The sequence below is a fragment of the Pempheris klunzingeri genome, chromosome 8 (genome assembly GCF_042242105.1).
Source record: "Pempheris klunzingeri isolate RE-2024b chromosome 8, fPemKlu1.hap1, whole genome shotgun sequence".
NCBI classification, from domain to species: domain Eukaryota; kingdom Metazoa; phylum Chordata; class Actinopteri; order Acropomatiformes; family Pempheridae; genus Pempheris; species Pempheris klunzingeri.
The window spans coordinates 25,705,570-25,768,869 of NC_092019.1; the positions used below are offsets into that span (position 1 = coordinate 25,705,570).

General features: G+C 41.2%; 2 protein-coding genes across 2 annotated transcripts; both read left to right on the plus strand.

Annotated features, from left to right (window-relative positions):
• The first annotated feature begins 15,949 nt into the window (after positions 1–15,949).
• Positions 15,950–17,764, plus strand: lingo4b (leucine rich repeat and Ig domain containing 4b). Its single transcript, XM_070834963.1, has one exon. The coding sequence runs from the start codon at positions 15,950–15,952 to the stop codon at positions 17,762–17,764; it is 1,815 nt and encodes a 604-aa protein (XP_070691064.1).
• A 6,585-nt stretch (positions 17,765–24,349) lies between these two features.
• Positions 24,350–56,670, plus strand: LOC139204931 (semaphorin-7A). The gene is made up of 14 exons (XM_070834964.1): positions 24,350–24,428; positions 30,894–31,033; positions 34,229–34,291; positions 37,708–37,803; positions 38,163–38,268; positions 41,354–41,461; positions 41,847–41,986; positions 42,848–43,026; positions 45,128–45,236; positions 45,456–45,663; positions 52,712–52,827; positions 53,593–53,765; positions 54,279–54,334; positions 56,324–56,670. Exons 1-14 carry the CDS (start codon positions 24,350–24,352, stop codon positions 56,668–56,670), a joined length of 1,920 nt encoding a protein of 639 aa, XP_070691065.1.
• The last annotated feature ends 6,630 nt before the right edge of the window (positions 56,671–63,300 follow it).

Genomic DNA, 63,300 nt, shown 5'->3' on the forward strand with positions numbered 1-63,300 from the left:
ACTCAGAAATCTACCCAACAGTTGACTAGACAGTTGACTGTGAACCACAATGTCAGCATGCAGGTGGTGCTAGAGGAAAAGTCAGAGGATCGTCATCTACGGATCAGGAATGTCTGTGCAAAGCTGCTTGGCGACCCCTCAAAGATTTATGGACATACTGAAGTCTGGAGAGGTGGTAGACTGACAGAGAGACCAGTGCTGCCATCCCTTGAGCTAGCCCGGCTAACGCTAACCACACAGAAAACTTTAGTGTTCTTTCATTTTTCAGGATAAAGATTTTTTTTGGCTACAGATGCTATACAATCTTGGAACTAAACTAAACTGTAACATTTTCAATCTGTTCTTTGAAAGTTACCAGAAATGGGAAAAAAAATGGATAGATTACAGCAACACATCTTTCTGGGTTGTCTCATTAACATTCAAAAGGTTCTGTAAAAGCTGTCAAGTTTCCAGGCTTCTGGTCAAACTGCTGCCACTTCTGTCAGCGTGGGGACTTTGATTCTGCATTAAATTTCATGATCCAATCATATTTTATGCAAACCCTTCTGCTTTGCAACTTCAGTTATCAGAGAAGTGCAGTCATAGTCAAAAAAGAGCAGTTTCCCCATTTGGAATGTTGCGCAGTTAAAAAAAAATAACGCAAAGTGCAAAGCTGCAATATTTAAAGTTTGTGAGTGTGTCTGTGACTTCTGGAGTCGTTTTTGTGAGAGAATTTTGCTTCTGCATCTGAAGAAGCACAACACACACTAACAATGAATGGGTCTGAGGAGTTTGGAGATATTTATTCATACACCTATGATGGACCACAGCCATATAATTCTGGCAGGGTTGGAAGGAATAACTGTCAGAGAAAATAAACTGATTTGTGCTGTGAGTGAGTGTGTGAACTAGTGAGTGATCAGCATTAACTCATAGTTGGGGCTTGTAGTTAGTATAGTCTGTAGCTTGTGCTGTGCTCACATCACTACATTGTAAAGTTTCCTATCATGTGCCAGACTATAATAAAATTAGCATTGGTTGTCTAATACCAGCCAGGAGTATTGGCACTTACCCAAAACAGAACCTAAGGTGCTTCTATCAGCTTGTACCTCGTCTGGCAAAGCGTGATATAACTCCACAGGAACGTTACGTTTAATGGTGCTCTACCTTTACAGCAGGGGGGGTGGAGGCCGCTGCCAATTACTTCCTGTCCCACGTTGCTTCTCATCCCTGAAATCATTGTGCTGACAAATTTGGAAGTTATCAAAAGTTAGGAAACCAGACTTATGGTGACTCACGGCTCACAGAGCACATTTTCATTGAATTGGCTAACTGGGCCCGTGACCACCGCAGCTCCCGGCGAATCCACTGTGTGCACCGAAGGAAGGGCAGCATTCAGTCTCACCTGGTTTTAGCTTCGAGATTCCATCCTAAACTCCTTCATATTGCCAGGAAGATAATCCTCTGGTCTAAAATGAGCACCACAAATGACTGCGTTTTTCTTACGGGGTTGAAGCAGTGAAGTCCACAAAACGCCTGCACAAAACGCACCCAGGCACGACCCAGCAGCTTTCCTTCTCCTGCTGGGAAAACTGTGGAATCCATGTCCTGGTGAAATGCAATTAAAACCTGCGGAGAAAGACCACTCAGATTCACCACCGAGGCGGACAGCGACTCCCTTATGTTACATCACATGACACATTGTTGGGAAATAGAGTGTTTTTAGGTGCTTTTCTGAAAACTGAAGACTTTCTCCTCTGTATTTCTGCCCCTAAGTCTTGTCAAACATATTAAATCCTGCATTACCCTTTAAAATTGTCATTTTCAGACAAGGTTAAGTGTAAAATGTCCCAAAAAATGAACCTGATAATTGCTCTTTAATTCAAATAAACCTTCAGATGATCACTGCTAATGATGAAGTTATGAATCAGTGAAGGCCTGAATACTATCTATACTATCAGCCTAAATACTACTATCTGTCCTACTTCCTTCATGCTTCACAAAAGTGGTGGAAACTTGTTGATGGTTTAAAAAGAAAAGAAAAAACACGGACATAATGGTGGATCCGAAATGTTCCTAAATACCTGAAGCACATGAGCACATGCTCGGTTATCTCGTGTTAAATGAAACAGAACCTATTCCTCGTTACACTACTCGTTACACTGGGATTTAAGGCATTACGGCCCGACACATGGCGCGGATCCAGCCTCCAATCTGTGGGACTTTAGTTCCAGCTGAGCGGATGGAGGGATGGAGGGATGGAGGGATGGAGATGCGGAGGGCGCAGCATCAGCCGAGCCGCGGTCAGAGCGCGTGCGGCAGCTTCTCCGCAGCATCACCGCGCACAACAAGGCTGACACAGACACGGCCGACCTAAATTATATTAGTAACGCAATTATCCTAAAACTCCCCGAGGTGCTCCGCAGTCGGAGAGGGAAATTAATGAAGGAGGAGGGCGCAGTGCGTTGCGCGATTCTTACGTGACAGATGTTCGGAAAAGTGTGGTTGAGTGTAGACAGAAGAGGACGAGGATGAAGAGGGAAGCTGGTCCTGAGCGGAGATGAGCAAGTTTGTCAGTGGGAGGAGGACGATGAGCGTTAAACAGGTGGAGGCTTTACTCTGATGTTTCTTCTGCTCAAAGCTTCAGCTGGTGAGTTTACTCTGGAATTGTATTTTTTCTAGATAAGAAAAAGAAAAAAAAAAAAAACTCCAACTACTATTCAAGTTTCACATTTTTTAAAATCAATTGTACCTGTTGTCAGCCATTTTTTTCCTTCATTATTTCCAGAACAGCAAGTAGTTATTTATAGCAGGTCTTAATCTGACGTTTATCTCTGCTATAGGTGCCACTCTGATTTCACTTATATTCATACAGATGCTTTGGAGTGTGTCTACGGCACCTACTAATCACTCAGTGTTGACTTTATGCCATCCGTTATACCTCATTTATCATTATGGAATTACTATAACAATCCTCAAACCTTCCCATAAAGTGTGCCAGTGTGTTCTGTGGCGTTTGTTTGTGAGTTTGTACAGTTCATGCTTTAAATGTTTCTATGCCGTCATCCTAAATGGAACACAGGGTTGTTCGAGAATTATAAATTTCTTCGTGCTGAAAATATTCCCCACAGCCAGACGTGATGTGGCTCTGGCTAAGGTGAAGTTGAAAATGAGCTCTGAGGAAGTCGCTGATAGCAGTGATTTGTTTTCAGTGTGTCGTTTGAAGCAAAGTTTTCTTTTTGTTGTTGTGTTTAAGACCATTGACTTTTAGGGACGTGTTTGTATTTTTGAGTGTCGTCATAGTCGAAGCCAAAGTCTCTGCAAAATCACAATGAGAGATCTCATTAGAAAAAGCCTCTGACGCTGCTACAGCAGTAGTAACTTGTAGTGTGTCTGGTGCAATGGTGAGTTTCAATACTGACCTATATAGATATTTTTATTCCCTGTGCTTTAATAAATCTCGTCTAGAACCCTAGACGTACCATTACCACTTTACTGTTGAGCCTTGTCGCTTTGTTGTCCGTGTAAATCTGTCTATTTGTTGTTGTTGCTTTTTTGTGGAGTTACTCTCTATCCTCATCCACATAATCCTCAGGATAGTTTGTTCCATAAACCTAAAAAGGGCCACAGCAGACTGTGTTTTAACTGCGTTTCAGCAGGATTATAGACATCAGTATCTGCAGCCTCATTTTCCTCTGGGACAGTGAGGCTGAGTGTGTGTGTGTGTGTGTGTGTGTGTGTGTGTTATTTTTTTCTAAATCAAGATGCTTCACTCTTATCGAACCTCCGTTTGTCAAAACCGCTCATCTTTTCCAAGCTTGGCTCCCCACGTTACACTTTTATGATCATCTCACCTGCAGTCTGATATGAGCCAGGATCAGCGTTTTCAGTGAGGGCGCCGAGGTGAACTCAGACCAGCAGCTAACTCTCTGTCCTCTCCTCCTGTCATAATGAGGACACACATCACATCGGTTGCAATGTGGCTCAGGAGGAGCAGATCACCATCAAGGGAGAACCAAGGATTTGACGCTTGGGAATCTGCCAAATGGGCAATTTAATCAGAGGGCATTTTATGCACAGGAAGTATGTCAGTCTCCTTGTTGGGGAATGATTTATCTGGACTGTTATATTGGGCAGCTGCTCCAGACCTCAATTGATTGCTTCAGGCAAAGAAGTATATGACAAGCCTTTAACTAGTTTCTTTGCTTTGCCTTCATGGCCTCTGTAGTACAAATACAGCAGCGAGGCATTGAAGTTCTTTGTGGGCACTGTAGCTTACACTAATGGAGGAGTATGTCAGTTCTATGATTTGCATCCTTCTGGCTGTGTGACTCGTATGATATCCTACAAAAAACATGAAACAGTTACAGCATCCCCATGACACCTGGATTTTGAACATTCTCAGAGTTTGTTTTGCATGATCCAATAGTGCTCCCATGGCTCAACATTTCCTTCCAGCCTGGATGTTACTGAACATTAAAAGTGAGCTCAGAAGAAATGTGAGGATTTAAAGGTGCTTTTAAAGGTGGAAACTGACTCAAGATGCATAACTTTTGTTATGCTCAGGTTTGTGGGTTTGTGGTTTAACGTCGGTAAAATGGTTTGGGGTATGATGCAGGAAGCTTTCGTCATGGTTTCCCTTTGTTTGATTTACTGAAATCCTCCCTGGTTGAGTCCAAAAGATCCAAAAGTTAAAAAAGCTGAGAGTTATTTTGTTGACAAAAAAATTCATTACAAGGTCGTCTTACAGTGCTTGCTGTTTCCAAAGCTTTTAGTCACACCACATAGCCTTCCTCAGAGGGTGGCTTAGTTGTCAGGAATGATGTGAGGATGAAAGTTTCAAAAATACAAAGTGAGTCTTACTACGACTCCCAGCTACTTCCTCACCACCTGTGCACAGCGGTCTTGTCTATTGTGCTGAATGTCGTCCTCAAGTTGCAGAAAACAGAGCGAGTGCGACCCTTAAAAGAAATAAGGACATAAAGCAGGCTTCTTGAAACACAAACAGCCTCAGCAATAAGTAACAAACTGCCTCTGCTCAAAGTCCCAGAGTGTCTCCACCATGTTATAGGTGTGATGGGTGAGCCTGCTTTGGGTGGGGGGGCTACGAACACTCTTCATACTTTTTGAGTAATTCTTTGTGTGTAAATGCATTTCAGATTATCTTAACCCTTTCATGCATAGAGGTCACTACAGTGCGCAGCTATTCAGAAGCTGTTTTCTTGTATATGCATGATCACATCAGCCACTACAGTGGATGCTACTGCATCATCTCATACACTGCTACCCAGTGGGAAGCCATGGCAAGTGAAAAAAAAAAGAGTGAAACCAAGATGGCCGACAGACAGCCAGAAACACCAAGTTGCTCATTTTTTTCTGTTCAAACCTTCTATAAAAAGGGTAAGAAAAATATGGGGACAAATAACATCTAAGGAGTCATACAATTGCAAAATTTTCCAAGTATTGATTTTGTATTGGGAGGAAATTATGATTACTCACATGTCCACTGAAGTGTACATCATGCATCAGCAGCTATATTTCAACTACTGGACATGTAAATATATCTTTATAAAATATGGGTTGAAAAAAAAAAAAGTTCAAACCTTGTTTTTTATGCCTGAAGATGAATAAAAACACTTGACTGACTGAGGTTATCATAATTCATGCATGAAAGGGTTAAGATTTGGACACTTGTGATTGTACCTTGAAAATGATTGAATAAATATATTTTAAAAATGTCCGTCTTCAAAAAGCCATATGGAGCTTTGCACGCCGCTATTTCACTGCAGGTTTGATTTCTCTCCAACTGCAGCGCCTTAATACCAGGCTTAGCCAAAGATGTTGGCGAGCTCACTGGGAGAAGATGTATCTGAGCCTGGAACAATGCATCCGTTCATCTTCCCACCATGTATCCAGTCCCCAACAGCCACAGTTGTATTCAGTACTTGCCTTGTTTTCACAAAGGCTAAATGTCTCAGTTGTCATATCAAGTCTTTTCTGCGGCGGGTGTGTGTTGTCTTCTTATCTGTACATGAAAACATCTATCCAGGGCACATCAGAAAACATCTATCTGTGGTGCACAGCACTTATAAACCCACCATACACACAAGCACTATTCAGGTCACACTGCCATTTGAAGTCTTGATGAATGGAAAGATCAGATGTTTACAGCCACTGGAGAACTGTAGTCGGGGCATGAATGAGGAGTTGAATGCCACTGGCCTGAGGCTTGTGGCAGCAGAAGCCTTGTGTTGTTTGGCCTTGAAAAAACATTTTTATTCAAGTTGCATGTTTGCTTTCATGCCATGTTTCCTTTTCCAGGACACGTGTGTCCTTTCCAGTTTGATCACATTCATCTGTCATTGTATGGTCTAATGTAGCACTAAACCACATTCCAGTCTGTGTCATAGCTTATAATTATGGATAGTATTTGTATCTGCTGAACTCTCCTCCTTCATTGTGTTAGATATATTTATGCTAAGAATAAGCCAAGGCAGGAAACATATCACAGTCAAAATCACAGAGCAGGTAACAGGCCATTTACAGGAGGAAGCAACAGAGATATCTGGCAAATTAAAGGTTCAAGTGGCTAGTAAATACACTGGCACTAAATGAAGGAACAAGGTGCAGGTGTGGCAGGGAGGAAGCGGCGGGGGGGGGGGTAATTGGCGAGGAGCAGGAAACTCATGGTGGACCGGTTGTTGATGAAGATGTAGTATGTTAAGGGTTAGTAGCCACATTTGGGGCAGTCCTTGTTTTTTTGCTTACCTCACCGTCACGTAGTGTGTGTGTGATGTATTTTTCCTTTATTCTTGGTTTTAATGCTGAGTGGGATGGATTTCCTTTAGGTAGCCCTCATTTTGGTGCCCATCTGTCAGGCTGTTGAGTATGGGGCCTCCATCCGACAATACTTATGAAACAGTTTATCTAAATTACGCCCGCTTACAGCAGCGATCGGCCAGGAAAGTGGTGGACTGTGAGAGGGAGACATGGTTTGAATGTTCTCCAGCTCTCTTTTGTCATTCTTCACACACTGTTCTTGTGTACAACCAAGTGCAACCACCGATGCCTTCGGGGTCAGACAACGTCCTTATTATTTTTTGTACAAAGTACGAAGCCATCCAACACACACAGCACTGTTGAGGAAGCAGAGATCAGGCAGATAGTCTGATGCATCCAGCAGAACGCTATGGCAACACTTTTTTGCCCCAATAGTGTTGCAGTTCGGGACAAGTACAAGTATTTTAGCCTTTAGATGTGGTTGGATGCACACAAAGTGTGAACTTGTTCTTCTCAAGCACACTGAACTCCTTCACAACCTATTCATTCGAGATGAATGGCTTTTGCTGGTATTCGAAACATCACCTCCCTTCGAGCAGAAGAGAAAATCAAAGGTAAAAGCCACCATTAAACTAGCTGTATGTTCAATAGCTTCATGTATCCGTTCCATTCCATAACCATTAGTCCAGGCCGGGGGAGCTGGAGCCTATTTAGCATGCAGTTGGCAAGTCTCAGGGTCCCTGGAGAGGTGGTCAGTCCTTCACACTGCTCTATTGGTGGTTTATCAAAAGAATGACTGAACGTAATTGATGTGATGATGTCACAGTTATGTAATCAGGTGTCATATGGAGAATAAAGAGACGCAGTCCAATGATCAGGTCAAAGAATTTTTCTGCCTCCACATGCATGATACCCCTTCCTGTCCATATCCAGGTTTCATATGCTGTAGACATCACTTAATGTCAGAATTGCAATGGACGGTACAAAAAGGAAGAAAATCAATGCAGCAGCAGCCCAGGTTTCTTCTCTTTGAATCCACACATCTGTCTCTTTGTCCAAACCAGGCACCCACATTACCCACTGTGCAACTCAGCTGCTGACAATTTGCTCTGATATTTGGGTGGTATGGTCGACAGAGCACTCGACCCAGAGGAGGTCTGGGTGGATAGTCCACAACTTGGGTTCTCTCTTCAACAGTCAATGCTCCTACCTTTTAACCATGACGGTGATTGTCTCCCAACATCATAGAATGTAAGAGCAGGATTCAGATTAAAATCTTTATTTATATAGTGTCCTTGTTTCTAGCGAGAAGTACTCGTGTGTAGCATGTGTAGTTTACACGGAGACAGACATACACAGGTAATGGAAACAGCGAAGCAAAGAAACAGCAATAAACACAGCAGCGGCTGTGGAACAGAGTCTGTGACCTGCCGGTTACAGGAAGCCTCCAATCCCCTCCCACACATGTACAGCACTGGCATCCTTTTCTGCCTTTGCGCCGCTCTGGCTGAGGCTCAGTTGGAAACCAGGTGGGATTGTGGATCTACCCCATCAGATTAGCATACAGACCGGCAAGTGTGCCAAAGAGGGAAGGCTCCACCTGCACACTAGTGAGGGGAGATTATGGACCTGATCGCTTTTCCATGAAACCTAAAAAAAACAAAAAACACTAGTGATTTTTTTCCTCCTCTGTCGTCATGCTTACCTCATTTTACCTCAGGTTTAGCTTTCTTTGACACAACCTTTAGCTTTTGGTTGAGTAGGTAAAAGTCCTTACTTACTGTACTTATCTCCTTCGTCCATGAAACAACTCAACTACTTTACCTTTGGGTGTCCTTTTGCTATATGACATCTCCTTAATGCTCTAGTTTTCTCTCCATGTTCCTTTTGTTCCCCCTTTTCTCCTTCTTGTATTGTCCCTCCCTTTTCCTTCTATTGTTTACCACATCTCTTTCTCATTATTAGTCTTTTCCCCTGTTTTCTCTGTTTTGATTAATTTCCATACTTTTCCCACCTTATTTTCAACCCTTTTTCTCCATGTTGCTCTCATTATCTATTTCTCCATCCTGCTTTTCCCCCTTTTTCTCCTCCCTTTCATTGTTGCCCCCCATTTCTCATCAGCCATTTCCCTCCTCGTTCCATTCCTTTTCCACCCCTTTGCTTTTGTCTGTTTCCTCCAGCTTCCCTCAGCTTCATGTATCTCTACATTTGATACTTTTACTTTTAATAATCATTTACTGTTGCTCAAGTGAAAATTTGCCATTTTCTTCCAGAGTAGACTCACCACTTTTACTTTATGATCTGAATTCTATATTACAAACATAAGGCTACATTTTTGATATCTCTCAACAGCCAGTGAAACAGCAGGTCTGCTGCCCCACATTTTATGATTGCAATTGATGTCAACAGTCATCTGTATGTTGCCTGTTGCTGTAGTTTCATCAGTGGTGACCCGTTCCAGGTTAAGAGGCCTTTGCCTCTGATCAGCCAGCTCGTCTTTAATGCGTGACCTCCCCTTATCCCTCTGATGTACGTCGATGGGTCCGACGCATCATTGCTGTTAGCTGAGACGACCTAATTTGTCACATCACATAGGCACTGCGCTGAGACTAATTCCCTTCCCTCATTTATTTGTGCTATTATTAATATTGCAGACGGCGCACTTTGTGTGACGTTGCACAGAGTCTTAACTCTCTCCTCGTCAGAATGAGGAATTACAGCAGAGTGCTTTACCCAACACGCAGTCTGGAACAAGACCGATGTTAGCGAATCTGTCACTGTGACCCACTTCCAGCGCACAGTACATGGGTGTAAACACTCAAACACACCCATACTTAGAGCGCCTGTCCTCATCTCTCCCGCCGTCTATGTCACACGTCCTCTTTTTTTCATGTCAGTTATGTCATGTAAAGGCATCTAGTTACCAAATAGCATGACAAAGACAAGAGGAGACGGTAACAGAAAGGAAAAGGGGAACAATGATAACAAGGGAAGACAATTTTATCTATATAGCACATTTCATTAAAGGTAAAATCAATGCAAGTGACATAAACATGCATACAGCAGCGGGTAATAGCAATAAAAAAGAAAGAAAAAGAGAGAAAAATCACCCACACCAAAATAAATGGACAAACTATATATGTACACAGACACACACTGAACCTGGTTTCTGTGTTCTCTGCCTTTCTCATCACAGTTTGTTCTTCTCTAAAAACTTTTTCTAAACAGGCTAAGTAAAGAAACAGTACCCTCCACACCATTCAGATGAAATAATTCATGTTCAAGAGGCACAGAGACAATTAATATAATCCTATTTGTCACAGACACAAGCTCACAGCCACAGTCACACACACTTTTCTTTATCTCCCCCTCCCACAACCATGCAACCAGGCAAATGCACCCTTCCTTGGGGACATTAGTATTCATGGGTCTGCACTTTCCTCACAGCCTTTTAAAAAATTATCAAATCAGAGATGTCTTGCCTGACCTCCACACAGTCTGTAGAATGTTCTCCAATGAGCGCAGACATTATGTAATGTAGACGTGAATCATGTGAAGATTATATTACTGCACAACAAAAAGGATTATGTGATAACAACAGATGCTCAATTTTCACGTGTGTCATGTCAATTGTCACACTGTGTCATTTAGTTTAGCTAATAATTAAACTATGAGAAAACATGCAGCAATCAGGGGAGAAATGTGCCAGTATGGTCTTGGTATAACATATTTAGATTTAAAAAAAAAAAAAGATAAGTGATAATGATGATAAATGATAAGTTTATTTTGACTCCCTTTCTGTTATTGTAATTTTATTAGTAATCAAATCTGAAACTAATAGAACTAAAAGCTTGCTAGCTAACATTAGCAGTGATTCCCACCAGAAGTTACATTCACATATTTCAGCGCCTGCTGATTCATTGGCAGCTGGTTTGGATTTAGGTGGGGTTGTTACTGCCCACCATGTTTCAGTATTAAACCTTTTGTTTCTACTTTTTCATCAGTCCCAGACTCCTCTTGTTGTGGGAAAAGCTTCTATGTTCTCTCCCTTGCATTTCAAGCATTTTGTTTATTTTGCGTAGACATGGCTCCTGACATGATCTTGTTTACAGCCTCTTTCCCTGACAAACCCAAAGGGGAAAGACCAGGGGACTTTTGTTTTCCAGCTATGCACCCGACAGCTGTTCTGCCAGCAAACCTTTTAATATTTGCTGCTTGCATGCAGGAGGTCTCGGGGGCCATCACGCTGCAGCAGGTGCCAGAAGCTCGTAAAAAAAAACAAAAAAAAAACTAATACACACACACCAACTCCACCACCACCACAGTTGCACATCCAACCACAGTTTTAACAATTCAAGCACAACACACACAGACACATAGAGAAAGTGCAAAGCCACAAGCTCACGCTCTGTGATCCCCGCACTGTTGTTCTGTTCCAGCGGCTTTAATTGGGGATTTGAGCCAGGCTCTTGTCTTTCTCACTGTGACGAGCTAAAAATAGCTCTTTGACAAGTGTCAGGAAACCCAGCCGGGATCAGACTGTGTTCTCTGTCAGACTGGCTGCTTGGCACAGGGATTCACACTCGGGGCCGTCAAACTCCGAGGAAAACAAAGACTATCACCCTTGCAGCCTACGTGAGGTCATGTTCTTGTTTCATGCACCTGTTGCAAAGGAAGTATCCGCTAAAACCGTCGCCTCCATGGTTGCAGGCTGTCTGTGAAAGTTTTTCACATTTTGCTGGTAACAGTTAGGAGCCGAGCTCAGAGAGAGAGATCCTTTTCAAGCCATATTGCAGCTGAGAAGAAGAGTTCAAGTCAATTTAGAATCACTGCCTCGTCTTTGCTTCTGGCCTCGTTACAGCAAGATAATGACACACGTCGCTGCTCACTGTAGCACTTAGCTGAATGTGATCCTGGGCAGAAATATTCATTTTAGCAGTGCGGTGAATAAGGTGAACGCTTCAAATGTTCCAGCGGAGCTGAGATGCTGAATTGAGCATTCCTAGTGGCATAATAACAAACTGCACACACTGTGATGAACACACTTTGGTGACCGCCCTCTGCATCAACACACACTGACCATGTCATTTTGAATAAAATCATTTGTCGGATTGTTGAATTTCACCCGTAGTTTGATCAAAATAATCTTTCATAATCATAACAGGCGGGGAAACAAAAAGCAACTGTGGAGAGCTAAGTAATGACTAAATCTGCAGCTGTGTGCAGTCGGTGAAGAAAGTCCTAATTTTAACACAGGGTGGCAACTGTCCACAGATTGATGTAAGGCGATAAGGGCCCGAGCTGAGGGACTTGATGAGTTTCGCCTGATGACAGAGCAGGCGCAGTCAAGGAAGTTGAATTATTTCAAAGAATTAAAGATGGCTGGATGCTGCCAAAGGATTGTCTGAAGAAAGGTCACGTCTGATTTTCTTTGATACTGTTTGCATTTTGGCATCGTGAGGCTTTATTAGGTAAGAGTTGGCTCCTGCTTGGCTTCATGAGAGTGGAGGTTTTTGAGTTATGCAAAAAAGGCTTTTGCAGGGACCTGCTTTTGCTTTTGGTATAAGCGAATCCATGAAACAACCAGATGGAAAGACTTCCCTCCGCAACCAAACAACATTATTATATTAATATTAGACTGAATTGAACAAAAATGATTAACAAACTTCTGAGAAATAACAGTAGGAGGAGGAAAAAGCAGGAACAAGTGTGACAATGAATAACAAAAAAAAAAAAGTCTCCCGTTCCATCAAATCAATTATATTATTATTAATCAACAATTAATTACAAGGCATAACATTCTGCTAGTAATTTTCAAGATCTCGTGGGCTTATTTCTGTCAAATCTTGGACATAATCACCAAAACAAACTACACATTTTGATAAATACACTTTGGTGGCTGTCCTCCTCACCAACAAACACTTTGACAAGATGACAAAATCTGACAAGATCGTTTGTCAGATTGTAGAATTAATAATAATAATTGATTTATGAGCGTGTTTGAAAGTATAGAACAAAGACTCAGCATCGAAGGACTTTCATGGCGTTGATGGTGGAGCTCCCTGACAGCAATATGGTTATAGACATAGATGCCTCTTTGTTTGACAGAACAGAGTTCTGTATCGTTTTCCTCAAGTTTGAGGTGTTGACTTCTGTCCTCGACCACTGGAGCAGCAGCTCTTTGAGTGACTCTAAAAACTCTAAACTACATCATTAATAATAGAAACACCCAGTGGCTGTGCGTAATAGAAAATAGTTAGCGTAATTAACACTGTAACAGGACACTCATGTGACTGCACTCCACGCAAGGTGAGAAATAGATGTCAAAATTACAAGCGCATTTATTCCCTCACTTTCTAATTTGACGGACGGGGTCAGTCCTGGCCATGACTCCGGGGTCGTGACCTTTGGCAGGCTGGAGCTTTGTGATGTGTTCAGGGACTCAGAGGAGGGGTGATGCTGATTGGCTGGAAAGGCTCAGCAACTGACAGTCCACCCCCCTGAGATACACACACACACCTGCCAGTCTCCGTCTCTCATAAGGTGGCCCTGGGGGGTATCAACACGTTTAAAATGTGAGCCCCTCCCATGTATTCCACTCAGATAGGAGACTACGGGGACTTGTTTAGGTTCTAGAATGCTTGTTACTAATACTTGTTGTCAGTTTCTTTACATTTGAATGTTTGCATCCAAGGAAGAGGAAGGGTAAAAAAGTGCCTGAAAGAGCAGTAAGACCGTTGTGGGACAGTAAAACTCATTTATGATCCCATATGAGTCCTTTTTTAGAATAACTCATGAAGGTCTTTAAGGCACTGCTGCATTATGCTAGAAAAATAAAGGTCCAAATTTACTACATTAGGCCTCTCACTGAAAAACTGCCTTACAAAAACAACAAAAAAATGAACAAATAAAAGTTAGAATTGAATATTGGGGCTTTCACAAATTGCTTTACTATAGTAGAAATTCTCCCCCCAATCAGGCAAAATGAAAAGTCCAGCATTTAATAAAAAGCCAGTATCGATGTCTGGCGTGTCTGGTTTATCTAAGAGCACAAGTGTTGGGTTGGGAGTCAGCCCTCCCCACCAACCAGTATAAGAGCTGTATGCGTGAAGAGCAGAGATGAGACAGAGACTTTGCAGCTCTGGGACTGTCGACAACTCTGCCACTTAGAGGAGAGGCTGCAGCGAGGGCGAGTCCACACTGTGGAAGCTGCCCGATGGTGGAGACTGAGAAGCTGCTGCTGCTGCTGCTGCTGCAGGTTGGCCTCAGTCTGGGATTTCATTCTAGTTATGTATTGGATTATTATTTTCTGAAGTATAATATGCAATATCTTCCACTTGTTATGAAATAATAACTTTGTTCCATTTGACCGCAGTTCGTGATTTAGGCTGTGAGTTTTCTGTGCAGTTGCAGTTGTGCAGTAGATTTTAAGCGCTGTGTTAAAAATCAGAGTTGATTCTTTAATCTTAATTACCTTTGCTGCAAGTACTGTAGCAGGTCTCAGCTGGGGTTGTTGGAGAGGGATATACATAATTTAGGACACATACTTAGCCACCACCTGTTTATTCAAGTGGCAAAGGGCAGGCACCAGCAGAATAATGTAATTATGTAATATTTCTCTGTGCATATTTCACATCACCTCTTTTAGACACTTTTCCTATCCAAGTTGCTTTTATTCTTTACGCACTATTATTATCAGTAACATTACTATTTATTGTAAAATGCCTGTTTTGATCTGTCTATTTATTCTGGTTTTTAGCACCTTTTCTTATCTTAGTAGAAAAGTGTTGTATTGAGTTACGTCAGCTCTGTTTTTATGCTTTCTTAACCCGAATCTGTTTTTCTATTTAAACTCATTGTGTCACTTAAGTATTTCTCTTCAAACTCTATATACACTGCACACTGATTCCTTGATTTAAAACACTGTTCACTGTACAAAAAAGCAACAGTTATGAAGTCAAGTGAAGTGTAGACTTTTGATATGAAAAACCTGCAGGAAGAGCAGCAAGAGTAGAGATTTCTCTTCAGGAGAAACATACATGCAATAGGTCTTGTACATAAAGAGTTACCTTCCATCTTTTCCCTGATTCGCCTACATATTGTGATAGTTTTTATTGTTTAAATGTTGTACTCGAATCTTTGGTACATATTTTACATTATCCAGAAAATCTATAACATCTATACCACCCTCCCCTTGTTGCTGACTGGCTCCAGTTAGTTTGCCTAAATCCAGATGCCTGGCCCAGAGGTCAAAGCTTTTATCCCGACGAAGCATCATCTGCTTTGTCAGAGGCGTCGCCCATGTGGCTAATACTTCAGATCATATGTGGACTCATATGGAGTCATGTGGAGTATGTACAGTAGTATTAATGAGGCCTTTCCGGTCTTTACAGAGATAGAATGTCCTGACTAAAAGGTGAAATCAGTTAAGTAGAGATTTGTCGTCTGTGGTGCAGAGATGTAGGCCGGTCTTATCAGCTGCTTTACACCAGACATGCTCTGCCATCCAAAATGTGTACTTTTTGTTGCATGTGCCCTCATTTTAAATTACAAGTAGAGAAACATATACTAAGGGAGCACCAGGAATTAATTACTGGACACTGTCAGAAGTAGAAATAGTGCCACCATGTTGTTGTCCTGGTTTCCATTTGCAGGAACAAATAAACTTTAATGCATGAAGCTCATGAGATGGATTTTTTTTTCTTATTTCTGGCCTTTTACAGTTTTTGTATTTTTATTTTATTTTATTTTAGACTACACCATGAGGCTGATGGCCCTTGATGAATTTAAATTGAATGGGATTAATTGTTAATATCCACCTTTGGATCTTTTATTTTGACTTAAAACTTAATTTTCTTACTCCCTCTTCTATCCAGGTCACTCTAAAGGGCATGCTATTGATGGAACCACATCCCTTCATAGGACTTAACTCAAGTCTGATTCCAGCTTGACTGCCACTGGTTATGAAAATCTGCACTCCAAGACTGAAAAGGTTTGTCTTTAACTAAAGTTTAACTAAATGAATAACACAATACAAACATATCTTGCCTGGGATTTAACCCTGTATTTCTTTTTTTTTAAAAAAAACATAAATTCCAACTCTTATATACACATTAAAATGTCAGCATTCATTTTCGAAAACATCAACACTAATGTGTTAATGTCTGTCTCTTTTCAGGCTGGGGGTAAGATGTTTGTGGAGTCAGTCATCCAATGGGGAGTGTGGAGCATCCTGCTCCAGTTTGGAGTGGGTGTATTTGCAGGAAGCTGTCCTCCACGCTGTGTGTGTCGACCTGACGCTAAAGAGGTGATCTGCTCTGGCAAACATTTGAACTCAGTGCCAGAGGGTTTCTCCAGTGATGCCAGGCGCTTGGATTTAACCCACAATAAGATTAAAACTGTTGCACGCCGCCAGTTCTTTGGCCTCCTGCAACTTCAAGACTTGGATCTCAGTGATAATATAATCTCCATGATTGAGGTGGAGGCTTTCCAGGGCCTACAGAATCTCAGGACACTTCGGATTAAGAATAATCGACTCAAGATCATCCCGGTTGGGGTGTTTTCTGGCCTGTCCAGTCTGCGCTCACTGGATTTGAGCCAGAATGAGATTCTTGTCTTCTTGGACTATACCTTCAAAGAAATGGTGAACCTGCAAACGCTGGAAGCTGAGGAGAATGACTTGGTCTTTATCTCCCAGCGGGCCTTCTTTGGTCTGCAGAATCTGCAGGAGCTCTACATAGACCGCAGCAACCTAACCTCCATTCCCACTGAGGCACTGTCCCAGCTCCAGAGCCTGACACACCTTCGCATGCTACGCCTCACCATTTCTACACTGCCCAATAACGCTTTCCGCCGACTCCACCGTCTACGTAGCCTCCTGATTGCAAACTGGCCAGCGTTGGACACTATGGCTGGCAACAGCCTGATCGGTCTTAATTTGACCTCGCTTGTCATCAGCAGCTGCAATCTTAGTTCTATTCCTTACTCAGCGCTTCGTCACCTTGTGTATTTGCGCTACCTGGACCTGTCCTACAATCCCATCACTGTTATCCAAGGTAATCTTCTAGGGGACCTCCTTAGACTTCAGGAGCTACATCTAGCTGGGGGGGCCCTGATACGAATAGAGCCAGGGGCCTTTAGAGGACTGTCCTACTTTCGCATGCTTAATGTGACATCCAATCAACTCACTACGCTGGAGGAAAGCGTCCTCCACTCTGTGGGGAACCTTCAGGTGTTGCGATTGGATGGGAATCCTCTTGCATGTGACTGTCGGCTCCTTTGGGTGGTCCGCCGCCGATTGCGCTTGAACTTTGATGGACATCAGCCCACTTGTTCATCTCCTGATGTGGTAAGACAGCGTGAATTCAGAGACTTCTCTGAGAAGGAGCTTCCAAGGCTGTTTACTTGCCGCCCTGCCCGTATCGTGGAGCGCAGGCGACAGGAGGTGAGAGTAGAGGAGGGCACTACCGTTCTTTTCTCATGTAAGGCGGATGGAGATCCAATCCCAGCCATCACTTGGATCTCATCCCATAAGAATGTGGTTTCTTCCACAGGGCGAATAAGAATTTTGCTCAATGGTACTCTAGAAGTGCGTTTTGCCCAAGTTCAGGACAGTGGCACATATCAGTGCCTGGCGGGCAATGCAGCGGGCAATGACAGCCTCACTGTTGGTCTGTATGTAAAGGGGCTCCCTCGTAACCGAACCATTCCCTTCCTCACTGAGGAGGGCTGGACAGAGCCTTCAAATCCCCAAGCTGCCAACTCCTCAGCTCAAATGGCCAAGCCATACCCATTTGACGCAAAAACCCTTATCATCGCCACCACCATGGGCTTCCTGTCTTTCCTCAGCTCGGTGGCCATCTGTTTTGTTTTCATGTTCTTCTGGAGTCAGAGCAAAGGTCAGATCAAACACACAGCAACTATTGACTTTGTTCCTCGGTCTTCCATGGGTGGCGGAGGAGGGGAAGGAGGTGACGGTGGCAGGTTCACTATGAAACTTATTTAAAACCAAGGAGGTTGAAGGGATCTTCATATTGACTGCAAGACCCAGTATGGACCCAACATTGGGACACTCGAGGACAGACATCTCTATTCAAAAGCCGCTCTAGAAAGCAAATCAGAGGCTGTTTGTTGGGCTTGTGCTAGCCCTCTTCTAATTTTAGAGTAAATTACATCTCAGCACCCACTTTGCTGTGTTATCTAAATAATGAATATCTCATGATCCTGGAATAGAAAGATGTTAAAAGATTGTAGGCAGAGCTGTCTCATGGTTGCTGTGCATTTATTTTCAGCACATTTTGCTTTCAATAAGAAAATCACTATTCACTTAGCACAGGTCGAATTTATATATAGCATGGAATTATAAAATAGTTTCAATTTTCACAGATTTTGGGATTAACCCATGAAAACAGTATGACACATTTACGAAAGGTTTCTGCTTTTTCAAAACATATCAGGTGCTTGTTTAATTATCCACATTGTACAAGTGTGCTCAGCTTTATATCTTCACTTGCCAATACAAGCCAAGTAAACATTTGCCCTTTTGACCCTCCAGTTGCTATTTCTGTTTACCCACAGAGACTGCCAATTCAGCATTGGCCATAATACTTAAACATGTGAATATATGACTGCAAAGCTTTTGATACTTGCAATAAATACATATGAAATCGACTAGCCTAATAATATCTAATGATAAACTTTATGGTTAAATTTTGGACATTTTTGAGCTTTGCAGTATGTTTCAAGTATGCTGCATTGGAGATGTGTTTTCTGTTATGGGTACTGCTTATTTTAAATGACCGTGTAGCAGTGTAAAGGAACTGCTAGCATACTATAATGTACATAAAAACGTTCCCATTTCACACTTCAGGTCCAAAATGGATCACTGTCTTTCTTTTGTAACATATTAGTTTAGCATATAAACATTTGAGGACTCTTTGTTCCATAAGAAGATGCAATGATTTCTCCTTTTTATATTCAAGAAAACACTTTTTTATTTTTTAGCCACACAAAACACTGAAAAATATGTGCCTCAGTAACATTCTCACCATCGACAAAGAGAATGCTCACCTGATCATTGTTATCTTGTAAATATTTAGGTCAAGGGCGTGTGTGTGCGCTGGGTTTATTCTGTCATTTTATCTAGTTCTGGGGATTAGTGTCACTCAAATATGCCACTCTTGTTGTGTATAAACGTAACTGTGTAGAGACTCTACGCACAAAGCTATGCTTTATTATGAAAGGAAAGGAGGATGTAAATGATGCACACATACAGCACTGACAGGTTTGTTTATTTGCTTGTTTATAAAGGACTGCTTTTTTCATTTTCCTTTATTAAATGCCTATATTTAAACCTGCCTTGTGTGTATTGATTGCCTTGAATTGTTTTCATCTAAAATATTTTGGAATGTTATCAAATGGGGGAAAACCGATCCAATCATCTTAAAACCAATCTCTCAGAGGATCTTCATCTGAAATGACTCAGTTGTTGGAAAATTGGCAAGAGAGGGACACATTTTCTTGCATAACCAAAGCACTTAATCTCTGTGCTGTGAGTCTATTGTGTGGGCTTTGTGTTCAATTTGAGACAAAAAGTGGCCTTGTTGCCCCTTTGTGAGACAACAAAGCTACAGCTGGCAGATAGCCACACAAATGTGCGCTTGTCTTCTTTTTTTTTCTGAGTGAATACTAAGGATTATGCATGCAGAGGAATACTGTTGTGCTGTCTGTTTTCTCTCACAGTCATCCTGCGGAAACACAAAATATGCCTCCCCAGCACAATATCCTTCACTCACTGCTGACTGTCTTAACACAGAATATTGCACTTGAGAGTGATAACCCAAACATTAGAAAATGAACTACCCTCACTTCATCTCCAAACAGTTTAGAGACTTGCAGTGCTCAAAGTGCATTCGCTAAACGGAAAATCATCTTGTCTGTCTAATGCAGTTTCCCAGAATAACCTCAAAAATAAAGAAAAAAAACTGATAATCACGTGTATGAGCAGAGATCTAAACCCCTTTGGATTACCTCTGCATGTCTCAATCTGTTATATAGGTCTGTCTAGTGGGTGCTATCCACTGGCCCAGCTTGGCCTGTCATATTATCTATTTTAATACACCTATTTGCTCCCATTGGACAGAAAGCCAAAGGGGCAGATTAAAGTGGTGTTTAGAAGCCACTCCCCCCCCCAATGACTGGCATGCACAGACCACAAGAACATTATGGCCTCTTGGCATCTGCTGTTGGGTTTGTTTCAGGCACCGCTTCTGGCTTGACAGCAAAGATGGAAGCATTTCGTTACAACAAGGAAGGCAAGAGACGCATTTTACATTTATGTTGTAGGCATTTGGCTGACACTGTTATCCAGAGTGACAGGGGAATAGGCTTAAATGATTAAATCACCCAAATTACAAGCAGCTAACAGAAAGGGTGGCACAGCTGAACATTCCTCTGGCCGCAGTTTATAAGAACTGAGTACTAGAAACAGAATTACAAGTAAAAATCAGTCAACTGTTGATGGTTTTGAAACACACTTGTTTTTATTATGAACTCAAGATTTCTCCTTGTGAATACATAAACAGGAGAGTTCAGATATACATCTAAGAGAGAAATATTTATTTGAAGAGTTGCATTTTTCAACTTTTGTGCATCAAATAAAGATTTCCTTGCACTGCTTTGTGTCAATGCTAAACCCACTGGATCCGGATGTCTTTCTATCCTTAAGTCTTCGCTGTTTGGGTCTTGGAAATGTCTCAATCAACTCTGCCTGCAGCTTACCTGGTGCTGACTCAACTGGAATTGACCTGTGCTGGACGAAAGTCATCTCCACAGCCCTTCAGCAACTAGACGAGCGGTAAGGAGGGGACATTGAAAAAAGAACTCTACATATTAACTCATGTTGTGAAAAATATCAATCCCCAGAAGGGCTTCTAGGGACTTTAGTCTTGTTTGCTCAAGAAATACAATATTAGATAATAATTTCTCAAGTGAACAGTCACACACTGTGGGATAAAGCTGTTTATTACACACCAGAAAACATGTTGGATGACTAATGAAAAGACAATATTGCCTCTCCTACCACTAGTGGGGCAAAACATTTTTAATTTCGGTCTCAGCATGGCACCAGAGGTTAGGATCCCTAAAAGAGCTCATCCTCTGTACAGCGGCTCAGGTCTACACGGTCAGATCTGATTCATCCGTCAGTCTAAGCTGAACTCAGCTGTACTCAGGCTCAGCTGTGCTTTCAGCTGATTGCTGATTTTGATGCCAGCTCTGCCTTAATACAGCAGCTTCATTCACCCACTCACACATCAATGTGTTTCTATCATGCCCACTCTGAAGTTTATTTCTTCATACACAGACAGACAGACAGACAGACAGACAGACAGACAGACAGACAGACAGACAGAAAAAACAGAGCTGCTCGTTCACTCACTAGCCCTGTCTATGGTCGTCAACTGATTCCTTTGGCTTGGTAAAGATGATTATTTTTGTGCCATGTCCTGGTTTCCCCCTTGGTCAGGTGTAACACAATTGGAAATGTTAACCTTTTGATGGCACTAGAGAAAAAGGTCAGGGAATCACCAAAGAACAATTTGGTTTAATCCTCTTTGGAGCATCAAGGTCTAAACCAAATTATATGGCAATCCATCCAATGCATCACAAGATATTTCACTGTGGACCAAAGTGTTGGACTGACTCAGATTGCTATCCACAGAAACACCTTGCTAGTGGGTCTAAAATTAAGTTTGGATTATCTACATGTTAACTTTTTTAAAAATAAATTCATAGTCTCACCTGTTACATGAAGAATTCAGTGACTTGTGTCTGTTTGTATTACTGACTCTCACACCACTGTAACGACCGGAGGAACTGCAGGCAGGAAGGGACTCAAATGTGCAACTCAACACCCAGGCAGTTAAGTAAGAAGTTTTTAAATAAATAAAACAGGAAATGAAGAATTCATGAATGAGACGACTTGAACTGGAGACCAGAGCAGGAAACAACAACATTGCTTCAGAATTAAAAGCAAGTTGATCAGACATAGAATTGATAAAATGACATCTTTGTGGAACATAAAATCATTGTACCTTGTTCCTCTTTTAACCTTTCTGCTGGTTTGTATCAATTTACACCAGCAAATGGTGCTAAACCCACAAATCATTACATTTAGCAGGCAAATACCAGGTTGTGTCAATTATCTTAAAGTGTTTTTTATGTAAATCAAAGTCAGTAAAGATCACCGTGAGGCCTTCAGCCTGATTGGGTCTGGATAAAAGTGGGAAGAAGACCGTTACACACACACACACACACACACACACACACACGACTTGCTGGTCTAAATTTCAACATATTTTCTCTCCACTTTTCTCCGTGAATGTTGATGACTGTTCCATTTATGGTTTGTCATTCAATTATGCTGTAATTTCCATTTGTGTTTTTGCCCTTCTGAGTTTAGATGTGTCTTAGGCTTCAGGTTTTTTGTCCTCTAGGCTGCACAAACATGTAATTCCATGTTTATTGTCCATTATCATTTATTACCATTTCATCCCCAGTGTAGATAACATCACCTTAATGTATTAGATCGTGTATATACAAACATTTAACAGCATTACAACACAATGCTGAATTTAGTTAATGTATAAAATGTTCACTTTAATAGATGAGTTTAAACGCTTATCAATCAGTTTGAGTGCTAAAGAAAATCCCCGTCCTGAGTTTGTATTTTGGTGGTGGGGTGATTAGTGTTTAAACTTGGTTCATTGACTTTTGTCTTCAATCATATGAGCAACTGAATGAAAAATAGAAAACATAATCCATCCAGTTTGATGAGGCTGCCTTTCAGACGTGTCAGCTGTAGATGTAAAAACAAACAAAGTGATGATTCCGGCATTAGAAATAAATGAGTTAATTGAGGCGTCTTTCTCTCTTCCTTCCTGAAACTGTAAGCTTGCAGGGAAAGACGGCGTGAGAGACGGCCGAGACGGCTGATCAGTGCAGTAAAGTGCTGAAGGAGACAGATGAAGGAGGCAGAATCATTTGCTTGAAGTCATGAGACGGATTGAAAATCCTGCTTTTGCTGACATCTAGTGGGTAAAATCTCCCCACCACACAGTTGCAGACTGCATTAAACAGGATGACATCACCCCTCAGTGAGGTCTACAAACTAGCCACACACACACACACATTTATCAGTCATGGTATTAGCTGGTTGCTAACCACCAACCTAATCCCCAGATATCCAAACTAAAATTCACTTTTTTCAAGAACAGGATCTCATGTTGAAGCTTCTATACTTCTCACGGTTGAGGTTAAATGTGTGTGTGCAGAGAGAGTTTAATGAATGAAACAAGTGAATTTGAATCCATGTCCAGTTTGCTCTCACAGGGTTACATCCCTGACTGAAACTCTTGATTTAAGGGGCAACATTAAGGCCCAATTAAGACAGATGATGAACAAAGGCCACTCGCTCCCCTAGTGGACAGCTTTTTGCAGGCTGGTGGACCCACCGGCGTGTAGCATGTAGATCTTTCTGAATTTAGGAAATACAGGAATGTCACTAATCCGTTTTTTCAAAATAGCCTCATTATGCTCGGCCCCCGCAGGATGCTTACCAAATGTCTCATGCAGACCCAGATGACACTTTAGATGGCGCCTAACGAGGAGAGCCATCCTCAGGACAATGGAAGCCTCTGGTTGCTTCCACTAACGTGCAGTCACCATTTAGAGTGGTTCAGTTTTTCAAATTTGAGTCAGTTAACTTCACAGATGCAAGCACAGCAAACCGAACTGCTGATTCATTCCCATTCAGGCTCTCAGGCACTATTGACACATATTGATTAGACATTACAGTAGAAGCGGTTGCTGAGGCAATATCATTATTCACTGTTGGTGTGAGAGCTTGTGTGCAAACCTAAAATGGCTCTCAATTAGGCCCATGTAGGTTCACATGCCAGCTCAAGATTGATTGAGAGTTTTTTGTAGTTATGCTGAATCTGTGAAGAGACTGTGTGACTGCTGATGTTGTATTTTTGACCTGCTTTCAACAGCCTTAGAAAATATGTCATTTATAAGATATTTTCAAAAAGCTGGACTCTGGGATGTGTGCTCCTTGTATAAAGGGATGTAAAATGAAAACGACGTGCATAAACAACAAGCAGGGCGGTGTGAGTTTACAGGTGCAGTCAGATGCAAAAAAAATAAATATCTGTGGGAATCATTTTTCACTTCCAGCAACAGGTATGACGCCTAATCCTACACGCCAAAAGTGATGTTTGTCTGTAGGCAGTTTTTTTTTTTTTTCTTTTGCATTCCCACTTTTGGTTCCTGCGTCCCTGCTGCGCTCCCCCCTTTGCCTTTTTGTTTCCGAGGTGGAGCCTGATACCCCGACTTCTCCAAACTGAATCGCCGGCGAAGCAGTCAAGACAAGACAGGACTGGGACCAGCAGTCGGTGGCACAGATCTGGGACGCAGCGGATCGGGGAGGGACCTAAAGGCGGTGGCAAAGGAAGAAGAGGGGTTTGGTGGAGCTCATCTACGGCTTGATAATCTCATTAACCGACTTCACTCGACAAAAGCTTCAAGAAAGATGAATTCTTTCATCCTGCTGTCGCTTTTTGCCACGGTTCTGGCCGGAAAGTCACCTCGGCTGAAATTTGTCGTGCAAGGTAGGTGATGCTGTCTTTTCTGGATGTTGTCCGTTTACGTCATTCGGCCAATTATCTATGTCGCCACACATGTTTTATTAATCCTTTATTATGTGTATGGAAGGTGCCGATGGACTAATGAACGGGTGAGCGGATGAGGGGATGGAGGGATGAGTGAACGGGTGAATGGAGTGAGAGTTTAGTCACGAGGTGATGTGGCCAGTTATTTTCCACTTCTTCTCATTAACCAGTGTTGTCTTGTCCGCTGCACAAACAGCACCAATAAAGCCATATTGACGAGGCTACCTCTGGATTAATTTCTTGAAACACCGCCCTCCTCCTCCTCCTCCTCCTCCTCCCCTCCTCCCCGCTGACCGGGTAGGAAATTACGCGCTCCGCGGTTGCGGCCCCGCACACATGTTTACCGGCTATGACAGGATGAACATCTGGAGGAAAATTAATTATGCTCAGTGATCTCAGTGTTAACAAGAGATCACGTACACGAATATGGAGAAAACACGAGTGTGTGTGTGTTTCCTGAGGCAGCCTCGGTCATGTGTGTGTCCAGGCTGGATCGTGTCCAAATAACTGGGCTACTTGTAGCTTTTCTCTTGGTCTTTTTTTTTTTTTTTTTTTTTTTTACTATTTGAATGTTGCTTATATCACAGTGTGCTGTAAGTTCGCTGCGTGCTGATCTTTAAATGTTCATCACTCAGAGGCGCCTGCGCTCTAATTGGCGCCCGTCCCTCCATCCTCACCTCCGGGCGCACCGGACAAAACCAGAGGCGCTCGAACGCGACCTCTCCTCTGCTATTTGGAGGAACATGGCGCCTGTCCACCGAGAGCCGCGAGGGTGCACCTTCGACCACCCGACTGCCACCGGCCAGAAGCATCATTTATAGTGAAATATGACTCTTTGGAGGCTGACACTGACACTGGAGCTCCCGCGTCCTTGCGGAGCTGCAATGCGGGACACGCCAGCTGCTTCACACTGCAGCAGAGGAGTCCAGCTCCGGGGGAGAAAAAGAGGGTTGCTTTAGGGCAGCAGCCGCCATACGTAGATGTGTACATGTAAAAAAAAAAACAGACATGAGCAGGGGAAGAAGGGGATGGGAGAGGGATGAATGGAAAATTCCAAGCTGACTCCTAGTTATTTATTCCACTCACGCCTTTTTACACCTCACGCAGTCCTCTAATGCATTCAGCAATCAGTTGAGATGGGGGTTGTGTGTCAGGTTATCTGTATCTGTCTCCCTCCCCTCTCCTCCCTCGCACAAGATGACGGCCCCGGACGTGCACATCATATCAATCAAACTCGTTGTTATGCAATTGCACGGTGATAAATATAATAAATGCTGTGTGTGTACGTACACAGCAAGCATTTATACGTTTGTACGTGCACGCACACGCACACACACACACACACACACACACACTGGACATGTAGAAAACTGTCAGAGGAAATTGCGCAGTTTGAGCCTGAGGTACCAAACCTGGTGCTCTTTCAGCACCGCGGACAGCGCCGCGGCCCTCAGACAGTGAGATGTCCTCAGCACGTTTTTTTTTTTTTTGCCAAAAGAGGACGTTTGGCATGAGGACAAATGAGGACATTTGGCAAGTTCACATACCTTCAAGGAACTGTTTGAGGGATACAATCTGGTTTTAGGATTGTCGGTTAAAAGTGGGTTTAATTTCAGGTCAGACGTGGCTGGAGGTGTGGTGTGGGCTGTGGAACACATCATGGTGCATTCATTTGGCAGACACTTGTGTCCAAAGCTATCACAATGAGTCCATTACACCACACGAGCTCACCTCCTACACAGTTTACTTGGCGCAGCAACACATCACCTGCACTCACCACCAACAACGGAGCACCTCAGGGCTGTGTGCTGAGGCTCTTTGCATTGTCCACCAATGACTGCCCCAGCCCTTCCATCTGCCAACACTTAGTCCTAAAATACTCTGATGGCACTGCCTTTCCTGCTTTTCTCACTGATAACCATTCTGTCTAACACACATATAGTCGTGCACACTTAACCACTTAACCACTTTCGTCTCAATGTCAGGAAAGTAAAAGAAACAACAGGTACTTTGTCACTTCAACAGCCAACCCTCAACAATGAAAAGCGGTTGACAGCCTCAGATATGTGGGACTCACATTGGACAGTAAGCTTAGCTTTGACAGGTGACCCCCGTCAGTCGTGTTGTTCCGTCTATCCTGCTCCACTGCTCCACTCGTCCTTTCAACATGCTCTCTGTCACAAACTTACATGCATAACCGAGATGAAAGGTCCTCTGAAAAAAAGAAAACCTCTCAATTGTAAGGACATTACATGCATCACAAATACAGTTGCACAAGACATCAAACACCCACTCAATTGCCCTTTCACTGTACTGCCCCGTGGGTCTGTGAGGTGCAGAAGGGCTCATTTGGCAAAAGTCTGGTACCTGCAGCCATAGCAACCCTGAACACGGTGACTCATTGAGGGAATTATGAGTCTTGGTTTTCATGTTGGTTTGTCCTGTAGTTGTTGTGTACTGCTGCATTCCTCTCTGTCGTTGTTGCGTGATGATGTGCATAAAGTGTAATGTTTGTCACTGTAATGTGCAGTTTAACTAACTAACTCACCATACTGTGGCACACACAATAGAAGAACAATTATTAGTATTTTCTTGTGTGTGTGTTGTCTTAGCGTCAGGTACTGTAGGGTTGGTTTATTGGTGCTTTTTCTCTGAAAACTGCTAACCCTGCTCCTGTGTTGCGACTGAAAGCTAAAACAATTCCTCCAAGCTCCTTAGAGCTGAGGGGAACTTCAGATTTTATGTTTTGGCTCACAGTACTCCATTTAGTTCTTAAAAAACGACACCTCCCAAGAGGTGGAGGTTCTACCGGGGTGTGCGCAGGTGTATTCCAGGGCAGCGATGATTAGACTGGGATTAGTTATTTTTACCGCCCTGCCTCTGACAGAACAAGAGCTCCGAATAAAGTGAAACACATAGATCTGAGTAATGGCCAACCATAGTGTAGAAAATATGAAATGGTTCAATGTTAATAAAAATAATAGTAATAACAAAAGAGTACATGAATGTGTGTTAAGTATGTGTGTTTGCTCGGGGATGAAAGGTTGGTCGAAGTGGGGGTGTGTTGTGCTTCTCCTCACTTCTTTAAGCGACTGCATTAGGATTAGGATTTGAATTAGGTGGCAGAAAATGAAAGCCCGTCTTGCTACAGTGTGCACACCTTCGAATATGTCTGCTTGAGAGTGATATGGATATAAAAGGGCACAGGGAGACAAAGCGGGGCAAACACAAAGAAAGAATCTAAATCAGAGACATGAAGAGGTGAGACACTGAGACAAATGCAGAGAATTAGACAGAAAGAGTGAGTGTAGGACTGAAAGAGAGACAACAGCACACCTCAAGGCTAATTTGACATCTACAGCTTCATTCTAAATATCAGAGCATTTTGCCAAAGTTCAGCCATTGTTTGTGTTGACCTTCTCTCTCAGCTGGAGCCTGAACACCTCAGTGCAGAAACCACGTTGAACCCGGAGGCCAAGTTCATGATGGAGAACGTTGAGGTCCATCTGCAAAACATGTTAGAAATATATACATAGATGAAGATGTAGCAGAAAATCTATGTGAATAAAGTATCAGCTGTTATATGATCTGCAGAATGGCTTCAGAAGCTTCTAGATCTAAACCCCTTTGACTTTCTCTGCTGTTTTTTTTTTTTTAATACAGAATTCTTTATTCATGGACAAGTGGAACCTATTTCCAGAAATAACATTTATGATGTACTCCTCTTTAATTAGCACATTTCTTAGTGCAATAAGGAATTTCTTTCTTTCAAAGAGACTCACTAATTTGAAAAAAAAATCTACATTCTCCTTTGAGGGGAAGGAAACCCTCAAATTTAACGAAGCCTGTAAAAAACAAAAAGAGGCTAAAAACAAGGCTGTTTGTTCTTGGGTCCTGAGCAGCTGACCTTTTGAAAATTCAGGGTTTTCGCCCGACGGCAAGGATTAAATGTCTAAAGAAAAAAGAAAAAGAAAGACCTGCTTACAAAAAGGGAGGGTGAAAGTGAAGTTAGGTGTTCACATTACATTCAGTTATATTGATGGAACCCATTGGAAGTTGTGATAAAATAGATATGGAATGAGACACTGTTGAAAGGACTGTACGTTCTGTTCTTCCTGTGTGCTTTTGGTTGGGGTGGGGGGGGCGGGACAGCATGTCTGACAGTCAGACGCTTTGTCCAGTCAGAGCTAGATGGGGGAGGGGCTTAGCATTTTAAAGGGTACATTCAGTGCTGCTCACCTACAAGCAGTGTGTTTGTGTTTAATGCGCTCGTGCCTCCATTTCCTCCCATATCATTCTTTACTAACACTTTCAGATCGGTGGAATGGGGTCAAATCTATTGATGGGACTTTGTCTCACATCAGCCGTGAGTGATCAGTGTGCACGAGAACAAATTAAACAAGGGGCCAACCCATGGAAGCATTGCTCTACAAATGCTAGTGGTCGAAGACTACACAGGGTGCCGTTAATAGGCTGCTTTGCGGTTTTGCTCCAGTTAATGTGAACCAAGTTGTGTTCCACTGTATGATGCCTTCAGTAGAAATGGTACAATGGCTTTAAATTGTTTAAAACGAGCTAAGTAAGTAGCTCACGCAGCTGATGCTACAGACACTTTAGCATACATTCTTTGACATAAGTAGCTGCTGGTAGGACAGTATATGGGTTAAAACCAGCCACTACTGTCTAATCAGCTTGTGATTATGACTCTCTTCGATATTGATGGAGGTCTGTTATAATAAAAGATTTACATTTCCCAGGCTAAATTAATAGTCGGGAAGCTATGAAGTTCTGTTTGCCAACTTCTAATGGAAATATTTATGCCAATCTGTCAGTGTGCTTTGACGATCTTGAGAGGAACACCCCAGAGCTGGCAAACAGTGAAATGAATATGCACAGTATGTTCCTACTTAAGCTATCAGCCACACTGGCCTTCCTCAGTCCCGCCAATCAGAGGGGCCACTGTTTCCATAGAAACTTAGTTGGTTGGGTAGCAACCTGTAGCAGTGATCACCACCATTCCTCATGGGTTTGCTGTCAGACTGGATGTCTTTCTTATTTCATGAGAAGAAAATCAGTAAACACAGCACCTAGCCATGATCGACTTATCAACTCGATGTTGTTAAAACACCAAGAGCAAATCCGTTTGGAGTTATAGTTTGATTTTGTTCTCTACTCATGAGGTATCTTTTTGGAAATGAAAGAGAAACATGAAACCTCAGTAGGATAATCTTCTTTTCTTTTATGCCTTCTTTTTTTTTAGAGATTCCCTGGTCATAGCCCTGTTTGTAATATATATATATGTATTTTTAATCTACTGTTATGGGCATTGACAGGTAGCTGTTTGGTTTGCTATTAAACTCCTCAGACTCTAATTTTCTGAAATGAGACCAAATTAAGACCAAATGAAATTAAAAGCTGGGAGGTGTCCATTATATAGCACTCATTATTAGACATGGTAGTTTTTTTTTTATAGAACTCCTTTATACAGTATGTTTAAAGTGTCTTTAGGTACATGCTCCACATGTAACCATATCTTCTAAATAGTAGCAGTGATTTGAATGTGCTTTTCAATGCATGCACAGTTGTAGTGTAGGTATACGTGTGAATCTGGTTGGAGGGGTGATTCAGAAATGCCAACCCAACCAGGCATATGTGATGGAATTTTCCACATGATTATTTCAGTGATATTTATGTCTCCCACCAAATGCCCTTTTCCTTTAACATCCAATCCAGGTCTCTGTAAAGGCTCCTTGTTTAATCTAAAAACACAACGCGCAGTATTGTTGGCTCGTGTGTTCTGGTAAATCAAACCAGTCCATAGCCAGGAGTCGTGGAGCTGGCTCCCATGACGACAGATTAAGTGAAGATTAAAATCTAGAGGTTTGGCTCTTTGCCATCAGGGCTTCCAGACTTTGATTCAACCTGCCTGAGGAGCTTAGTACATCTAAATCTGGATCATCTCTTTGAATAACTTCCTGAAGCTCAATTTTGCTTTCATGCATTGCCCTTATGTTATTGTGTTTGACCTCTACTTTACGAAGCTTACCTGTTTTTGGCTGTAGCTGCTGATTTGATTAATTTCTCGTCATTTTAAAATTGCTATTGAACTGTGGAAAACTGTGAAAAAAATCTATATTCTTCTCCCTTCTCTTTCTGATGCTTAATTCTTTACTTAGTAGTAGTAGTACTCATTTGTTGCAGCAGAAGCAGTGTTATGAGTGTTGTTCAAATCTGAGTTATCTTTTGTCTCATTTTCAGAATGAATTTAATTGAATTCAGTTCATTTATATTAATTAAACTTTACTTCCACAGGGCACATTTTTATTGTACAAACAATTAAAACAACAGTGTAGCCTGGCAAGGCTGCCACCTCATCTCTCTCATGTGTTTTGCCCTGATCCACAGAGCCCTCCAGGTTCCACTTCAACAAACCTGAGAACTACATCAGCATGTACCACCAGGAAGGGAGTGACATGCTGTACGTGGGTGGCCAGGCGATGATCTATGTGTTGACGTTCAATAATAGAGGAGTCCGGGACCTGCAGGTACTCATTACTTTTAGTCTTTGCTGGCTGCATATGCTCTAAAGGGATCTTCTCCAGACTTAATGGGGAACCATTCTACTGCCATGTCAAGAGCAGTTATAAAAGATCAGTTGACTGTTCTGATGTGTGCTCTGTGTACTGACGTCTCCCTTATTCTCCTGTTACAGTGTAAAGTAGGACAACTTATCGTCACTTACCCCAACATACCAATGCGACTTATTGGAATGTTGGGTTGGGTGATGTCACATAATTCCCCACACACTGCAGGTCAGCTCACCTTCAGCCTGAGCAGAGGTCTAATCAGGCAGAGTAGCTCCAGAGTAGCACACCTGTGCTGAGCCTTTACTGTAAGCCAAATGCATTTTATTTATAAAAGCCAGAACTTGCCTCAGAAGCTCCTTAGGCACGTTTGTGTACAGATTTAAACAAACAGGAGATGTATTAATTAGTGAGGTGTCGGTATGTGTACTTTTGAACTTTGGAGAGTGCCAGGCCAGCTGTTTCTATTTGCTTCCAGCCTTTATACTAAGCTATAGTAACATGCTCCTTACTACTTAACATACAGACATGAGATGCAATAATTCTCAGCAAGAAAGTGATTAGGCATGTTTCTCAAAATGTGAAATTAGTCATGTAACCCTTGTATGGTGTTCAGGTCTGTGGGACCCGTTTTCATTTTTTTATCGAGAGCAAAAGGATACGATTAATTATTTTTTCAAACTCAGACTCATTGGCCTTGGCTCATATTGATGAGTCTGAGGTTGAAAAAATGATGACTCATATCATTTTTCTTTTGATAAAGAACATAAAAACGGATGAAATCGGGTCCACAAACCCGAACATCATACAAGGGTAAAGTGGCCAGTGAACTGATTTTAAAGTGTTTTTTAGTAGTAGCTCAGCTTCTGATCTCTTAGATTGTACGACCAGTGAAACCTCAGTAAGGAGATAATGGTCATTTAAACCCTGACAGTAGGTTTTTCTAAAAGATGCCTTTGCATTACATTTCATGAGCAACTACTAACTCAGTGAAAGTAATTCTTTAACTTGATAACTAAGTTGTGAGCAAACCTAAACTAAAAGCTATATTTCCCCAGCACTGCTGGCCCGACTCTGAAGCATGACAACAAATATAGTTGCCCTCCTGCTGTTGAGGGCTGCTGAGGGCAGCACAGTCAGCCAGGGGGGCACAGAGGGAGATGAGATGACCAGCCTGCCGCTGACCCAGTTCAGCAGCTGACGGCTGAGGGAGTTGGGTCAGGCATACATTAAAGGGAAAGTCTGCCACTTTTAATGTGAATATCTAATCAATGCTGAAACTAAATCTAGTCCTTAAAGCAATACTTACCTCATCGCATGCTATATTGACAGAGAGAGCTGAGTTCCCCTGCGTACAGAGCCATGCAGTGCCTACATGTACCAGGATGCATTGGGTGAACTTCCCCCAAACCCAGGCTGGTTAATAATGGAGAATCTAGTATAGCCAGCAAAGGCAAACTATGCAGACATACAGATAACAGCTGGCATACAGAGCTAGAAGCTCGTAAACGTCATGTAACAAGCTAGCAATGAGCGTTCAAACTGCTCAACATCTGAATGACAGTCACTTTCAGCAGAAACAACAGAAAATAGTGACCAAAATGCACAGAAATGTCTTACTTTTACATGTTGGCACTGAACGTTACTTCTGAATTACATCATGTAAACAGACAGACACAACAACTGACTAAAAATTCATAGCAGCTAAATATGAACACTGACAGTGTGCAACAAAATGAATGTTGGGCTCACATTTTTGGTGCCACACACTAAAAGAAGGGTTCATCGGATGTCCTGCCTTCATTTGCACGTCTCTCTCACTGCTGTGTTTGGAGGCTCACACAGTGTTTACAACATGATTTAGTTTCTGAGCAAAGGCACCACGAGTCAACATTTGCTCAAGGCAACTCAGGTCCAGCACGGTTCCCACTGGCCGTATCCTCTTGCGTGGCTAATGCAGCCACATTCTGTGGCTCAAACAAAAACTGAAATGTATCCTCGTCCATAACATCCACTGCACTTATATTTTGGGAAGCAATTTTTGCTGCGTAAACGTAGCTAGCCTGTAGTTCTTCCTGGTCACCAACTACATATTACGGCACTGGTGACTCAGAAAAAAAGAACAGATTTGCAGCAAGAGAACCAAGAGCAGTATATCAGTATAGCACACACTGAGGTATTCATTGCTTCAATTGACTACATTTACCATCAACACTGCCCGAACCATGTAAATCCATATAAAGGTTGGTAAACTTTCCCTTTAATGAAGCTACTAGTGCTCCTATCTGTTCCTGTGAGGAATGAAAACATAATTGAGAGAGCTAATAATGTCAATATAGGCTGGAGATTACACAGTACGTGGGCTGCAGTGTCAGCACTCACTAGCCTGACAAATTGATGTGACTGTAAGCTCAGTGTTTTATCCAAATATGCCTATTCCTTATTTTTGGAATGATTTTCCTCAGTGGCGACAAAAAGACAGGTGGAAAAACATTGGTGACATGCACGGCAATGAGGGACTATTTTGATATTTGATGATGTGTTTTTCTTACTCACACAGTTTAATGGCATTTCGTCAGACTGAATTATTTCCAGTGCAGGTTATTTAGTGGAGCATATAAGTAGAAAAATAACAGTTTTCAATTCTTAAAAACGGCCACAGTAAGCATGAACTTTTGGGGTCAAGCACACAGAACTGAAAGAGTGAAGGCTTCTTTTCTGAGATTCAACAATTGTAGTGTGATTTAAGGGTCAGTAAACTCAGTTATCTTCTTCGTAATGGAGGTAGAATGCTTATTTGATTGAAGGACACAACACACAATGCTCAGCTGAGCTAATTCATTCTGTCTCTTGACAGAATGTACAGAGAGCAAGTTCATGGCCATGCTTCTGGGGGTTATTGAAAGGAATTCTGGGAAATGTCAGGTACAGGAGGCCGATTGAAGGGAACACAAGAGCACAACAAGAACCGAAATTATAAATTTAATGGTAAATTCAGTGTTTAGGTGCAATGAATGTCACAGAGTGACAGCTAAGAAGGTGAATGTTCTCTGTGAGGATTGTGTTTTAGCAGCTGCAGCAGGGTCGCTGTCTTCATGTTGAAACAGGGCAGTATGAAAGAACCTGGCACAAACTAAACAGTCTTTCCTCCCACAGATCCCAGCGGCATCCGATCAGACTGCAATTGATACCTGCAAGGCCAAGGCTGCACCACTCGAGGTAGAAACTCATCTTCACTGTCAGCTCCTCCTCCACTTCAGCGAAGCACTCTGTTCCTCCGTCAGTGTGTTGTCGTCGATATCATCCTGTTTCCAGTCATCATCATCATCATCATGGTCATCGTCATCATCAGTATCATCGTCATCGTCATCGTCATCGTCATCGTCATCGTCATCGTCATCGTCATCTGCACTTGCACTACAGTGTGGTTAGTGCTACAATGTTTAGTTTTAACGTTCATGTTATTATTTTTTTTGCAATGACTTAAAAGACTGCACACTTCAAATTAGCACAGTAAAAAAAACAACAAGCAATAAAGAAAAATGAATACACAAAAATGCTAATTTATACAGATGAGATGGAATTACACAGGAGACAAACAATGCGCAGATGAGTGAGCTGATGATAATTGCAGTGAATAAAGAGATTATATAAAGAGATTTAGAACAATGTTCAACACTGAAAGAAGTTGTGGGAAAGCTTCAGCTTAATGTTAAATGCTCCTAAGCTCAGGAAGAGAAAAAATCCTAATGACAAAAAGGTAGGCTGCCCACATAATCAAATGCTTTGTACTTAAAGGCTGTACTTTAAATACCAAGACCATTTTCAATTAATAATTTCCACAGTCGTTTTGACACAGTTTTATAATTACGGGATATTAACAGGATGATTGAAACTAATTGTCCAATTATACTCAGGGTCGAATCTACATTTGCTCAAAAGCCAAAAAGGAATTATTTTCACCTTAGCCAAACTGAAACACCAAAATAGCACTAGACTTTCCATTGTTGGTGAGGAACACTAATTTTTGCATCTGCCACAAGCATCCACATGACATATTTTCAGTGCTGATGTCCACAAGGGATCATGTGTGAGTAGTATTTATAGAACCTGTGTGCATCTCCTTTTCCTGCTGCTGTCGTCTGTTATGTATATCAGGGGCAAGTCCACAGCAAAAGTAGGTGAAAAAAGGAGCAACTGTGAGGAGATTTTGCTGTAGGGGCCACAGTCATTATTGCAGGTCTTATGACAGATCAGCCGTTTCTTATGCTCATGTTCTGTGGACTGAAAAACATGGAAGCCTGAGGATGCCTCCAAAAATTCAAAATTATGGTCCATTTTAGAATAAAACGAGTGCTGAAAACAGAAGAGAAATAACACTTTAGTTAAAAGCGATGTTGATTTATTTGTTACATCACTGCTTTGAAAGCTGCCAATTCTTTTCATATCCGATTTTCTGTAGCTCCATCACTCCTATTCCTCTGTAAAAGCCATCATTTAGCTATTCTGCCATTTCCCTATTGCCACCCATATCTCACAAATGTGTGTTTACATCAAAAAATGTGTTACTTGAGATACGGCACAAAACAAAGAGGGCACAGTCTGTCATGCACAAAAAGAGCTCAAGCTTCCAGAGTGTGGCAGATGGTGCAAAATGAGAATGTCACGAGTGATGCAGTAAATCTTCCCCAATAAAGCCTGGGAAGGGGAGTGAAGGACAGGAGGCAACATCCATCAGTGATAGACGGCCACAGTGTTTGTGGAGAACATTGCCCCTGCAGTGAGATGGAGATAGAAATAGGCTGCACACACAGTCTTCTGAATCCTGATCCCAACTAGCAAATACAAAAAACAGCAAATATGGTCCAGGTTGAACACAAGGAGAACAAAGAACCTTAATTAAAGTTAATCTCATCCTAAATTACTAGGGGGGCCGTGAGGTTGAGATTAGTTAAGGAGACGTTTGCTATAAGAAGCCAATGTTACACTAACAAATCAGTTACTGGCTCCAAGGATTAACAGTGAGCAAATAAAAACAACTGTATAATGTCTTCTGGGCTTTGACAAGTCTGAGATTTCATGACTCCAGGAACATTAGACTTTAAGATTTTCTCTTTTAAGTCTGTCTCTCACAAGTCTCTCAAATGTATATAAGAACAAAATTAAGTAGAAACTTTAGAGGATTCTTTTGAAACAACAGCTGTTCACCCATGTATTCTAAACCCTAACATCGGAGAAGACTTGGAGATACCGAAAGACTTCAGATTTCAGCACACATTCGTACAACATTGGATCATGGCAACTGTGGCGTGGTCAAGTAAGTAAGTAAGACAATTCAAATGCTTGGTTAAAGTCAGGAAAAGATCGAGCAGAATTGCAGGGCTGTGATGTGAAGAGAGCTCCAGTCTGCTGCATAAAAGTCTGATATGTTAAAGCCTGCACACCACCCCCGCCTTAACTTACCGCCTCGCTACATAAAAGGCACATTACTTCCTGCATTGGCACTTAACGTTGGCTTTGGACATAAATCCTGAATATGGATGTTACTCCTTGGGACTGATATTCCAATGAACATAGTTTGATGTGTTGAGAGCTTCTTGTCAGACAGTGCAGGGAAGCAACGCAACATTATGCAGCACAACAATATGAGATCAGTTGCACCCTGGTGAAAAATGAAGCTACTGACATTAGCGATTGGCCCCAGTAAGATATCTTAGTTAGTCAGACACAGCAACAAAAATGTGTCGATTGTTGATGAACGTTATAACCTAATAATAATCACTCTGCAAACATGCCCAAAGTATTACTCAAGAACATAAGTGCACAAAGTAAAAACATACCAACTTGCATACACACACACACACACACACACACAAATTACCCTGCCCACCCATCCACCTGCACATCCACCTACACATCCACCTACACACACTTACACAAGCACTGGCCCTGCTTTTGGACTTGATGTTCTTATTTCATCTTCAGTTTTTACTAACCCAGTTTCCATCTGAATTTGTGATTGGATTGTTTTCTAAAAAGCACTTCTGTGTCAAAAACAGACCACAACAGACTTTACTCAACATTTGTGCTGCTCTGACCTAAACCAGAGTTTACCCCTCAAGGATGTACTCAGTATTCAATTTCATCATCCATCCAGTAGTGTCTTGGAGATAGCAGTCCATTTTCTTTATTTAGTGAATAAGTGATGCATATGGAGTGTTGCAGTACTGCAGGGCTAAGCCTCCTGTGTGCTGTCTGCCAAAAATGTTCAGAGCATGGACCACCTCCAATTTTTCTTAAATCGCTCTCTCTCCGAGCAATCCGCTTTTTCTCTCGTAATCTGTTTCGTGTTGTTCTCTTGCTTTGTTTCTCCATCCCTCTGTTCCACCTTCCTCTCTTCCCCTGTTTGTTTTTCTCAATCCCTTGGTCTATCTCTTGTTTTCTCTCTCCCTTTGTGCTGTCTCTTCCTCTCTAATCACTTTTTCACACACTCTCCACTGATTTTCCCTCTTTTGCCTCTCTGTCTCTCTCTGTGCCGCTTTAATCCTTCTCCCAATCGGTGTGTTTTTTCTTCCTTTCTCACTTGCCTCTGCCTCATTTTCTGCCTTTGTCCCTCTCTTTTAACTGTCTCACAGCTGGAGTGTGATAATTTCATCACCGTCATTCAGAAAGTAAACGACACAATCATAGTCTGTGGGACCAATGCTGGGAGCCCAAGGTGCTGGATGCTGGTAGGTTTCTTCAGATCAAGTCCTTGAAGTGTTATTATGTATTCTTATGCAGCCTCTACTCTAAATGCCCCACTTTTTATTGTTTGCTGCTGTGGCTGCTGTCGAAACAGTCTCAAGATCAATTGTGATCAGCAACCATTCATTTGCTTACTTATTTCTTTTGATAGTTATTTATTGACGGGGGATGTTTTCACTCATTACTGAATAATGGATTCGCTGAAATTCTCTGTGTAGCGACAAAAAGATACTGTGTTGGGATAGAAGATGTATAATGCATAATAAGGCTTGAACAAGGAAGGAACAAGATTTAAAACGCTAGGCTGCCTCTACGTTCAAATGTCTCCTGCCTCTCTCTGCAGGTAAATGAAACCGTGCTGACTGACGTCCAGGGCAGCGGACAGATAGCGTCGGCCTCTGACATCTCACCACCCTACCCCTCCCAGAGGTCCATCAGCTTGCCTGCAGGTAACAAAAGCAAATATAACTGGTTTGCTTGCAGGAATTCGCCCTTCACATGAAGGAGAAAGAATAAAACCTGACAAAAACCTAATTACAGAAAAACACTACCATGAGACATTCTTGCCAATGAAGAGTTTGAGTTTTGAACCCCATAATCAGCAGCTGGAGGCCGATTACAGGTGCACTTAGTTAATGTAATTGCCTCCTGAGTGGTTAAAAGTGAAGGATTTGTACTTTAAAGCTCATCTAATTGGATGATATGCATTCCCTCTCTAACTTAAAACTGATTGGACCTAACCAAGGTGCTGAAGAAGGTAGCTATCAAGACATCCACAACAATAGCTGGTGAGGAGGTTTGCTACCTCACAAAGTCCTGTCCTACAGAAGTGATGGTATCTGTGCTTTGTGAAAAGGAATGAAAATGTTTGTTTTGGCTCCCATAATGCTGGTATGACCAGGACTCAAAGTCCTCCTTAGTATCAGGAAGTATTGAATGAGGTAATTGGACTTTCTCCTCACTGAAATCTCTCACAAAATGAGTATCACCATTTCAGAAGTTTCACCTCTTTTTTCAAATATCTTATTTGGGAACAAAGTCATTTTCAGCTCTTTACATTGACTTTGCTCATTGAGCAGCAGAGCGACACTGGTGTGTCCCTGGGTCCAAGGAGCGACTTGTCTGTTATTATGACTTTCTATGATGCTTTTATTTAAAGGACCTGTAAGTATCATATTCTAAAGAGCCAATCCTCTACTGCGTTAGCTGGTAGTAGATTTTGATAAACCATGCAGTGTAAGAAAACACCACTCTGCTTGGTTTGTGTCTCTTGTGTTTAGAATAAGTGCTAGACGTGCTTGTGTTTTTGTTGTGTTTGGACATCACCGAACTAAACTTGGGAAGATCATTTCTGAGTTACAACAAACAGCTCTTGGATCAATTTTACAATAAAAAGGAACTTCGTTTAAGTTAAGTTTAAGTTTAATTGAGAGAGCGAACGAGTGAGTGAGTTCTCCATCAGTGCTACAACATTTAGCTACAAAGGGAACTGGACAACCAAGTTTAAATTGTTATTGCATATTTCAAAATATTGCAGTATTTCAGTTTTATTTAATTCAAATCACAAAGTTGTCTTAAAGGGCTTTATGGGGACTGTCTACTGTTCTGACTGCTCAGTATTCTCAAAACCCCCAAAACATTTCTGCCATCCCGAAGTACACCCATCGCTCCAAAGGCCGATTACTCTGAAAACACACTCTCCCTACGGTTGTTAGTTCAGTGACTGCTGGTTTAAGCCTCAGCTTAAGAGATTTTCATGTTTTGTTCCAAGACATAAAATACATCAGTAAATACCACAATCATGAATTTTAAAGCTTTGTCGGGGACATTGCATGGAACAAGGATGTCCATCTACTCACTAATCTGCCGGTACAGCCTCCAATTGTTTATACTTGTGCTCTTGCAAACTATTTTAACAAGATTTGTCAGTTTACAGTGTTTTACAATCATATTTCTTACAAAATGTAGCTTAGTGGTGTTGACACTGATGTTATGCAACTGTGGTGTAGTTTGTTTATAGCCTGACGCTTGCTTTTTACTTCCGGCAATTGCATTTGCGCTTCAAAAACAAGTGGTGTTAATTTGTGAATATTATCTTGCCGAGTAAAGCATGTAAGTATCATAAACATTTGTTTGCTAAAGCTTTTTTTCTGCGATAATCCAAAATCCAACAGAAAAATCCCATTGGCTTTTTGTTGAGGGAAGCAGGGCGATACTAGCTTCCAGGTTGACCTACAAAAATATGTCACCCCTGCAGCGCTCTGTAGGCTAGCTTCCTGGTGATTTTACTGTCGCAGACAAATTTTTACTTTTTACACTGTACCCTCTTGGGATGAAATGATTTGATCCCTTAACAGATCATATATGTAATTTATCAAGTAGATCACACCACCCTGCCAAACACACACACACACACACACACACACACAGAGTCCACAATGTGCCATTATGCATTCACATTTAAAAAAACCACAGAAAACTTAGTGTAAATGGATCTGTGATACACCTGACTTCACACATTCAGACACAATCCAGGCAGACGTTTTTACAGAATCTGAGGAGAAAAGATGGATGGTGGGGCTGTGCCATGGTAACTAACCAAACAAACTGGAATCAGAACTCCCCAACTGTTGAGGTACATATACAATATTTATCTACCCACTGACTTGGTACATCGTACCAATCATCGTCATTGTCAGTGACAATCTTTTCAAAGTTTCATTGTCTTCTTCCCAGCATTACAGCTCTTGTCATTCAGAGCAGCCAGTTGGTTTATTTCACCACGCAGGCAAGGCCAGAAAGGTTATGTTTCGCAGAGCCAGCTCCATTACATTGAATAAAAGTCGATTGTTAGGGGGGAGTTCATCAATTTCACAAGGTCATTGCATTGGGGTTTAGTGCAGCTCTTCACAGGGAAAGGACGGGTTACATTAACTAAATCTATGTTTTCAATAAAGCTAACTTTCCACTACTAGATGAGGGACAGATAGATTGTTGGTTAAACCATCTAATGCAGATGGATTGAGGCACTCAAAATCTAATGAGCTGCAGGATGCATTCCCAGATCGGAATCAATTGTTGAGGCAATAAGCCATCCCGTTGCTTGAGTTGGACAGTATTCTAATACAATCTGTCCTAATTAAGATGTTACTGCCCCGGTTTCAAATGCTTCCCCTCTGCATTGCTATAGCGACAGACCTCTAAGTAGGGTTAGAAGAATATGGTGATTGGTGGCTGCTCACCAGTGCGATCAGCTATTCTGCCTTGATGTCTTCTTTGCTTTTACTCTCCCTTTTTCTTCCTTTCAGTCCCTTTTTTTCATTCCGTCTATGGCCTCCTGAGCCTCCTTTTTTTCTCCCGCTCTGTGTTTAATGTTCTCTCTCTGTATCTCACTCTCCTCCAGCTTGAGTCAGTCCCCCCCCGTGTCATGCCAATCTCCCTCCCTCTTTCTCTAAATCTTGTACCTTATGCCTTCTCTTTTTCTACCGACCGTTCACCCTCTCTTCTCTCTGTATTTTTTGCTCGCCGTCTCAGATGGGAGTCTGTATTCTGCTATGTCGTCGGTGGCAGGTCACGCCGGCTCGATCCGGCGTACGTTTGGCTCCCAGAAACTCCTGAAGACAGAGAACGTTTGGCTGCTGAGTGAGTAGGAGGATGGGAGACACACAGAAACCATGCAGGTTTAGACTGATGAATATGGAGATGGTGGTTGGTACTCTCTGTGTATCACCCACTATCATTTCCACTGGAAAAATTACATGTAGGTGTAGTGTCACTGCGTTTTGGGTCACATCATTTACTGCAGTGAAATGAAATAAAAATATCAAAAAACATCAATTTACACTCCCCCTGATTCCCTCACTGCCCATTTCTCTACATACAGGATGATATTAGCAGTGTGTCATTAAAATATGGTGATGTAATCATGAAATAACACCACAGTAGAGGATGATATTACTTGACCCACAAGCCTTGGAGGTAAATTGGAAACAAATATCTCACTGTACAGTTTAAATCTCATCAACAGATCCGCAGTTTGCCGGTGCAGCCATAATCCCATCCGCTCAAAGGTTCAAAGAGGAGATCTACTTCTTCTTTAGCGAGCTCAACAAGACAGCCAGAGTGGACGAGGAGCCTTACAGGGCCCGCATTGGTCGAATCTGCACGGTAAAAGTCCCACCTATATGCCTGCGGTTGGCAAATTTGGATAAATCTTGGTCTTTGTATGAGATGGAAGTGGTGGATCCCAAACTTTTTAAAATAAAGAAACCCAAATCAAAAGATAAATTACATGAGCAGAATTATAAGGTTTTGTGTATAGTATGATGATTGTCTGTCTTTACGGAGTTTCTTCTTTTGCTAATTAAAGGAATATCCCAACATTCTCTTTTGAACATACTCTTACACTTTATTTGTAATCTCTGTATATTGACGTGCTAGTCATTTAGCTTTTTGTTCTTTGGACAGATCCAGGCAACAGAACCTGTTTTGCTGTCTAAGATATGCTGCTTAGCATATGCTCCATATTTATGATTCAGACATGAAAGTGGTATTAATTTTTTTTCTTTTGGAACGCTCAACAAGAAAGCAAATTAGGGTTTGAATTATTCCTTAAAGTAGAGAGGTAGAGTGGAGAGGTCCATAGAATGTTTAACCTAGAATTGCTTACCCTCTGAGAAACTGTTAGTCTCTATCAAAAAGTGAAAATACACCTGGATATGTGTTGTTTTATCAAATGAATCATCAGTACATCCTAGAATCACCTGTTCTCATGGGAGTTGGTGAAGTTAAGCTAGGATTCCACTAACGAACTGAATGTTCATAGATAGATAGATAGACGTACTGAATTGATTCCAGACTGGGAAATTCTATCGTTACAGCAGCATAAATAAAATAAATACACAGTCCTGGTATCTGGGTTTGGGGTCCAGTGTCACATCTTGGCATGGCACACCAGAGGAAATCCATTTAGCTACCTGGTTGCCCCATCATGACTCTGATGTCACAGTGCTTGTGTGTTATTTCCAGGTGGATGAAGGGGGCATCAAAGCCCTGCTGGCAGACTCATGGACCACCTTCATGAAGGCCCGGGTGATGTGTGGAGCAGGAAACACTCAGCAGCAGTACAACAACATGAAGCAGGCGGTGGTGCTGACAGCACAGGACAGGAGGGCCGGTGTCCTGTATGGCCTGTTTTCCAATGCATGGTGAGCTGAGTCCTGATAAACACGTTACTACCTCCACATTTGAATTGGCTTAAGAGAGAGAGAGAGAGAGAGTTAGTTGTATGATTATATTTTATTTCAGGAATTTTGAGGTATAAAACTAAGAAAGAACAAAAAAATGTTCTGTGTTGCATGAAGATGAAATCTTTCTATGAGGATAACTCATAAAGGTCTCCATGAGGTCTCTACACAGAGATTTATATGGAAATGAAAACAAACATAAAGGAAAAAGCTATGCAAAAGCATCCGTGCAACCCCTGTGCTCGAGAATCAGTTTGACAGGTTTCTGTGTGATGCTTTGGTAGTGTTTGATGCTTAACGACATGGACTTAACATGATTCATGGGTAATAAAATCCCTCAGGTTCTACATCATTTCCTTTGCTTTTGGAATCATGCTTGTAAAAAACTAGCAGTTATACAGTTCTAGGTTTGGGCCATGTAGTTAACATGGTGTATGAGGAATCAGACAATGTGGTGATGAAAGGTCGAGGCAGCCTTACATTTACCCCAAAACATTTATAGCAATATATTGTTTTATATTATATGAATGATTGATGAATTATTGAGAATGACTTGACATAAAAGCACATTTAGTATCAAAAGTAACTTCATAGCTACTAGGCTAATTTTAGTATTTTACTCTAAACATCTGTGACTACAGATGAAACCTGATTGGAAACATGACAATTTATTGCTTTTCCCTGAAAAATTCTGGATTTTGTCTGAGCTGAAGCCAAACCAGGCAAAGCTTTGTCATGATTCTTGAATGGGTAGATATTTGCAGTATTTTCTAACTTGATCTGTTTTAATGAAACTCTTTTTTGTGGGAATTCTACGGTGTAATTTTGTTCGAAGGACAAGGATGTATAAGTGTATGGAGGTACTCAGAGGATCCTGAAGTAAAAAGAGTGTAAAGGGTGAAGGGTGTAAAGAACTGTTCAGTACTGTAGAACCGCTGAGGAGAACAAACACAATCCAGGACATTATATTGGTTTAATACTCAGAGTGACATTGGCTTATATTAGGAAATTCAGAGAATCACTTCAGTCAGGTTCAGTGAAAACAGAACATGCAATGAAACAAAGTGATGCTAAAATAAATAATACAAAGCTAAGGAATAACACTGTAACGAACACTCATCCACCCACACAGCAGTACATACCACATACCAGTTTCTCATTATATCAGATTTTGAAGCAAAGTGTCTTGTCAGTGTTAGTTCTATTTCATTTTAACTGCAACTCCTGTGTGGGAACAGGAATCTGCCAAAGAATTTTTCACAAAATATATATAATACATGTTCCAGCGAAATCAGCGGTCACACATAGTGGACATATTGTGGTTTAATTTTCTTGTAAGATTTTGCTGAACAAACAAATGATAAATACATACATACATACATACATACATACATACATACATGCCAGTTTTCAATGGTATTACATGCATGCACTTAGTTCAGAAAATACATGTGTGTTGCATACTTCATGATACAACTGCACATCTGTCGTGGCAGTTGCAGTTGCAGAGGTATTATGAGAATGAATTAGTACAATGCCATGAACATTGAAATGAACAATGTATCACCGGTGAGCATTAAAGTAAAAAGAGGAAAATATATACCTCTTGGCCCAACAGCCAGGTGACAGTTACAGCCTCATCAGATAGAAAAATGGCTAGCTTGGTTACTGCTAACTAATCACCATCCAACAACGGCAATACTCATTTCAGCATGTTCACAGATCTTATAAAAGGCAGGTCTGAACAGAGCCTGAACCTGGAGCAGTGGTTCTCTCAAAAATGCACTGTGGATTACTGGATAGTTTTCAAAAGAGACAAAAGAATCTCTTGAATTTAACAGTTCACAAATGTAAGAACTATTCATTGGTGACAGGGTTAGGGTTAGGGTTAGGGTTAGGGTTAGGGTTAGGCAAGTAGACATGCCTCAGAACAAGTCAGGGATTATAGATTAGTTACTGTTTAAGGGCTCTGGGCTGGTTGAGAATTGTTTAGGTGTTCTCATAACCACTTACTCTTCTTTTGGTGGATTTAATGTAATTCCTCCTCTCTGTCTTTGTCCAGGGGCAGAACAGTGATTTGTGCTTACTCTATTGAAGATATTGACCAGGCTTTCTCTACATCTAAACTAAAGGGCTACAGCAGTCCACTCACTGGCAGTCGCCCCGGGATGGTAAGAAAAACCAACAAGATTTGTCTCTTTTGTCGCACCAATCTGAAAACACAGCACTGGAAAAAATTTGCAAAATGCCTTCATTTCAGAGGTGAAAAGATTAAAGTGCTATTTTTGAAAGGCACGAGTTAATAAAAGAGAAGCAATTTTAAAGTCTTTGTCCAAGGGCATTGTGTTTACTCAAGAGCCCTGAATCAATGACATCACTTCTCTTCTCAGTGTATCCGCAAAAACTCGACAGCAGGAGGTCAGAATGACATCAAAAACCTCGGGGTGATCAGATACCACCCTGAAATTGAGGATGTGATTCGGCCTGTCGGTGTGGCTCCACTTGACCTGCCCACAGATGACCAAATCACACACACTGCGGCAGACATTGTCCTGGCGCTCAACGATGAGCATTACAGCGTCCTGTACCTCGGAACAGGTATGTATGCATGGGTGTGTGTGTGTGTTGAAGCATTAGCAAGCAACAGTCCCCTCTTTCTGTTTTGTGTATTGACGCAATCAGGCAGATTCCATTTGTATGGAACCCTCCACTTCCAAGTCCCCCCAGACTGAGCTACTGCTGTAGCAGTAACCCCTCAACCTTCACTCAGTCCTGACTGCAGCCTTAATCAAAACCCCATTGTAAGGCCACGTAAAACAGAAAAACAGATCATCATGACATATTATTGCCTTAAAAAGTTGCTTCAACTAAAGTTGAATGAACACTAGCTTTTTAACACATCAGAGGAGCATTATCATCCCACTGGGGACAAGCTCTAGAACAATGGTCCCCAAGGTCTTGGTATTAAAAAAAACAACCCCAGCTCTTTAGCTCCAAGATGTTGCGTTTTCACCCTCAGGAGGTTGCTGACTTTGTCTGCTGTTTGGTGCTGGGCAGGTGTAGTGTACAGTTGGTTTATCAGAGCTTTTTGCTTTGAGTGGCACTCTCAAAGCTCTCCCTTTCATTCTGTTTGACAGCATCTCTTGTCATAAGTGGTAATTGCAGGTGTGTTTGGACCTCACTCTGATACGGATCCAAACAGCGTCCTCTCAGATGGTTTGGACTGAACATCGAATTAGTTAATTTTTCTCTGGATTTTCACTTGTTTCTAAAGTTTCGTCATCTGTAGTCATCAATCTTCTCTGTTTTTGTTTGTAACCGTTTGCTCCCAGTGCTAACAGAGAGCAGGGAAAGCAGTACCCTGCTTCCGCCTACACTCTCTGGCAGACCAACCACTGCTTGGTGATGGATGCCACTTGGGATTTTTTCCAGGAATGTCGACTCGACACCTAGTTCATGATACCAAAGACTTCTGCTTTCATCATTGCGCCAACCACAATTGTGTCAATTATTTGAGTGGAAATCTTCGGGATTCGTACTTTAAAAGAGCTGCCTGCTGCCTGCACAACCAGACATGAAATGTGCTGCAGAACCATTACTATGAGCTCAAGAGAGGCTTAAAAGCTCTGGAGGGCTGAAAGGGTGATTTCTGTAGGTCTGACCACATGACAGCTGTTTTTACAATTCACAGCTGACTCATTTTTAGCATAAAAGATACTGATTGATGCTGTTTTAAGAGAATGTGTTTACAACCTGTGTGATGAGTTAACCTCTCATGTCACTTGCACTAGTAGACTCCATTGTATACTGTTGCCATGATACAGATCTAAGAAATGTTTTCGTTAGAACAACCAAAAGATGTGATGATTTCTTAAAGTGTGACCCATTTTTGTACGTCCTGTGTTGTCGTGCTCATGTATGTGCGCCTACGTTGTTTCTGTTTGTAGGTTATTCTGGAAATATGCATGAATAGAGAGAGCAGAAATGCTTTTCTGTGCAAGACACATTGCAAACACAGTATTTGCTCTTATATATCAGAGCAAGTGAGTGATAAAAGCCGAGTTTTTACCATTTCAGCAGCTCAAGCAGGATTAGAAAATTAAATAAATAAATAAAAGAGACATCACTGGAATTTAGTAAGTACTTTTACACAGCGCCAAAAAATAAAATATACAGCCGAAGCATAGGCTTAAAATTTTCATTCAAGCACTGTATAGTGTGGAAAATTGACACAAGGTCAAAATCTATTCAAACGATTCCTGGCCTTCACACGACGTGTTTCCATTTGATCAAAGCAGCAAAGCTGAGGCGCTGCTGTTGTCCATGGCAGTGACTCCAAAAATTGCCTTGTGCCTCAGGGAGATTACTATGGCAACCATCACAAGTCATACGCTGGTGTGTGTGTGTGTGTATACAAGTGTCTCATCACATCACACTTAAGTTCACTGAAAGATGAGCAAGCATTGTCTTTCCGAGCACAATCTCTGACTCCTGCAGTGGACATGCGCTTGTCATTCATTTCTGGGTTGGGTCTAAAAGTAGCATATAGAAAACAATGTAGTGTTAAAAAAGAAGGGATGATGGCCTCTAGCTGTGGGCTTTACTAACTGTGTCAGTAATAGGAGGGAAAGGATGGAGAGCTATGAACAGCCATGGGTCTCTAAGCTGGCCTAAAAAGAAACTAGAGCAGTGTGAGTGGCGCTGCTGTTCCACACTGATTAAATCTTTCCTGTTTTTTATTTTTTCTGTTGTCAAGACCAGGCGCTGGCATGTGAAAGAACATGTGTTGGCTGCCACTGCTGAATATTTCTGCTCTTGTGATTTGTAAAAAGAAACGTAACAGCCTTGGTCGGCTCTTTTCTGGATTCCGGTTTTAACATATTCCTTTTCACCCCTGTTCAATATTGCATTACCTTCACTTCAGGGCGTCAGCTATTAATATTCACAGGCTTGTAACAACTCAGGCTCATCAATCTGCATAATTAATTTCAAACATCCTTGTATCTCAACAAATAATGGAGAGAGGCTCCCTTCTTAAAATAATCCAATCTTGTGGGTGAGTGAAGAAGACGGACATCTCATCCTGATGGATAGTTGCATTAGAGCAGTCTAAACCAATCAGGAGAGTAGACGTGGTGAGTGAGCCACCTCTGCACCAGTGACAGTGAAATTAAAGCAGATGCATTTTGGGTAGCCCCAGTACATCAGTCTTCCCTGGTAATGGAAAATCCAATAAATATTCTCCAGAAAGAAGAGCAGTGAGACACAAACTCACACCGCTAATCTTTGTGCAGGAAAAAGCAATGGCTGATATTAGTGTGGCGTCCTGGAGAGCAAATATCACTCGGAGCATTCAAACAAGAAATATCTTTGAAGGGAATGAGATCGCCCTCAGTAGGGAAGACCAGTTAAAGCCTCAATTCACATCTAATCCCTTTAGTGCACCTGGTGGATTTTCCTGTTTGGTTCAGTTCATTTAGTCTGGTGAATCAAATTCAGACCAAACAGTCACATGGAGTCACACTGGTGCGATTGTTTGTGGTGACAATGCAAAGCAGACCAGCCACAGATTGATGTGATGGTCAATATGTGACACGTGCACTGATGGCACGGCTTATAGGCCTTTAATTCAATGAGATCACAAAATAGACACTGTAAATGTTAAAGCAAGGAACAAATACGTTGTGAGATGCAGTTAGACAAGCACATAGTTATTCCTTTATTTAAACAGGTGGTCTCACTGACGTCAATACCTCTCCTTCAAGAGAGACCTGTGTGCAAGAGTAAACATGCACCGTATAAGCCTAGAAAGAGAAATTCCCAAGGACATCGTACAATTCTAAATAACTGACATTAGTTCCACATTAAAGGAAACAATATCAGGAACAAGGTGCTTTATTTCCAGAGTTTGTAGCCTATTCCATTTGTAAATTCTATGTGTAAAGTATATGCCAAAAAGTCAAATTTAAAAGCCCCTTAAAAATGAATGCAATTCAGTTTCAAAATCATATATTAAAAGTTTGGGTGTTTGAACCATAGCAGTGCTATGGAGCCGTTTCATTGCGAGGTTTTTTTGTTTTGCTTTATTTTTGTCTGAGCCAATCAAAGCACCCTTTGGCTGCTCAACCCTCAAACACAAGTAGAGTGACCAGACTGTGGGTGCCATGCACAAGGGCACCTTGATGGTGGCTGTTATGAAAGTGGATAACATTACTCATCTGATTTCCCCACCCACAGAAGCACACATCTTGTTTATTCCAGTCACAGCCGTCTGGCAAAGAGATGTGTTTGGATGCTACGAATTGACTTAATAATGTTGACCTAGACCAGTCTGACAGTTCACACAGCCTGAGTTAGCTAAAAAAGCTTATCTCCGCTCTCCACAACCTATCTAACTAGTCTCTGTGGGACTTCCCCTGTAAGATGCAGGCTGAGAGAGCACTGCAGGATTTGACAAAGTGAATCTATTTGTCTTTTGATCACCAACCAACAAATACAGAATTTATACATAATAATAACCAGCTACTTGAATGTGTCATCTTGAAAACACAGAAGACAAGAACGTTCACTGCGAGCAGCTGCACAACTACTTTTCTTCTCACATAACAGACTCAAGGTAATGCTGTGGTAATGCTGCACACTCAAATATGTTTTTTGGCTCCTCAAAAGTGATGGTGATCTGATCTCACACTCAAAAGGATCTGATTATTTTGTACCATCTCTGATAAATGACCGTTGGTCAGAAGTGTCCAGCTGATTTTACAGCCACGAACACAGCTGAGAGGTGTATTTAAAATTGGAGTTGCATCTTGAGCAGCTGAGGACCTGGTCCAAAAGCAATTTAAACTAATCCAAGGCAGTGACAAATTGAACACCTAATAACATTCATTGCCTACATTTTTACTTCTGACTACACTGACTTCTATATCTTCCCACACACAGTCAGGATAAGGGAAGATTGAGATTATGGCAAATAACCTAAAGTCAGTGTATGGCTGAGGTTAGGCAACAAAAACACTTCATTAATGTTAGAGAGATATTGTATTTAAGGAAGCTATAGTGGGCAGATGCTTGTCCATCTAAAAAAAAATGCAATAAACCCTCAAACATTGCAGCCTATTGCCAGATAAAATGCATACAGCAGAAATAATAATGTGTATTTTCAAACACAAAAAATGGAAAAACAAACGTCTGTAGCTAGCCGTTAGCTATATTGGTCTGTGGAAACATTATTGTTTTATGCTCAGAGTACAATTTAATAATAAATCCAATATGTCTGATGTCTCAGCCTGTGGTGTTTGTGGATGAAGAAAAGTCAGGTGTCAAATCAGGAGAAGCCTAAATTGATGAAATCACTGATTCACTAGGCAGAATTGCAAGACAGTTGGCTCTGCTGACAGGGGCTAGCTAGACACATTGCACAACCTGTGGTCAGCCATTGTTCAAAGGTTCAACAGCCATCTGACTGTAGTCTGATATTCTGTCAAGGCCCCAAAAAGTCTGCAATAAGCTGCAGAGGAGGTATGAAAGGTTATAGACCTTTGAGAGCCAGAGAAGAACTAGAGCAGTTAGTCTCTGAGGCTGCTGACTCTTGGAAATGGAACAAAAGAACAGGCAGTAGTGAAAGATTTCCTTCCTTTCAGTAACTCACTGACAGATTGATCACCAGAAGACGTAAAGCTGCTTGGGCCATTTCAGTCATGGAGGCAATACAGCAGAAAGCTCCTCTCAGGAACGGGAGAAAGGTCAGAGCCATACATTTGTTTCAAGTTTGACTTTATGTTTGAGATCAGAGGCTATTTCCTTTTCAAACAGTGTGACATTCAGTGTGGCAGTAGCTTAAAGGTAGGCCAAGGTGGGAAAAATAAGTGTTGAGGAAGCGAATGACCGTAGAGGTGTAGTAGAGGTTCGACCTTAGAGAGAAGAGAAACAGACCTTGTTAGCAAAAGAAGGTGAGAATCTTCAGACCAGTTAGACAATTGTGTATATTAGCTGTTGGCTTTCTGTCCAATATGCATATTTTTTAGATAATGGCTATATGAACGTATAGATATAAAAGGTAGTGGTGGAGGTGTTTACTGTGAAAGAAAGTGTGTACTCAGCAAACTCTTCCTGGATAAATATAACTAAAAAAACAGATTCTCTCAGCAGATGCTGCCTGAGTTCAGCATTGTGTCCCTTTTCCCCCTCAGAATGATTTGCTGCTATTTCTGTGCTGATACAAAGTTTTGATAAAAGAGCTGAAAATAGCTGTAGACAGGATCAAAGAATCATATGAGAATAAAAGTGGATAAAATGGGGGATGTTATCTTTGACTACAGAGAAAAAAAGATTTGAAGTTTGTGAAAAAGAGACAAGACAGTTTCAGGACAAAAGAAGTCTAAGTGACGGCAAGAACCAGCTGCCTAATTACAAATGAAAAAGTGCCTCACAGAGGGAGCATTCAGGAAATGAAGATGTGAGATAAAAAGGTATCACTGCAATCACATTTTCACAGTTGGGGAAGGTGAAACAATCCTCGACGAGACAAAAGACAAACCACGTTAGAACGCCTTCCTGCAGGGGCGCTTTTAAATCTGTTGTTTGGAAAGTAAGAAACAGTGAATCAGTTAGAGTTCATTTGAATAGTGAGGAAGAACACTTTCACTGGCTTTCAGTCCAATATAATATCCCCACACTCAGCACCAACAACGGTGCAAGGTGATAAAGAAATACTGACCAGAGCACCCTGTGAACCGTCTGTGCTAGTGATGGTGGTGAAAGAGCTTTTTGCTCAATAGCCTGTTGAGACACAGCTGCCCAGCCCTCTGCTTGGACATAGTTGTTTTCTATGCAGGCACACTTCCTGGCCCAAGGTTTGATTGACACAACATAAAGCAGGAAACCGTAGAACTTAAGGTCTTGAGATGAGATTTAGACACAGGAGCCCGCCTAAGATTCTTCATCACATCAGTTGCATCAGTGCTGTCGTGTTCCATATTTAGGAACATTTGTAATGAACTAGCACAAACCAGAATAGCTGCCTGTTTTGCCCAGTTTGTAATCCAGACGTGCCGTAGAGTCACGTCGTTTCCAAAATAACTAATAATTCAACTTTGGTTATGAGAAATCACTTTTTCCATAATTAGTATGTAATGTAAGATGGTAACTTATTTGCTGTTGCCAGAAGCCAAACGTGATTCCCACTGATAAATACAGGGAGTTCTTCAGAGTTCAACCTCTTACTGTACCTTCACACTGGCACTAGCAGGCTGAGTAAAAGACACCTTCTATTGTGTTACTGTATCCAGAACTGTGGTTTTGGCTCCATCCAGTAAGGTTAAACTAGTACAGTTACACTAGTTCTCTTTCCAGAAAAGCTCTGCCTTCACCCAAACATCAAATCTTGTAAAGCTCTAACCCTGCAGCCTTCCTTAAGAGTGGAAACTGTCCAAGTCAAATCGATGTATTTTTGAAACATAACTTGGGTTCAACCAATTCAGAAAAAAAAGAGACAACCAGAATGCACAAATTTTAACACGTAACATCAAGGATGTTCCTTTCTTTTTTTGTATGTGTGCACTTGCAGATTTGTTGAGAAGACTGCAGACCTGTGATTCATCCCTCCCCTTCATTTACAATGTCTTCTCAATCTTTATGTCTACAGAACAAGGCAAAGTTCTCAAAGTTCTTCACACCAGCGAGGGAGTCTTCATCATATCTCAGTACTCTCTGTTTCACAATGAAGGCCCCGTTCTAAATATGGCCATCGACTCCCAAAAGGTATGAGGAATAATGGTATAGTGTGTGGTAGAGGATGATTTCTGTTGCATTCCTGCTTTCACCATAAATAATACATCAGAGCTGGGAAAGGCTGCACGCTCCCCTGCAGACATGTGAGGAAAATGTATTATACTGCAGCTGTATGTGGTAGCAATAAGGTGACCAGGCTTCGCTTTCAATACGATTGTTTTTAGAATTCATTGCCAGACCGTTAAATCAGAGACACTTTGTCTTCTCATTAAGCTACATCGCCACCATCATCTACTCTGCATCATTTCAAAGCAAACTAAACTTAGAATTGGATTTTTGTTTGAGGCATTTTCAAAAGAAATATATAGAAAAATGCCTGAAAGGTTGTGATAACTGAAAAAACAGGATTTGTATATTTCATTTGGCATTTCAGATTTCTTTCTGAGAAAAAGTCTCATGATCAGGAATTGTCTCTTCATTATTTTATTACAGTAAGCAATTTCTTCAAAATTAAAAAAAAAAGATGTTGCCTATAGCCCTGCATAAATGAATAATGCTACATGGATAGGTAAGTATTTTTAATCTTTCAGTTTGGACTATACTCACCTCTGTAAAATACTGTAAATTCCTCAATTTGGGTTTTCATTTGAAGGTTTTACTCTCCCATGTTGGTTTGAAAGTTGCTTCAGAGGCTCAACTACACAAAAAAGGATTTCAAAGACAGTGACTGCCTGTACTAGGTGCTGTTACTGAATCAAAAAAAAGACTGAATCTATTGCATTGTTTCCTCCTCAGGGGCACCTGTATGTTGGTACAGCGATGGAGGTCCAGCGACTGCCACTGGCTGACTGCAGTCGCTATGGCGACACATGCAGGGAGTGCATACTTTCCCGGGATCCATACTGCGGCTGGGACAGGGCCAGGAGGAAGTGCATCGCCATCCCTCCTGGATACAACACCACGACTGGGTATGAGACGATATGATGTCACTGCTGCAGAGCTATTGCTTCTTTTTACACGAGCCAACAAGAGAGGAGAGAGCAACTTCAAACGCACTCTATCTGCACCGCCAGATCTAACTCATAAAACATCTGCAATTAAAGAAATAATGCCTTATCTTCTGACTGACAGTCAGTAGCTATGAGGTGATGAAACTTGCTTTAACTATGAAGAAACTACAGCTCAAAGGAAAGCATGGTGTCCAAAAGTGCATGTTGAACTAATATTGCCTTTCTCTTGTTTGTAAATTGCTTTGGCTTGAATGGACCATGTGCATTTCCAATTTGAACAGAGAATATAAAAATCAATCGTGCATTGTAATAAGCTGCTGAGGCCTTTCTCCTCTCTCTCCTGACGTTGGTGAATCATTTGTCTCTGCATGTTTTAATCTGCAAGTAACAGCAGGTTGATATAGAGGCTCATAAACCATTTGTGAAATTATTTAATGCTCCTAATTTGTCCTCTCTATTATTTTCCAACAGGGCACTAATTCAGAATCTGGACCATTCCAACTCTTCTATTTGTGGGGAAGCTGCTGGTGAGCCTTATCTGCACTCTCGCACTCTCTCTGTATCTTAATTAAACCAAAATAGGAACCTCTCTGCGCAGCTACAGTAAAAAGATGATTATCATATAATTGAGCAGAGTCCAAAAACCCTCAGGGAGAGCTTTTTTTTCTTGCATCAAGGCTTGCCCTGTTTCAAAGCTCAAAACCCAGTTCTAACCCCGAATAATCGTGACAATTACTCCCCTCTGAAGGGAAGGCTATCTCCTCAAGTGATTAGATTTTAACACTGCATTCATTTCTAGTTGTGTCAGTAGAGCCACGAGCCCTGCCCGTGGATACAAGGACAAGTTTCAATCTGTGTCCCCAGGACGTAACACTTAAAAACGATCTTTAACTGATGCTTCAGAGGAGACATTATACAAAACACTGCAAACTTTCCTACAATACGTGCATTTAAAACGTCATAATTTCTAGGTTAAAATAAGACAATAGATATGGATCAAAATCCTCCTAAGTGTTTAGTTTTCAGTTCAGAAAAACACAGATGAGGATGCTTTGCTAAGCCAGCACCATTTTTTCAATGCAATTTGTCTTTGATTTCAGACTGAAGTAGACAGAACAAGGTTTCTCATTTTAAGTTGGAGACCGTCATTTTTTCCTGCTGGAATGTCAATATGTATATTAGCTGTTGCTAGCTTGCAAGCTAGCTAAATAACTCAATTAAATTGAGGCTTGATTAAAAACTCTTTATAGATAAACTACTGTTCTTACTCAGCAGTGTAAGTAAAGATACAGGTCCCAGCAATGTCATCTGTTAATCTTCTAAGTAGAATTAAAGGAGCAGCATTGTTCCTGTATTCAGCTTATTTGCCTTTGTAGCATTGCAGTACTGCAATATTAGAGGGAAAAATGTAATATAACATTAAAATACATAATAAAGTGCATAGATAAACACCACAAAAGGTAGATTTACGCAGAGTGGGCCAGAACAATCTGGAACGGCATTCTGGCACCTTCCATTCCACCACTTTAAGGTTACACTGGTCACAGGCTGTCTGGGGCTCAGTCAGTGCTTGCAGAGCTGGTCTTATTAGCGTTGCTCTAACTAATAGCCGCACACAGTCACAGTCACAGTCAACATGCTTTGACATGCAGTCAACAGAGTTTAGACTTTTACTGTAAAATAAAAGTCCCCACAGATTTGATGCAGCCCAGGACTCTGCTGCTTCATTCCAAAAGATTTGACTGGATAAACTTGTAATCTTTGTGTGTTACAGCTTATCTATCTGATGTGCAGAAAAGCACTGAATGTCATTTACCATTAAATCCTCTCTGATCCCGTCGCACTGATGGGACAACTAGCAATTATTAATGATTAATGAAGTAACTGTTGTTAAGTAACTATTCTGAGATTGGAGATGTTAGAGATGTGAGCGATATTGCCCCACATTACAAATCCCACTATAACCCTGGAATCTACACCATCTGTGGCTGGTGTTACATGGACAGCTGTGCACTGGAGGTGTCAATCCTAAATAGGGAGGTACACCGGTACAGAGAAGACATGTGGAAAACTGTTCTCTGTTTTGCTAAAAAATTATTATTTAATGTTGTGAAGTCAATCACATTCACAGTTCTTATTAATCATCAGAGTACAAACAAGTATTTTTATTTATAGAAGGACCCTCCTTAGGGCCCATGTATTTTATGTTGATAATGTACTTATTGGTGCTTGTTCTCAAATTAATTGGCAACTCATGAAATAACCACAAACCAACTGACACATAATGAATTTGGAGACTTTGGGCCCCTGAAGATCTGAGGCCCCGAGGCAGTTGCCTGCTTTACCAGGTTGGTAATTCAACCTTGGCAAAAATCTACAAAACAATCGGTGCTCAGAGCAGCAAATGTAAAATGACTAATGGGTTATATAAGGTGTTCACAAAGAAAAGTATAATTAACAATTACAATTGCAATATGAAATGATTAATTTTGGTATGAAATGTTTTCTTTCTGCAGCTCTGAAGCAGCGTCGAACTTCTCCCAAAGAAGTTTATGTGCTGTCCAACACTTCTGTCTTTCTGCCTTGCCCTGTGCGCTCCTTCCACGCCACCTACCGCTGGGAGAAGGACAATTGCGTCATGAACTATCCCTGCCTCTTCGCCAGGGACTTCTGCGTCCTGGGGCCCCTTGTTGATACGCCCCTGAAGGAGGGTGTATTCCGCTGCATGGCCACCGAGGACGGATTCAAGGTGGAGGTTATCTCCTTCAGGCTGGTGAACAACGGCATGCTCCTGGCCGCGTCCCTGGCTTCCACTTTGGGGCTGTCGCTCCTGCTTGCCGTGGGTACCCTGTGGTTCCATTAACTGCAGCTAACACTAATGCTAACCCCTCATCCTTACTGGCTCCCAATGACAGGAAAGACAAGGAGCCGCTGTTAGGGGGTTAGGTTCGCAGAGCACTGACGTACATGGTTGGCTTAGATGGTGAGAATTCACCTCTTGTCAAAATCAAGTTTTAGGGAAAGTCCAGAAAATGTCAGTTGAATGAGTATGAGAATTCTGTATTTCTTGCATAAAGCAACATGTCTGCAGCTGAAGCTGTCTTAGTAAGATCAGATCTGGAAACTATATTTATTAACATTCAGAATAAGTGACTAGGAGTTACTGTCCATGAATTGACATGTCTTGCGAGTTTCATTTAACCATAATAAGCTGCTTTGCGAACCTTTCCTCTCTGACTTATGAAGATAAACATATCGTATGAGTGGGGCAAAAAACACCGATACCAGGCCAATTCTTTTTACCATATCTCTACTTAATTTGAAATTGACATGATTGTGCTTATTTGTGACTATGTAAACCTTTAATGCCACTCTTAAATCATTCATCTTGTTAAAGTTCACTGGTATAGCTCATTAGTAATTAGAAAAATGTCTGGTATTGAGATTTAAAAAGCCTTAACACATCTGGGACATAAACTCCTAAGCACAATTTTTGCAGTTGAGGCAGAATACTGCAGACTCAGTTGGACTTGGCGCTATAATTAGTGCAGCTGAGTCTAACAACATCGCTGGGAGGAAGTGTCAGCTTTTTGACAGGAAGTAGGCGGATGGGCAAGGGCTCATTCTCGAACATCACTGTGTCTCAGCACCTCCTCCTCAGACGAGGCAGATTCTTGCATCTTTTTATCAGATGGTATCAGACATCGTTATTACGCCTTGTTCACAGCTTTGTCCGTTGTTTTTCTTTTTACATACCATCGTCTTTCCTCCTCCCCAGAGCATCAGAAACAAAACACTCGCTCCTACAGATTGTGAAAAACACGACTTCGCCTACAGCTCCTTTTGAAAAACACTACTTAATATTAGCAGTCGGGAGCAAACCGCCCTCTGAAGGTTCTAATCATAAAATCATTAAGTAATTAAATTCATCTCTATCAATCAACCTAAAAGTTTAAATTCTGGATATTTTATGCCGTTTATTGTGGAGAGACGGAGGTTGCAAGTTTTGTGAAACAGCAGTGATCTTTTGGCTAATTCTACGTATATCATTCATGAAAAATGTCCATCTGTTTTAGAGAACAGAGCAGACAGTGACAAAAAGAAGATAATCTGCTGCAAATAAAATCCAGTTTCTCCAACCCAACAATGAGGAAAGATGTGAACAAGGTGTTACGCTATAGCAATTTCAGTAAACAAATGCTTACATTACCATGGGGGCAGGTGAAGCTAAACTGAACTGCATATTAGGCTTGTATTTTATAGTTTGAAAAAAAAAAAAAGGCTTGTTCTTAGATCTGTGAAGTGTGTTCTGTATTTTATTGCTGCAGATGCTGATTTCTACCATTGCTGCCTACGTATGTGACACTGTGTCTTGATTATTTGGGTTTTTATGCCATAGTTCGAACATGATATGTAACCATTGACTGCTTTGCCTTTTTTCCACAGAGACACCAATGCAAATAGACAAGAAAATGAAAATCTTTTTCATACTTGTATATCTATGCTGTGAAAAAAAAAAGGCCCAACAGATTCCATCAAGGTGCGTCACTAACATACAGCAGCAACCACAACCGGCAGCAAGAGTAGTGGCATTCTGCTTCGGCTTCACTCTTCAGCTGCAGCCTTTTTAACTCCCCTCTAATAACACAAAATGTATTGAGACTAAGAGGGTCAATTAAAGCTGAATGTAAAAAGAAAGTTTGGAATGTAACTACAGTTCAACACGGTTGAAATCCCAAAATCTAAAGCCAAACCTTATTAATACAGATCAGCTGATTGAAGAAGTAAGTTTGAGCTGTGATGAATTATTCAGCTCATTAGCATGTTCTCCAGAGCTTTGAGAATTATCATTCAGTAATGTTACATAAATCTGGCTGTGCCGAGACTTCCACTGCCGCAGAGACGTCATTTGTAGCTAATTACACAATGGAGCCAGCTCGTCATGCGCCATATTAAAGAATTTATTTGACACCGTCAGGGATACGAGCAGCGTGCATGTTCTCAGCTGTAAAAACCTGCAGGTAGTGTCCTTTTTTCTCACTCAGCTCAGTTGTGTGTTGCTGCTAAGGGATCTGCTTGCTTTCTGCATTCTGCACTGACGCGGGCTACTGACTGTGCCAAAAGGGGGAAAAAAGAAAAGACAAATCTATGTCGAGTCACCTCATCTGCCTGATGTGTATTGCTTCTTCTTATGTTCAATTGCAAAAATCCCTCGCTCCTTACCTCGCATTGTAATTTGTCCCAGACGAACCCTGAACAACATCGGTCTCCACAACCAAACTCTACTGCAGGTTTAACATGCATATTAGTCTTCTTTGTGTCTCTGTGTTGCTACCAGAGTGGAAAATTAACACCAACCAGCCAAGTGATGGTAAACATTAGGTGGAGGCTGTTAATGTAGTCCAGTATGCCAGATACTTTTGGCAAGAAGCTGAACTGAAAATACACAAACAATAACCTTCATTATACTTTCAATAGAACTGCTGTGTATGTATTGTTGTGACATGACTGAGAAAGGTGTTAACACACTATCAAAGGTGAGATCTGTGCTAACCAATGATGATTACTGTGATCTTTCCTTAACCTTCACCAAGTACTTTCAATTGCCTAAACTTTGCAGTCTGTCATTTTTGGAAAATAAAGTATACATGACAATACATGTACATAACCATTTGTACAAATAATACAATGTGGCAATGGATGTCCAAACTATACTACTGCTAGTGTCAGATTCAAATACATTCTCATTTACATGTATTTATTTAGCAGATGATTTTATCAGAGACACAGACATATTGTACAATCTAAACCAGAGGACATTTAGGAGAAACCTCTTTGAGAATAAGTGCTACAACTACCAAAACAGATGAGATGACCTTGTGTCACAGAGCGTCCAACATGGTCAGACAGCTGATTCTATTTACCCTCTTAGTGCGGAGCAGCACTGACTCTCATGAGGGCCTTCATCACTCATCACTTTTCCCTTATCGTCACCCTCAACTCAACAAGGCTTTGCTTTAATATCCTCACTTTTCTGACTAATGGAATAAAGATTTATAGCATTTACCAACACTTTCAGTCTTCAAACCACATCTCCTCTATATTCAAGTCCTTGCTTTGATATGGATATTCACATGGCTGCTATATCAAAATTTAGTTACCTCTCACTCACATCCATCTTCCTCAGCCAGTCTGATAAAGGCTAATCTCCTTCAAAGCAAGCTCTTGATTTACCTTCAGGAAACCATTTTAGTGCATCACGCTATCTGCTGTGAACAAATCGACGTCGAGTGAAGCGGGTGGCTGTTTTGTTTGCTCTGGGGTTTTGAGTGTCAAGTACTGTACATGATGTGTGCCCACGATTCTGTGTCTTGGTATATCTAGTTTTCAAAGTAACATGCCAAACTCTATTATTAAAAGGGGGATTTATATTGGTGCCATACCAGTCTAATGCCATCTCATAACATGTATTTTTAAAAGAAACTGATATCTATAGTGCAATAGATATTCATGTAACAAATCCATTTTGACATGTGTTTCCTTGAACATGTGCAGTGAAAATTAATAAAATATAAGTATAAAGGAAGGATTTATTGTGTTTATTTGAAGCACTGTGAAAATGAATCACTTAATTGTCCTTTAAATTTCCTGTCCTTTAATCTCTGCATTACTTTAATATGATTTAATACAAGTATTTTTAATGACATTTTAAGGGGATAATCACAGTTTAGGGGCTTTTTAAAGGGGGGGTGAACCCCTTTAGCCATCCATTAACATGTGCCTGACAAGGGACCTTAACTGTTTTCACAAATTACAAGTTACTTGTAATGTTATTTTGTTAATTTGCTAAAATAATCCATACAAAAACCCTTTTGAAGACCATTAATGCATTACAGTCCATAATGTTATGCATTCATATATCCTGTATCTAGGATAAAACTATTAGATAACTGAATTCTGAACTCTCATCATCAATTTTTGCTCGAACATATTTAGGATTTTAACCAAAATACCAAATCTGGTAAAGACGGTTATTGTGTTTTCAGAGGTAAATCAATGATTTGATGACTGTGTGCTCATTGAGCTGGTTTTAAACAGCCAGTCCCTTCCTTTTCTGATAAAAAAGAAAAAGTCAGAGACTAGTGTGCACATTTGAACTTGTTTAAATGGGGAAATAGGAAGGTGCATGTCGACTTACACGCAGCAGAATACTGTTGAAATCTACAAAGAGTAGATCACAAAATGGTTGACACTCAGTTGGAGGTGCCTGTCAAGATAAGCAGGTTTCATCACCATCTGCTGGCCAATATTTGGTGTATTGAAAAGGATATTTCAAATAATACACAGCCTGTATGACTAATATCATCATAAATCTAGTCTCTGCTGCTACTTCATTAAACTCAACCTGATTCCAGTTGTTCTGGAAGCTTCCGTGTTGCTGTAGCTGTTCTGCTGTAGCCTCCTCCTCCCCGATCAATAGTGTAGTGTAGAGCAGCTAATCAACACCACCAATCAGCTCTATGGTAACATATTTTTGTGCAATAATCAGAAATGATGTATCACTGGCCAGCAGACTTAAAAAGACTCAACGACTGGTGAATATTTTATAACTGAAATATCAATTGATGTCCGTCTGATTAATTACTGCGACTGCTGCCATTCCTCTTATTTTCTGATTGTTTGAACTATATGCACCAAAAGAACCACTGAAGTCTGTTTGGTGCGCCGTATTCACATGTATGAATGCTAATTAGGCTTATTGAGGAGGATCAGTTTTCAAGTTCTCCACAACATTGAAGCACTTCCCCACTTTAGTTGTCACAGCACAAGAGGACATGAACGATGCTGCACATCGACATTGATGCTGCACCGGCTTTTTCAGGAATTATGAGTGGCGTGGTAGAAGTGTTGCCGGGAAATAGAGCCCAATACAGTCACTTTATATATTTTGAAATTGAAAACATTCTATTTTCTGTGTGTAATATGTACATAAACAAATGTAAAACAGCAACGTATGATTTAAGTTACATATATGCACTATGCTTCATGACACCAAGCTAAACTAGACTCATTTCTTTCTGGCTCTAACTTCATACCTCATTACACAGGCATGAGATATCAGTCCTCTCTTCTTCCTCTCTAAATTGAGAAGGAATATGCATTTTTCAAAAAATGTTGAATCATTCGATTAAAGACAATGAAATGCATTGGAAGTCCAGTTCGATAAAAAGAAATGAGTTGCTTTAAATTAAAACAACTTACTTGGCCATAAACAGACAGCAACAGACTTCCAGACAATCATGACTGACAAAAAGCTGAGGAAAACCTGTGACTAAACACAGATTCATGAGCACCAAGGACAGCTGCCAGTGTTGACTGAAAAAACAGAGCTGATTCATGGTAATCCCCCAAACCTCTTTCAGTGTATTCTAGGCAAAACGTCTGCAGTGAAGTGAGTCATGCAATCAGATATGAGAAATGAAAAGAAGAGAAAAAAAACAGCCTACATCAATGACCATTCAGAAAGGTATGTCGAAAGCATTAGAGAAAGACTGATGGAATCAATGCCTGAATTTAATTACTTTAACAAGGGAGTGAAATATTGGACACAATGATGTCAAACTGTTAAGAGACATTAGAGGCAGTATGGCTCCAGCAGTGTCTTTTGGTCCACCACTTTGGTCCAGACTGAAAGTGATGAAGCAGATGAATCCTACTGACTTCACTAATCCTCTTCCTACAGCAGAGAAATATCTCAGACTGACTTTAGTAACTTTTCCTTCAGCGCCACCATGTCATTCACATTTGTGGTTTTCATTGAGATGTCTTGACTGTTAATGGATGGACAGCAGTGGATTGAATCGATGAAATTCAGTACACAAATTCACGTTCCCCTCGGGATGATTTGTAACAAATCCATTCATGCAGTACTTGGTTTTATGAAGGAATATCTGCAGGAGTAACGGCATTCTCAATTGCCTCAGTCCTACTTTGTGTTTAGCATGAATTTTTAAATGATAGTATGCTAATTGAAGATCATGAGGGTAATAAAGAGTATACTTGCTAAACGTCAGCATGTTAGCATTGTCATTGATAGCATATTGCCATATTAGCATTTATCTCAAAGGACAGTTACAGCCACGCAGACCTGCTTGCATGGCTGTACATATGGGAAAACATGCCACTGGATATGGCTATATTCTAATATTTGAATTAATCCTTTACTTGAGCATGTAGAATTTCAAAATTTAATGGGCACATTGCAATGAAATCAACACTTTCAACCCTTGTTGCTTCATCCCATAACATTTCCTCAAGTGGTCAGCAACAGGACAGACGTTACATTTTTGCTAAAGATCAAGCCCTGAAACTATATCATCAGAAGCCTTTTTTCTTAACTGAACTTTTATTCATAAACAGCTCTTATGATCCCTCAGAGGTAAAGCCAGCCTGTTGCACAAGTCAATCAACGTATTTTGCAAGAAAACAGAGG

What these genes read in the sequence shown, in the direction of transcription:
- lingo4b (XM_070834963.1), top strand. Translation starts at nt 15,950, where the DNA reads ATGTTTGTGGAGTCAGTCATCCAATGGGGAGTGTGGAGCATCCTGCTC.
- LOC139204931 (XM_070834964.1), top strand. Translation starts at nt 24,350, where the DNA reads ATGAATTCTTTCATCCTGCTGTCGCTTTTTGCCACGGTTCTGGCCGGA. An exon ending in CCAAGGCTGCACCACTCGAG is followed by an intron (nt 34,292 to 37,707) that starts GTAGAAACTCAT and finishes ACTGTCTCACAG; the next exon opens with CTGGAGTGTGATAATTTCAT. An exon ending in CTGGCAGTCGCCCCGGGATG is followed by an intron (nt 45,237 to 45,455) that starts GTAAGAAAAACC and finishes TTCTCTTCTCAG; the next exon opens with TGTATCCGCAAAAACTCGAC.